Raw genomic sequence first — 72,089 nt, forward strand, 5'->3', positions numbered from 1 at the left:
ATTTGTATGACTCTTTCAAAATATTAGGTGTGATTCTCGACAGCAAATTTGCTTTTGAGAAACATATAAGGTCTGTGTCTTCTTCAATTGCACAAAAAAATAGGCTTATTGAGAGTGTCTTTCAAGATTTTCGGTGATCAATCTATTCTGAAGAAGTGTTTTGATTCTTTCATTCTACCTTGTTTTGAGTATTGTACTCCTGTCTGGTCTTCAGCTGCTGATTCTCATTTTAATTTGTTGGACAGAAACTTACGGTCTATTAAATTTCTTATTCCTGATCTAGATATTAATCTCTGGCACCGTCGTTCAATTTGTTCATTATGCATGTTGCATAAGATTTTTCATAACTCTGACCATCCTTTACATTCAGATCTCCCTGGACAATTCTATCCTGTTCGTAATACTAGGCAGGCAGTTAATTCTAATAGCCAGGCCTTCTCCATCATGAGGCTCAATACTACGCAGTACTCTAGAAGTTTTATTCCAGCTGTTACCAAGTTGTGGAATGATCTTCCTAATCGGGTAGTCGAATCAGTAGAACTTCAAAAGTTCAAAGTTGGAGCAAATGCTTTTTTGTTGACCAGTCGGACATGGGTCTTTTTATAGTTTATTTATGACATACTTGTTTTTGATGTTGTTAATAGTTTATATAAGACATGTCTGTTTTGACGTTGTTACTTTTTTTAGAATGATTTATTGTTAATTTGTTCCCTTCATTTATTTATTTCCTTATTTCCTTTCCTCACTGGGCTATTTTTCCCTGTTGGAGCCCCTGGGCTTAAAACATCTTGCTTTTCCAGCTAAGGTTATAGCTTGGATAATAATATATATATATATATATATATATATATATATATATATATATATATATATATATATATATATATTGTGTGTGTATGCACTTATATAAATGTGTGTGTGTATATATATATATATATATATATATATATATATAGATAGATAGATAGATAGATATATATATACATATATATATTATATATATATGTGTGCACTTATATAAATATGTATATATATATATATATATATATATATATATATATATGAATATATATATATATATTTATATATATATATATATATATATATATATATATATTTATATATATGCACCTATATGAATATGTATATATATATATATGCACTTATATAAATAAATATGTATATATATATATATATATATATATATATATATATATATATATATATATATATATATAAATTATATATATATAAATATATATATATATTATTATTATTATTATTATTATTATTAAATGCTAAGCTACAGCCCTAGTTGAAAAAAGCAGGATGCTATAAGCCCAGGGGCCCCAACAGGAAAAATAGCCCAGTGAGGAAAGGAAACATGAAAAGTAAGAATAGTAACAACATTGAAATAAATATTTCCTATATTAGCTATAAAAACTTTAACAAAACAAGAGGAAGAGAAACTAGATAGAACAGTGTGCCCGAGTGTACCCTCAAGCAAGAGAACTCTAACCCAAGACAGTGGAAGACCATGGTACAGAGGCTATGGCACTACCCAAGACTAGAGAACAATGGTTTGTTTTTGGAGTGTCCTTCTCCTAGAAGAGCTGCTTACCATAGCTAAAGAGTCTCTTCTACCCCTACCAAGAGGAAAGTAGCCACTGAACAATTACATTGCAGTATTTAACCCCTTGGCTGAAGAAGAATTATTTGGTAATCTCAGTGTTGTCAGGTGTATGAAGTCAGGGGAGAATCTGTAAAGAATAGGCCAGACTATTCGGTGTCTGTGTGGGCAAAGGGAAAGTAAACCGTAACCAAAGAGAAGGATCCAATATAGTACTGTCTGGCCAGTCAAAGTACTCCATAACTCTCTAGCGGTAGTATCTCAACGGGCGGCTGGTGCCCTGGCCAACCTACTACCTACACACATATATATATATATATATATATATATATATATATATATATATATATATATATATATATATATATAGTTTGCCTAAGTATATTATACATAAAAAATAATGGTGTCATTTGAAAAATGAAATTATTTATTACCTGGTTCTTTAATATCTTTAGACATTTTCGTCTTTTGAGATTTACTGAGGATTTAGTTAGACCCAACTTGTGAAGGTTTAAATGCTGTTTGCCCCTCCTTGCCTTATTGTTATGTGGGACTTGAAGTTGACACTTCTGATTTTATAATTCTTATGAAGCCTATAGGCCTAGAATTAAAATGAAGAAGAGACTGTGGAGAAATTTCACAAATCGTAACTTTATGCCCAGATAGACACCTTTCATAAATGACAAGATTTGATGCAAATATTTATTGTTGCTACCAGACATATAGCCATACCCTAGTATGTGTTAAAGACAAGATGACAGAGCCATATTATTATTATTATTATTATTATTATTATTATTATTATTATTATTACTGTTGTTGTTGTTGTTATTCGAGATATGTTGCTATTGTAGAATCTGCCCATTATAGGTGTGGGGGAATATGTCTGACCCGATTATAGCTTTCCCTTCGTAAATTAAAGTTGGATAATATAGTTAGATTTAATTGTATTTCTGGTACCGAAGATAACACACCACTTCGCTTATTCACTTAGTATCCTGCCACTGACGTTCCCCGGTTATCCAGCAAAACAGCACCAGGCTTTCTTTGGTCTGGTGTTGAATTCTCCTCTTCCTTCTCTCTCTCTCTCTCTCTCTCTCTCTCTCTCTCTCTCTCTCTCTCTCTCTCTCTCTCTCTCATTAGTAACCCTTTCTTATCCTTTTCCTTCTTCTCTTCCTCTACTAATAAAGGGCACGAGGTGGGGGGGGGGGGGATTCCCGTCTACAGTATGCAGCCAGACTGTTGCTATTTATTTATTATTGCATTGGACAGCGTTGAACATAACTTGTCACTTAGTAATAAATCTTATATTTCACTTTGTAAACATGTGTATGAATGCACAAAGTTGCTCAACTGTTATGAAAAATTTTATTATTGAAAAAATATTAGATAGTTAAAACAATTGTGCTACAATAATATTTCAGAAAAAAAGTAATACATTAATGAAACACGAATCCCTCTGAACACCTTGATTCCGTGAGACTATTCCTGGAACTGTGTCTGTAGATAGTCGGAGTGGGAAAGAGGGCTTCAAGAGGGAAAATAATCTAAGCTTAGTCCTGTTGTCTAATAATAATAACCATCTATGCATTTGGGTTATCAATTCAAAGTTATTACTTGATTTTGCTTATGTCGTTTTGTGTATGAAGCAAAAGGTAGTTAGGGTCTTGGTTTCGAAACTTGCAATAAATTATTTCAAGCCAAAGCTTAGGTAACAGTCAACGCTGCCTATATAGGTCTAATCTCTTGTAGAGTGTATTAAGGGAGAAGTAATAATGATAAATGAATAAGTGAATAAGCGAAGTGGTGTGTTATCTTCGGTACCAGAAATACAATTAAATCTAACTATATTATCCAACTTTAATTTACGAAGGGAAAGCTATAATCGGGTCAGACATATTCCCCCACACCTATAATGGGCAGATTCTACAATAGCAACATATCTCGAATAACAACAACAACAGTAATAATAATAATAATAATAATAATAATAATAATAATAATAATAATAATAATAATAATAATATTATGGCTCTGTCATCTTGTCTTTAACACATACTAGGGTATGGCTATATGTCTGGTAGCAACAATAAATATTTGCATCAAATCTTGTCATTTATGAAAGGTGTCTATCTGGGCATAAAGTTACGATTTGTGAAATTTCTCCACAGTCTCTTCTTCATTTTAATTCTAGGCCTATAGGCTTCATAAGAATTATAAAATCAGAAGTGTCAACTTCAAGTCCCACATAACAATAAGGCAAGGAGGGGCAAACAGCATTTAAACCTTCACAAGTTGGGTCTAACTAAATCCTCAGTAAATCTCAAAAGACGAAAATGTCTAAAGATATTAAGGAACCAGGTAATAAATAATTTCATTTTTCAAATGACACCATTATTTTTTATGTATAATATACTTAGGCAAACTATATATATATATATATATATATATATATATATATATATATATATATATATATATATATATATATGTGTGTGTGTAGGTAGTAGGTTGGCCAGGGCACCAGCCACCCGTTGAGATACTACCGCTAGAGAGTTATGGAGTACTTTGACTGGCCAGACAGTACTATATTGGATCCTTCTCTTTGGTTACGGTTTACTTTCCCTTTGCCCACACAGACACCGAATAGTCTGGCCTATTCTTTACAGATTCTCCCCTGACTTCATACACCTGACAACACTGAGATTACCAAATAATTCTTCTTCAGCCAAGGGGTTAAATACTGCAATGTAATTGTTCAGAGGCTACTTTCCTCTTGGTAGGGGTAGAAGAGACTCTTTAGCTATGGTAAGCAGCTCTTCTAGGAGAAGGACACTCCAAAATCAAACCATTGTTCTCTAGTCTTGGGTAGTGCCATAGCCTCTGTACCTTGGTCTTCCACTGTCTTGGGTTAGAGTTCTCTTGCTTGAGGGTACACTCGGGCACACTGTTCTATCTAGTTTCTCTTCCTCTTGTTTTGTTAAAGTTTTTATAGCTTATATAGAAAATGGGTAAGTAGCCTACATATTTCTAAATTCGGATTCTACGCAGTAAAAAAAAAATGTATGATTTGACATCAAGAGCATTCAGATAAGGCAAGTCTTTGCCATCTTATTGCGAAATGCAATATTTCTGTAAATTCAATAGCATCCTTTTTATTAAAAAGAGCAATCCCCGACGAGTCTGTATGCTAATTTTGGTGTCTGGTTCTGGAAACGGAAGATTCTCCGGAAAATTTTCTGATATCTTCTCCACTATCAGTAGAAGCATCAAATAATGATTACCAAAGTATTTGAAAAAAAAAGAGGATAAGTAAAAATTATCATTAATTAAACATAACTGAAATCTCTTGGTGAAAATTGATACCAAATACTTTGAAAAGATAAGTAATTGACAACAACTGCAATAATAATAATAATAATAATAATAATAATAATAATAATAATAATAATAATAATAATAATAATAATAATAATAATAATAGCTAAAATTCAACTGAATGATAAAGCAAGCAAAGAAGTAAAAATTATAAGCAAAACTTGAAGTACTTTTAAACTGTGCATGAATATCGCTCAAAAGAAGAAAAAAACGAAAAGATTTTGTGCTTTGGCCGACAATGGCCAATCCTCAGCCTATACAATACATTCCTCTCAAGAGCTTGACTCAGACATGTTTAGTTTATTAAATTAATCCCCAAAAATACATCATTTCACCATGCCCGCAAAGTCCTTCGCCATTACTATCAATATTACTAACAATGGGATTTAATTTCTGTGTACTGCTTGGCACAACCGGGTTCAAGTCCCATTGATTTCGATCTTGGCGTTAGATAATTGAATTTCAGGATATCAAAAATTATTTCTAGGGTAGGTGTAAGTAGTGTGGAATGACAATAAAGAGAAAAATCATACATCTTAGCATTTTTTTTAATGAGTCTTTGGAAAAAAAAAAAAGATCCAGAGGGAGGTTTTTTTATGGTATGCTACAAAATTTTCCATCCACTGTCATGAAATACTTCTTGTTGCTAATTATTTCTGGACTGATCCACCATCCCATTTAATTCACCCTGACTACAAGTAGAAAGGCGAGAGAAAAACAACAGGGCAGAAGAGAAGGAAAGAACAGAACCTCTGTAATATATATCTACGTAGAAAAAAAACAGATCAATAACATACTGGAAAAAAACAGATCAATAACATACTCGTAAAAGTTAACAATTACTACAGCAGAGTTAGGTAGTTCAATATTCGACTGGTCTCGTACTCCCAGACACCTGTCGTCCAGAAAGGGGTGAAATGGAAATCTCTCTCAAACACCCGGACATCCATCAATTTATATGAGTGACTGTAAGTCTCTGTCAACATTCAAGTTATACAATTTGAATGGTCATTCATCCATAGCAAATACGTTCGTTGAATACTCGTACTGTAGCCACGGGACTCGAAACTAAAGCTATACTCTCCTTTAATGGCATCTGTTTGTTCGAAAATAATTTATAGCGCGTAATGTGCAGCTCTCATTGCAAGCTGTAGTATTTTTATTCTTATCTTTTATTATGAAATACACATTTACAACATTACATCATAATATATTTACATAAATAGTCTTTCATTTTACATATAGTGTATTTACAATTGAAATTTTTACTATTTATCTAAATATTTTTTAAATCAAAAATATATCTAGTCGTGAAAACTTTTTTAATAGAAGTTTTAAATCCTATTTTATTCACAGTAAACGTATTTGTCATTCTGTTTTTTAATGTTTAAGTAATTAATCAATTATTCTCGTGTGTACTTAGGCATTGCGCGATAGAGATACTTGCATATGTTCACGACTGGTACAGTCTTTTCTTCATTGATGTAGAATGCATCAAGTGTCAACATGCTGTGGAATGTCTGTGTTTTAAAACTAGTTTCTATTTACGATTAGTGAATATTTGTGATGATAAACTTTATATCCAGTCTTGTAGTTTGTCATAAACAGTACTTGTATAGACAGATTAGTTTGTGTTTACTTATCTATTACTCTCTCTGAAGTGAAAGACGCTGAATGCGGTCACGGTACACCCGACAGACTACCACTTCACTCCCGTTTAACCTTTTACTTTTGTAACATTCATTGCATTTATACAGTATGATGTAGAAGAATTATGCTTCATCTGGGATATGTATAAACCCTTTCCTGCCTCTTGTTTTTCCCTTGGGTCTTTAAACTCTCTCTTCCATATTCATCTCGGAGTTTTCGAAACTTTTTCCTGCCTCTTTTTTTTTTTTTTTTTATTCTTTTGTCTGTGAGGTTTTTAGATTCTCTTTTCCACAGAGAGAGAGAGAGAGAGAGAGAGAGAGAGAGAGAGAGAGAGAGAGAGAGAGAGAGAGAGAGAGAGAGAGAGAGAGAGAGAGAGGCCTATTGCCCCGCCTTTCTTATTCATCTATCTCACTTGTATCATCATAATGTAAGTTCGAAATTATCATTTCACTTCAAAGACGTCTTGCAGTCGGAACCTCTGTAGAATTTCTAAGAAAACCAGACAGGAGAATAATGAATTTAACTGCTAGTGAATGGAAGTAGAATATTTATTTCGTCATCTGGAACGCTTTCCCAACCCTTCCAGTTAGAAGACACTAACAACAAGGAGACCCACTCGAGACTCCTAACATTACTTGTTGCTGGAAGGTAGTGCTCTGAAGAGGCTCTCTCTCTCTCTCTCTCTCTCTCTCTCTCTCTCTCTCTCTCTCTCTCTCTCTAGAAAGAGGCCAATTAAGGGAGTGTTTACTTGACGCTTTCTGGGTGCTCCTCACTTTATTTTCTGATGACTAGTACTTTTTTCTCCTTTTCAGGAGCCTACTCCTTGAGAAACTTTTCTTAAGAGTAAGTTCTCTCTCTCTCTCTCTCTCTCTCTCTCTCTCTCTCTCTCTCTCACACACACACACAATGATGAAGAATGTTAGTTTAGATGTATTATTTTCCTGAAATATTTACCCTTTCCTTCCTTGATTTAGCTTTACAAATCTTTCTGCTCTTTTTCGAAAGTCTGTTCTAAAAAATAATCTTTACGTAACCATGTTTTACGGTGTCATTCGCTCTCGATTTTATTTTAAAAGAAAAAAAATGTCTCTGTTCAAGTAGAAAATTTCACCGTCGATTTAATGTGTAAATGTATTTATCAACTATAAGTAATAAATTCGTTAGAAATACTTATAGATTAAATCGTCGGTTTGATCTTCGTTGTGAAAATGTATCTATGAACTATAAGTAATAAATGAATTAAAAAAAATGCATGAAATATCGTCGGTTTGTCGTTCGATCTTAAATCCGAGGTTTTGAATCGATAATTGTTTAGTTCTTCGTTTTGGTAGAACTATTTTGAGATTCATATAAATGAAAACATTTTAAAACCTTAAAGATGAGTCGAGTAGCTCTCCACGGGGTCTGTCAAGCCCTTAAAAACTTTTTCTCATCCAAATCTTCCTTCACAATTAAGAAAACAGTCTAGTTGCCTTTGCCAAAATGCGAAGAGTATGTATTCAACCCTGGATGTTTAGTTTATTAGTTTGTAATTAACTTCATACAAAAACTATAGTACCGGTTTTGACCTAATTTGGTAGTCATGTTGGGTGTAATACAAGGATGAATCTGTAACATTTTGGATTAATTACATCAAAGTACAAGTACGCAGCAGTACTTTGAAAATAATCGCAAGGTTAATTAAATGGCAGATATTTTGTTAGTTTATATTTTGTGTTTGAACAATATTAAGCAAAAACTACTTAACCAGTTTCAAGGAAACTTGGTGGACATGTGGGGTATGACCCAAGGACAAATCCATTAGATTTTGAAGAATATACATCGAAATACAAGTGCGCAGTGGAGTTAAGATAAAATTAGAATGTTTAGCATGGCGAAGGCATGCACTCTACTGAGTGCCTTTCTAGTTAATCAATCTACTCCTTCTGCTAGTACTTTTGAGTGGATGTAGTGGTTATCACGGTGGTAATAATAAAATTAAGCAACGGTAATATTCTGACTTGATGTAATACATTAACCATTATTTGTTTGATTTATATATATGAACGAGTAAGAAACTTAGTGAAGAGAAACATTTGCGATGTATCGTTGGGGGTGATATTGATTGAATGGGGCTATCCAGCTTGATAACCTTGGTGGTAGATTAGTTTGTTTAGACAATATATTATTCATGGGATTTCAGTGATTGAATTCTCTGAGTGACTGGATTTTTGCAATTCAGGAACCCTTGAAAGTCCTGTGCCGTTTCCAAAGATCCTCCACTGCCTTTTTTCTTCAGTGTCCAGGGGCTGTCTTCTTCTGGTGGAAGGCAAATATCCCACCGCTTCTCATATTGGGGTCTGCATTTTGTGACCGAGAGATATCCACTGTATAGAATTTTGTTTTCTTCATATTGATGGTTTCCTATGTCGTTTTCTCATTAAAAAAATTACGAAAATCAAAACATTCATTTGGATAATTACTACAGCATTGATGAATGAAACCTACTGGGATTTTGAATTCCAAATAAATCAAAAGCGTTACAAAGAAAACTTTATGTGATACTTTTATTATACTTTGGAAGTAATGTTTTGATAGATTTTATAACTATTTCTTACGGTAATACGAGGAATGATCATCCTAATCAGGCAGTTGAATCGGTGGAAATAATAAAGTTCAAACTTGCAGCCATTTTTTTTTCCACAGGCTCACCTAAAGGGGCCCATACACGTTCAAAATAATCGTCAAAATTTTGCATCAAAATTTTAATATCAAAATTTTGATGCAAAATTTGAGCGTGTGTAGGACGTTTTGACATCAAAACGTCCTACACACACTCAAATTTTGCATCAAAAATTTGATATCAAAATTTTGATGCAAAATTTTGACGATTTTTTTTGAACGTGTATTTAAGCCTTTAGTCTCTCTTTAGGCCTTTAGTTTATATATGAAATGTCTATCTTAATACTGTTACCGTTCTTTAAGTATTTAATTTTAATTGTTCAATACTTCTCTTGCAGTTTATTTATTTCCTTATTTTCTGTCCTCTTTAGTCTATTTTTCCCTTTTAGGGTCCCTGGGTTTACAGCATCCTGCTTTTCCTAGTCGGCTAGCTTGGATATTAATGATAACAATAATAAGCTTAATATTATATCAATTACAACACCATTAGTAACATAGCTGACGGCTTGCTGATGTGTGTTAATTATTGAGATTTTGTACTGTTTATCCTAAAAACATTTAAATATGGTTTCAGCTATTCAGGTTCCCTCATAAGAAGACTATTTTTCTAAAAGGCAAAGCGGTGTAAGTGCGCGGTCTCTCTCTCTCTCTCTCTCTCTCTCTCTCTCTCTCTCTCTCATATATATTACTGTAAATTCTGCATTTTTTTATGTCATTTCTACAATTCCATTTATTTTTGCTACAGTATTGATTATTCTAATCTTATATATACAGTATATATATATATATATGTATATATATCATATATATATATATATATATATATATGAGAGAGAGAGAGAGAGAGAGAGAGAGAGAGAGAGAGAGAGAAATATATATATATCCCTCCCGGCATTCCTTTGATGTTACTCACTAACAGTAATTACAACGACATCAACAATGATTTTGCTCATTAAAATCTGTGCGTAAAATGTGAATCTGCCTGATGTAACTCTTATTTTCTTTACCTTTGTTTTTTATCTGGTGGAAAGTTTAATCAATCTACGAGTGTCTGGCCTCATTTCACGAGCATGTGTACATATGTGAATATTTTTTTCTTGGTTTTCCCCTAAAGAATACTTATTTAAATTATAATAATCAATTACAGTAATTAATCACTAGGGAAACATATATATTTTAACATCTATCGTATGGAAAAATTTGATAATTTTATATTACATACACCATGTTCAAATATTCTAGCGTTAAAGCGTCACTAACTGAGAGAGAGAGAGAGAGAGAGAGAGAGAGAGAGAGAGAGAGAGAGAGAGAGAGAGAGAGAGAGAGAGAGAGAGAGATCATCGTCATATGTCGATTATTAAAGATCCCACAACAGACCTTTGAGGAAAAAACAATCCAAATAAATGAAGTCGTTTTGAGTCTTCAAAGAACCAATTTAAATCTTCGATGTCTCTTACCGGCTTATGTCAAAGATTCTCGGCGTAGCCACCGTGAGATCTCAGTCAGAAAATAGTATCCTTAAATGCTACCCAAGGTCATTGGGGCTTTTATATACTCCGATAAGAAATTATAATTCATTCTCTGAACAAGAAAACGGAGTTGGATCTTTTGGGCAAAAGCATCTTTTATTTTTTTATTCACTCGTTTCAAGTCTATGCTTATATCATTTCCATCCATTTTTCAATTCCGAGGTCCTGATACACTCAAATTTTGGGTTACCAAGACTGAGATCGATTTCTTTAACCGAGAGTAGATTCATTGATGATTTTTTTTTCTTTACTGAATACTGTATAGTTTTGGACGTTTTGCGTAGGGAGTTACCTATAAACATAAAATTTCGTGTCTTTGGCTCGTTGATCTTTTGTTTTATATTTTTTCAAATATACTTTATACTTGTATTGTTTGATTTACTACTTTTTTTCATTTCTCTATGTCATCTAAAACTTCTCTACTCCCTATTGTTATAACTAACCGCTTTTTGGTTTTATTTTTGTTTAGTAAATTTAGTTATATTGCATATTTGACTTATCATTATTATTATTACTAGCTAAGCTACAACCCTAGTTGGAAAAGCAGTACGCTGTAAGCCTAAGGGCTCAAACAGGGAAAAATAGCCCAGTGAGGAAATGAGATAAGGAAATAAACAGTATGATAAGTAATGAACATTAAAAATAAAATATTTTAAGACTAGTAACAACATAAAAATAGATATGCAGTTGAAGAATTTAATTCTTAATTTCATTAGCTTCATATTCACAAAAACGCACATTAATGATAATTCTATTTTTCCAGGCATATTATTATTATTATTATTATTATTATTATTATTATTATTATTATTATTATTATTAGCTAAGCTACAACCCTAGTTGGGAAAGCAAGATGCTATAATTATGCTCAAGGGCTCCATCAGGGAAAAATAGCCCAGTGAGGAAAGGAAGTAAGGAAATAAATAAACGATATGAGAAATATTTAACAATTAATATTTTTTTAAACAGTAACAACATCAAAACAGATATCTCATATATAAACGATAAAAAGACTTATGTCAGCCTGTTAAACATAAAAACATTAGTTGCAAGTTTGAACTGTTGAAGTTCAACCGATTCAACCACCCGATTCCGAAGATCATTCCATAACTTGGTTCCTCTTGTTAAGAATTGTCTTCAGTACTTTCCTCCAAATACACGAAAAGAAAACAAAGAAAAAAAAAGACTAACAAAATCCTTATTGTCTTCTTACTATGCACGTGGCTTCCCTTAAGAAGAAAAGTTTATACCTATTACGTGATATTACTCTGATAAGTATGGTTTATCACTATAATTGCTACATAATCTATACCTTTTATAGGAATGTTCGTCATAGCAAATTTAGTGTTTAGTTCACGATTTGTCTATCATCATAGAATAAGTTATTTTATTCAATACGACTCGAATTTATATATACAGAATATTGTGATATATACATACATACATACATACATATATATATATATATATATATATATATATATATATATATATATATATATATATACATACATATATATATATACAGAATATTGTGATATATATATATATATATATATATATATATAATTATATATATATATATATTCATATATATATATATATATATATATATATATATATATATATATATATATATATATATATATATATATATATATTCATATATATTGTGGAGAATTTTTTATGGTTATGTTCTGAGTGGGAACTTAGTCCGGGAAAGTCTCCTTATAACAGTTACATAAAGTTCAACAGGGGAGGATAGGAGCACTTACTCTCGGGGCACAGACACCCTGCTAATACTTTACTGTCACAATTCACTAACCATCACTCTTTAAATACAAAAGGGGGAAATTTTACTGTCCAGAGGCCGAAGAACTCCACACGTAGGATTAACAATAATTTATGGCCTACTCTAGCTTTGTCAGGTCTATAGTCATCTCATTCTCAGGCTCTGTTCCGGCTCCGTCCCAGCTACCCCAATGAAATGCTGGACAGGTATTTTACGTTAATGTAATGAAGACAAAATTCAAAATGGGAGCAGTGATGCAAAGTAGTTTAAAAGTTTAAAGATAAGGATCTTTACCTTCGAAGCAAATATATTAATGCAAAGTACCTCGCTGTTACCACCTATAGACTTACTCTTCAAATATTCCCAGTTTAAACATTAAATAAATGAGGGAGCAAAAATACTAAGAAGGTTTAATTAACCTAATATTGATTTATTCACAAATTTACATTAAAGGAAAACGGTCATCTTAACAACACAAAAATGGTATCAAAAGAAATGCAATTCAAATAATGAAAAATAGTTGATTAGACGCGTGGTCTACAATAATTAAAAATCAAAATGGGGTCGGACACGTGGCCCATGTGACCCAGAGACTGTGTTAGTCTCAAAAGGCAAAAAATTGTATAGAAAAAAATATATACACACAATCCCACCGCACACAGTCCGAATAGTGTAAAAGCCAGGTTCCATATAAAGTTAAAATTAGTCTAAGCTAATAAAAAATGGGGGAAAACTAAATGGCCATTGATGTAGTACCTGCACTCCTTTGAAGTTTAGTCCAATGCCCGTGATAGCTGTTGACCTGGTTGCACTTTGCAATCTTTTCTGGCCCACCCCAAGAATCCTTTTTTGTGGTAATATGGTTCCCAGGTTCCGCTCCTTCACTATCTCCAGCCGGCAGCCACAGGACTCCTTGGCGAGTCACGTTTTGGGAGAGGGGGATGGCGGGGGTGAGCCAGAGGTGCATGGATTCACTGACCAAGTGACCCGGCAGGTCCGTAGGGCAGGGCCGCTTCTAGTTGAATGGGGCCGACGCTAAGGTCGAAGATATCACCTGGCTTCACCTTTCCAGACAGGTGAGGAGCTTGATGCGCACGGTAATCCATTGGGGGTGCCATATCGGGACTTAAGGACAGGGCAATATATTGTTGCAAGGAGTGCAGAGGAGGCAGGATTTTGTACTAAATACTCAGATAAATCTTGCTGCTCTGAGGGAGGTTATATATACAACAATCCTACCAATTCTGGCTTGCTAAAAATTAATATTTAAAATGATTAATTAGCAATGGACTGGTGCGATGGGCATACATCTTAAAGTTAACAAACCTTAATTGGTAGGCTATTGAGAAATATAGGATGCATTAATTCAGCAGTATTGAAATTTATATTTAAAATTCAGTTTAGGAATTTAATCTCAACCCACGTAGTTTAAGAAAAGAACCAACATACGCCGGGGTTGCTACTAAGGCCCTCTGTTGTGCGTATTTACGCTGTGACGTCACGAGCATGGCGTGCGCCACTGTCAACAAGTTTAAGTTTAGATTAGTCCTCCCTATATTCGTTAAAGAAAACTAGATGTAGGAGAGAATGTTTAAGGGGTAGCTATAGTATTAGTAGAAGAGAGCTAAAAATACGATTAAAAGAAGAAGAGTGAAGAAAATTCTTCACATATATATATATATATACTGTATATATATATATATATATATATATATATATATATATATATATATATATATATATAATATATATATATATATATATATATATATATATATATATATATATATATATATATATATATATATATATATATATATATATATATACACACACACAGATATATATATATATATATATATATACACACACACAGATATATATATATATATATATATATATATATATATATACATATATATATATATATATATATATACATACATGGTATGTGTGTATGGTTTAGATATCTAACCTGTATAATTATGGTGTTTTATGGTTAATATACTGTACAATACATATGAGAGAATTGGTAGCACAAAAAAAATCTTATCTAACGAGTTTACTATTCATTGTCAATGTTTAGCTAATAGGCTACATCATTATATTCCTTGCCTGCAACCTTCCATAACTTGAAGTATTAGTCCGTTCAAACTAATCAATTGAGAGTCTAAAAATAACTCCCATAGAGTACACCGGGCGTTGCACCTCAGAATGCAGTCATTGTTGCTTCCTCGATCAGGAATAATGACAAAATTATTAATTTGTAGCATAAATTATAAACTGCGTCAATTTGAATCGATTCCTATAATCTTACATTAAATTACATGCTATATTATCTAAAGTTAAGGTGGACTGTTTTCGAGAAACTATAATCAGAACTCATTTATTAACATGTAATGTAGTTCAGTATATAGTTATTTTATCGTATGTTAATCTAACAAGTAAGACGTTAAAATTAGCTATTAACCGCTTTCTAATTAGAGGACATTGATATAGAATCGTAATATCTGCGGTACGCATTTAAGAAAAAATTCAAGTCTGTTTAATGAAAAGGAACAATACAACCACTTTAATAGAATGAGATTTGATTAATAAAACAGAAGGAATGAATAAAACATAAGCGATATATTGAACTAAATTCTAATGTTGTTAATGTTCTAAAAATATTTTATTTTATTTGTTCAATAAGTCTCTTGTAGTTTATTTATTGCCTTATTTTCTCTCGTCGCTGGGCTAATTTTCGTTTGAGCCCTTGGGCTTATAGCATCCTGTTTTTCCAATTAGGTTGTAGCTTAGCTAATAATAATAATAATAATAATAATAATAATAATAATGATAATAATAATAATAATAATAATAATAATAATAATAATAATAATAATAATAATAATAATAATCTTCCAAATGTAAGGGATGGTAGGATTACTTTGATGGTTTTTGAACCTTCTACTTAACTTCAGTTCCATTGATTTTGTACCGTTCCGGGCTGGAAGTGGACAAATAACTCTAGACTCCATTGCTCAAAGTTCAACCGAGTTTAATGCTTATGTAAATATACTTTTGCATCTTTGTATGCCATTGTATTCTCGATGAAAAAAGTAAAGGAACCGATAGAATTCCCATAATTGTAAAACTAGTTTAACAAAAGAAAATGCACAGATACCAAAGGAAGCATGCTGTCAAAAAGCAAATTACCCTGGATGACCACTGGATGAAATATGAGAACAAATCCATATCAATATCAGACTTTCTAAACCGCTGTGCCGAACTGATGGATCATGTAGATGAATAAGAATATATCAACAATGTAGCATGCTGAATTTTATTGCTTCACAACTTTTAATAAATGTATACAATTTCAATGTTTATGGTTTTGTGTTTTATCTCCTTGTGTTCTTATTACCTTACTTGGTATCTGGTACATAGCAGCCTTGTTTGGTGCATTCAAGCCAAAGTAGTGGTACATAAGAGCCAGTACATAGCAGCCCAACAATGGTACATACAAGCCAAACAAGTGGTACGTAGGAGCCGGTACATAGCAGCTAGCATTCACTGCCACCCATCATTGTGTCGTAACGATTGTTTACCCGATGGGGACGGTCTGGTTGTGTGGACGCATCCATAGACATCTCACTTGGTAAAACTTGACATAAAATCATTATGTATTAGCTTCCCATCATAATAATAGAATCGGACTGTAGGTTATGGCGGCTTTTTATGTCATCAACATATTTGTCCGAGATTTTTAAAATTGTGTTCAGAATTTTCATTTCCAGCACATATTTCCCCTCGCTAGTCAAAGACTCATCTTCCCATCATATTCTCAGACCAAATCTGTTCCAATATTCCTATCCAAAACTCATACAGTACTAGAGTGCCCCTTTTCTCTGGTGCTTATCATTACTTCTGACAACGTGACAAAGTGTACCTAAATTCCTTTTTGTCTTATTGTATCTGATACTTTTTCCCTAATTTCATTTTAGTTTTCTGGTCTTTCTGTCTGTAAACATGAGAATATAATAATTTTTCCAATGATAATCATAGAATTAATTATTCTCACTCATCCCCATTCAAATACAGTACATACATCTGGTTATGTTTCTTATGGCCAGGCTAAAAAAAAAAAATAATCTTTAGATTGGGTCACGCTGGGCTGCTGGGCAGCTAGTGAGCTTGACGTGTTATGCTTGTTTCAAGAATCTAGTCACCACTGTTCTGGCTGTGCTGGCAGTCAGATGTACCTGCCTTCACAACTATGATTAAACCGCATCACACGCTTGTCACCCTTATTTTTGCTTGTGCTTGTGTCTTTGTGTCATGGACATTATTTGTCACTTTCGTGTGAATTATTTGTGACTTAGAATGTGTGCCTTTTGACTATGTTGACATTAATGCGTTCCTGTCCAGGCCCTAGTGGTCGCCCTTGTGGAACCTTTATGAACCGGATAGATTGGGATCCTCACCCAGTATGTAGGTATTTAGAGGAAAGAGATGTTCAATAGAATCTCCATGTGAGTATTGTAGGGAGTGGTCATCCTTCCAATGGGATAGATATCGTTAGAGGAAGCAAGCCAAGAGGGATCGTTCTCCTCCTCCTCCCTTGGTAAACGGTGAGAAGAAACGCAAGGCAAGTTTGCCATTGAGCATTATTTCCCATCCAAGTTCATGTCAGGATCCCTTTGAGGTTTGTGTCATGGAGGACGATAGCCCTAATTTCGTTACCATATTTCCCAGTGTCAGTAATGTGCATTAAGAAATTGAACCTGTTATCATCGTGGATTCCCTGGCTACGGCAACTACGCTCCCTGAGCCAGATCCACTGGATGCTCTATTCTAGATTATGCTACCTTGTCTAGAGCCCCCTCACCCCCCCCCCCCCGATTTGTGCTAAGTGATGATTTATACCTCTCTGATTATGCAGACAAGATGTTCCTGTTAGAAGTGACTTATATCAGAACAGTAGAAACATCTCCTCATTCCCATAAGGAACTTAAGAGTCAAGACCATCAGTTCCTCCTTGTACTGAGACGGCCATATTGGAAGATCCTGATTACCAGTCTCCAAAGCGTTATATTGAGTAAGACTTGCCCCATACGCCTAGAGGTCCTCGGCAGAAAGCTCCTCTAAAGAGCGCCCGGGATAAGTTGAGAGCTTTGTCATCTCTTTGCTTTGGCTGTGTTCTCCCTCCAGATTTGGCGATACTGTACCTTCATGTTCCAAGCAGCCTCTCCTCCCAAGCTTCCTAAAGCTTGGAAGTTGAGTGCATTTATTCCTGCCATTCCTAGAATTTTGTCCAAGAATGCCATTTGGCCAAATGTTCAGATTCTTAAATCTGAACATGCCGACAGATCTAAACATGATGACGTTGCTCTGTGCTGCCTTCACTGTGCATGAGGACACCACCACCCGCAGCCCAAGCATGCCAACAGATCCAAGCAAGTTGTCACTCCCAAGCGTCAAGACATCACTGAACACGCCGTCATCTTGAGGCCGTGAGCTTATTCCTCCATGTCACGATGATGCTAAGAAGATGGCTACTGTATTTGACCATCGGTTACTAGAGGACGTAATAAACCATATAGTTCCTCCAGAATTTTATAATCTCTCAGCCAGGAATCAAAGAGATAGAACCTCTCCCTAAACAGATAAGAACCTTGTCTTAAGCTAGAGACAAATTCTTTAATCATCTGGATCGACCACATTCTTATATTCAGTCTGAATGCTTTTCTATTATAAGAAATTCTTTACAGGTACAGGAACCGGATTCAAAGCGTGAAAAATCCCCCCCCCCCCCTTTCCAAGAATCACCCCTACATCAGATGTAGAAAAACGATTAGGTAGACAATGTAAACGTAGTCCTCGCCATAGACGTTCAAAAGAATTGGAGTATAATACTGAGAACTCTCTCTCGCCTTGTAGAACGAGTGAGCGAGAGACATTAACACCTGTCTCTTGATCTAGACATAGAAATGACTGCTCTTACAATGGGAGCGACATAATCTCCTGCCACGCCTTCTCCACCTCCTCTTCTCATTATCACTCAAAGGAAAAGAAGGATAAAGAGCTCTATTAAATCAGAAAATCATCATCAGAACATTATCACGATTGATAATTCTCCCGAGAATAACTTTGCGAGTACAAGCTCTACTGATGTATCCCCACTTAAGGCCCCAATATTGAGTTTGGAAGCCCCTAATTTTATTAAGATTATGAGACTAATCCGCCGCTTAGGAGGTTTAGATGAGCCTCTTTTAGCACAGACTACTAATAGACGATGTGGCATTGACGATATCTTCCTGCTGTCTCAGAATCCTAGACTTAGGTTTGATGTTACCTTTTCCAAGGAAGCAAAAGACACCCTTGAGGTATTGAACTCCCAAGTCTCTGCAGTAGAAAACTCGTTAAAAGCGAGTAGGTCATCAAAACTTCCGCCCTTACCTTTGCCATACAAGAGATGCTTTTACGTTAACTCTGGCACCTTTCAAAGCTCTCTTTGATCTTACCAGCCACAATCTCAGGTCCTGAACTGGCAAATATGGAGGTACAGTAGCTGCCATGGTAGCCATTCAGACCTGTTCGTGGATAGACCACTGGTCTGGGGAACTCTCAATTTGCTGTTTCGAGAGGAATCTCAGGAAGAAGACCATATGAGACCAGTTCAAGGAACTCTCTAGATTTGGCATCAAGGCTATAGAGTATCTCCTCCACCAGAATATTTTTCAATGGGGAAACTGCTCTGAAGTGGTGTGAGGCTGTCTAAGCGAGATGCTCTAGATAGCTGTCCCCTAGAGATGCTAGAGTCCCAAGGAACTCTGACCTCATCAACTCACCTCTCTTTAAATCCTCAGACGTGACGAAAGCAATAGAGACATTAGAAAGACTGGGACAGAGCCTAGTATTCAACAGAGCAGCAGCACCGAAGTTCCCCACTCCTCAGAAACAGAAAAAGAACTTATCCTTTAGGCAACCCCCCAACTGAGATGCCCCCTCCTTCCAATTATTATTATTATCAATTGCTAAGCTACAACCCTAGTTGGAAAAGCACAATGCTATAAGTCCAGGGGCTCCAACAGGGAAAATAGCCCAGTGAGGAAAGGAAACAAGGAGAAATAAAAGTCTAAGAACAGTAACATTAAAATAAATATTTCCTATATAAACTAAAAGAACTTGAACAAAACAAGAGGAAGAGAAATAATAGTGTGCCCAAGAGTACCCTCAAGCAAGAGAACTCTTACCCAAGACAGTGGAAGACCATGGTACAGAGGCTATGGCACTACCCAAGACTAGAGAACAATGATTTGATCTTGGAGTGTCCTTCTCCTAGAAGAGTTGCTTACCATAGCTAAAGAGTCCCTTCTACCCTTACCAAGAGGAAAGTGGCCACTGAACAATTACAGTGCAGTAGTTAAGCCCTTGGGTGAAGAAGAATTGTTTGATGATCTTAGTGTTGTCAGGTGTATAAGGACTGAAGAGAATATTGTGGCGGTGCCGAGTGAGGGTTGTGAACTCAAAGGCAGGATGCAATCAACTGAGTTATATTGTTATAGAACACTCTCCTTTATATACAAAACCTCAAGGCAACAGGACATAACAAGTTAACAAGACAGACAATGTTACAGAGGAAACAGCAGACATGAATTTTCATGTTCGTTTAGTGCGAGGGAAGAGCGAAGATACAAGCATAATATATGCAAAAGGAATTATGTACAATTGTGTGACACATGGTTGGTACATGGCTCCCCCCCTAAAAATGACATACTGTACATGTTGAATAGGGCGCCCTGATCTGGAGAGGCAAACTGTAGGCGGGTCATCTGGCAGAAGATAAGCAGGTTTTAGACGATCAATGGAGACCCAGTCTTCTTTGCCCCGAATGTTTAGTAGGAATGCTTTCGGACTGCGTCGGATCACAAGGAAAGGGCCCGTGTAAGGGGGCGTTAGTGGTGGCTTGCTAGTGTCGTTGCGCAGGAAGACGTGCGTTGCAGAGTGCAAGTCCGTTGGTATGTGATGCTTCGCTGGGTGCTTGTAAGTCTGGCGGCACGGAGTAAATTTTCCCACGACGTGACGTATGCGCTGGAGATCGTCGGAGAAGGTTGTAGATGGAAAAAATTCGGCAGGGACGACCAACGGGTCGCCATACACCATTTCAGCTGCCGAGACGTCGAGGGCGTCTTTAGGAGTGGTCCTTAGTCCTAGGAGGACCCAGGGAAGCTGAGTAAACCAGTTGCAATCCTTGCAGCGGGACATCAAAGCTGCTTTGAGGGTGCGATGAAAACGCTCAACCATTCCATTGGTAGCGGGGTTGTAGGCCGTTGTCTGATGTAGGGTGATGCCCAGGAGATTCGCTAATGACGTCCACAATTGAGAGGTGAAAGTGGTTCCCCTGTCAGAAGTAATATGCTCAGGGATACCGAATCTTGAAATCCAACCAGAGAGTAAGGCAGATGTGCATGAGGCGGACGTTGCAGTTTCCATGGGAATGGCTTCAGGCCAACGAGTGGAGCGGTCGATGACGGTAAACAGGTAACGATGTCCTTGTGATGTGGGTAGGGGGCCTACAACGTCGACGTGAATGTGTGCGAAATGACGCTGAGGTTGAGGAAAGGTGCCCACTCCTGAATCCGTGTGTCGATGTACTTTGGAAGTTTGGCAAGAAGTACAGGCGCGGACCCAATCCTTAGCATCCTTAGAAATGCCGTGCCAAATGAACTTTGCCTTCAGCAGCTGTGCAGTAGAACGGCATGAGGGATGTGAAAGGCCGTGAATGAAATCAAACACCTGTCGGCGCATGGGAGCAGGAATCCAAGGTCGCGGTCTACCAGTACTGACGTCACAGAGGAGGGTGGTGTTGGAGTCTTCGAGGGGAAAATCTTCCCAACGGAGGGACGTGCAGGATGTCCTACAAGCTTGATACTCTGGATCCTGTCGTTGGGCTTCAGCCAGGGCGTTGTAATCCAATCCCAGTTGAACGGCAGCCAACGTGTTTCTTGACAGGGCATCGGCAACGGGATTAATTTTCCCAGGGACGTATTGGAGGTTGCAATTGTATTCAGCCACGGCGGAGAGATGTCGGCGTTGACGGGCGGACCAGGCGTCAGACTGTCGAGTGAAGGCGTGCACCAGAGGCATGTGGTCTGTGCGAATGACGAAGGGCGTACCTTCTAAGAAATGGCGAAAGTGACAGACAGCCAAGTGCACCGCCAGCAATTCTCGATCGAAGGTAGAATAACCCAATTCTGCCTTGGACAGTTTTCTGCTGAAGAAGGCCAATGGGCGGGGCGAGCCTTTGACCACCTGCTCGAGTACTGCACCAATAGCGACGTCGCTGGCATTGGTGGAGAGAAGGAGAGGGGCGTGTGGGATAGAAAAAGTGAGAGCCGCAGCAGTTGATAGGGGCTTCTTTGCATTGCAGAAGGCTGCTTCTTGAAGGGGACCCCACTTCAGGTCCTTTGGCTTGCCCTTGAGGAAGGCGTAGAGGGGAGCAAGAGTGGCGGCAATGGCTGGCAGAAAACGGTGATAATAGTTGATCATGCCCAAGAATTCCTGCAGAGCTTTGACGGTCGAGGGCGCGGGGAAATTTTGAACGGCTGCTACCTTCTCAGGGAGGGGATGGACTCCTTCAGGAGTGATACGGTGCCCTAAGAACGACACTTCGTTGGCGCCAAAGGTACACTTGTCGTACCGGACTACAAGGCCGTTTTGTTGCAGACGGTCGAGCACGATGCGCAGGTGACGGAGGTGTTCCTCTTTTGAGGAGAACACAAGTATGTCGTCCACATAACATACACAGAAAGGGAGGTCCCCTAAGATGCCATCCATGAGACGTTGAAACGTGGCCCCAGCATTACGAAGGCCAAAACAGGAGTAATTGAAGGTGTATGTACCAAACGGAGTGGTAATGGCGGTCTTGGGGATGTCTTCTGGGTTCATAGGCACCTGATAATACCCCTTCAGGAGGTCGAGCGTAGAGAAAACCTTCGCTTTGTGCAGGTAGGAGGTCACATCGGCAATGTTTGGGAGGGGTTAGTGATCCGGTTCTGTTTGCATGTTCAGGCACCTGTAATCCCCGCACGGACGGAGGGAGCCGTATTTCTTCAGAACGACGTGTAAGGGTGACGACCATGGGCTGGAGGCCTTTTGGCAAAGGCCCATTTTCTCCATTTAGGCGAACGTCTGTTTGGCGGCTGCCAATCGTTCCGGTGCCAGACGTTTCTGAATTTTGCGAAGACTGGGGGTCCCGTCGTCTTGATATGGTGATAAATACCGTGCTTGGCAGGAACCGTGGGCGTTTGGCGAAGTTCTGGACGGAAAACTTCCGGGTACGACGTGAGGAGGTGGGCGTAGGCATCCGTGGGTGCGCTGATGTGGAGAGCAAGGTTAGAGGGGGTGGGTTGAAGAGGTGTCGACAAGTACGAGTCCGCGTTGACCAATCGTCGGTGGGCGACATCGACCAGAAGGTGGAAATGAGAGAGGAAATCCGCACCGAGGATTGGCATTGTGACGTCAGCAACGAGAAACTTCCAATTGAATTTACCGTTTCCGAACGATAATGTGAGGTTCTCGTAACCGTAGGTGGGTATCGCAGATCCGTTGGCAGCTACCAAGCGGACGTCGGCAGATGTAGACAGACTACGTCGTGCCTTGAAGAGATTCCTTGGCAAAAGAGAACGACAAGCACCTGTGTCTACCAAAAATCGCACGCCCGTTCCTGCATCCTGTAAAAAGAAAAGATTAGAAACATGGGAGGCCACCGCCACAAGCGATGGCCTACTTACACGTTTTTTGGCCACTGACAATCCCTGGCACATTTCTTCGCGGTTGCCCCGAATCTGAAGTGGTAGTAGCAAAACTGTGGCGGATGGGAGGTAGTAAGTGGCTGTAGAAGTCGTTCGTTGGGGCGCGAGCGATTGGTGGGTGGTGGGCGGCTTTGTCGCCGCTTCGGCACGTCACGGGGTAGGCGTGTATGTCCTACGGCATTCATGTCAGCTTCGGTTGACGTTGAATAGGCATCCTCGTCGTCAGGGGTGGAGGCGTTGATGGAGGTCTTGAAGTGGCTGTCCATAAGGGCGTCGGCTTTGGTCATCAAGTCCTTTATGGGTAAACTATCGATATCGGGTATGGCAGCGCGTACAAGTTCGGGTAAACGGCGTATCCAAAGGGCACGAAGTAGGTTCACCTCACGAGGAGAGCTGTCTGCGGCAGGTTGAAGGCGAGCGATACTGGTCATTTCCCTGAGGGCAAGCGAAGCCCTTTGGTCCCCCAACGGTTGTTGCGAGAGCTGAAAAAGCTTTGCTATACGGGCGGCTGGCGACGGCGAGTACTGCTGCAGAAGGTATGTTTTGAGGGCGTCATACGCTATTGGGGTGTTTCCTTGTTCACAAAGTCAGTCGGATATTTCTGGGAAGGTGTCCTCGGGTATCGCCGCGAGAACATAATCCGCTTTGGTGGTTGAGCGAGTCACGCCCCTGATACGAAAGTGGACTTCTGCGCGCTGAAACCAAGCAAACGCCTCTCCACTGGCGAACGGTGAAAGTTTCAATGGGGCGGCCGCAGCGCCAACTGCTGTAGTAGAGTCCGTCTCCGTCATAGTACCAACGATGGAGGGGCGAGGGAGGTGGGGGTGGAAGGCAGTGGGAGCGAGTCGACTTCCGGGGTCACCAATGTGGCGGTGCCGAGTGAGGGTTGTGAACTGAAAGGCAGGATGCAATCAACTGAGTTATATTGTTATAGAACTCTCTCCTTTATATACAAAACCTCAAGGCAACAGGACATAACAAGTTAACAAGACAGACAATGTTACAGAGGAAACAGCAGACATGAATTTTCATGTTCGTTTAGTGCGAGGGAAGAGCGAAGATACAAGCATAATATATGCAAAAGGAATTACAGTATGTACAATTGTGTGACACATGGTTGGTACAATATGGAAAGAATATGCCAGACTATTCGGTGTGTGTATGTGTGTAGACAAGGGAAAATTAACCGTAACCAGAGAGAAAGCTCCAATGTAGTATTGTCTGGCCAGTTAAAAGACCCCATAACTCTAGCGGTAGTATCTTAACGGGTGACTGGTGCCCTGGCCAACCTACTACCATAGACTGACAACAGCCTGGGAGACTGAATCCTAGGCCTAACTTTTGTCAGAGAGGTCACCCCTCCAGCTGAAGAGGACGTGGTGGCATCAGACCCTCCTGCAAGCCTACTACAGGTATCTAAAGAGGTGATATCAGACCCCCAGTGGTGGTTGGAGGAGGAAAACCTGTTACAGGAACACCCCCCCCAGGATCCTTCCCCCATAGTTCATGCTGTTCACAGATGCGTCTCACACATATGGCAATGGAACAGATCACCGGCTTATGGCCAGAAGAAGACAAGCGCTTCCACTTAAATTTCCTGGAAATGAAAGTAGCGGCGCAACTAGCATTATTCCACTTCTTCTCAAAGACTCTTGACAGGTCTCTCCGAGGTATTGATAAGCGACATCTCCATGGTAGTGACCTACATCTCCAAACAAGGAGGTGTAGCCTCTCCTACTATGGAATCTAGCAGTTGAGATTATAAAAGGAACACAGACAGTCCCCGATGATCTCTCTCTTAGCGAGGTTGATCCCCGAGAAGAGAAACGTCATTACAGACCAGCTGAGCCGTCGAGGGACGACAGTTGTTCAAAATGGTCTTTGCGTCCTCTAATGGCGAAGAAACTTGTGACTTTGTGGGGTTCCTCATCTCTGGACATGTTTGCCACCCATCTGAATGACAAACTCCCAGTGTATTACTCTCCAGTCCCAGACCAAGCTTCAGTGATGGAAGACACATTTCAACACCCATGGGACAGTCTGGACTTTTACACGTTTCCACCGTTATGCCTGATTCATCAGACACTGAACAGAGTCAGAACATCCAAGGGAGTCAGAGTAACACTAGTGGCCCCAAGGTGGCCAGCAGCGGAGTAGTATTCAGGCCTCCTGGCTAGTACAGTGGTAATGTGTTTGTCTAGCATTCGCATGGAGGCAGATCTATCCCCGCCCAGGATCGTGACTTTAAGCCGTTTATTGGGGAGACCACTGCTTTGCTTTGGCACCACAGTGGGAAATTGGGTTTGCCCAGCTGATGTGCTGGTGAGCATCTATTTTAATGAAACTGGAACTGAAACCAGACACCTTTAACCTTTACCTTCTCACCGATATACCAAGAGAACTTCCAGAATGGTCAAACCTGCCATGCCAACCTCAAAAATGAAAATTCCACAACTCAGTTCACAGCCTGTCCCTTCACGATTGGAAACTATCCAGCGTCTTCTCTGAAAGAAAGGCTTTTCAAAACCAACTGTGTAGCATCTTTCCGGATACTGTACCTCTGAAGGTCTTCCGCGGCAGTTTACCAGGCAAATTGGAAAATCTTCTGTGATTGGTGTCTTAGGGGCAATATTTCTTCACTCAAGGCCACTACTGTATTCACCTGATTGCAGACTTTTTATTGTTTCTAAGGAACAAGAAGCCCCTCTCCGTCGCTGCGGTGAAAGGCTACCACTCGGCCTTGAGTCAAGTATTCTAGCTGAAAGGTCCGGACCTCTTAGATTCGATAAGAATTTTCGAGCAGTCTTGTCCTCCTCGAGAACTAAACCTCCCTCATGATATGTGACTAGGGTCCTACAGGCTTTAAAGAAAGCCCCGTATGAACCTATGCATAAAGCCTTGGACAGAGACCTCGCCCTGAAGACAGTCTTCCTCCTTGCCTTAGCTTCAGTCAAGAGGGTGAGTGAACTGCATGGTATGTCTCGCCATGTGTCACATTCCAGAAGGTGGAGAGAATTATCTTTGTCGTTTGTTCTGGAATTTGTGTCAAAACTCAAAATCCAGTTGATAATGATATCAGATTTGACTCTTTCATGATCTTGTCTCCCAAAGAGGTAACTGATGACCCGGATGACGTGTTACTGTGTCCTGTAAGAGCAGTACGTAAATATCTAAAAAGGATGTAGTATCCAAGACCCAAAATCTCAAATTTATTTGTGATCACTGGCTGTTCCATAAAGATGGTTACCAAAAATAATATCTCTTTCTAGTTGAGAGAAATCATCATGAGAGCCAATACTCTTAAGTCCCCAGGAAAAGCGTCTTCAAGGGCCCCCTCCTTGAGCACATGATATACATGGACTTGCTGTAGCCCTAGTATTAAACAAAAAAAAACTCAGGAGCTAAAGTCTCCCCATTAAATGACTCTGAAGTTTGTATCCGTACAGGAATAAACTACATATTTCATATAGAATACTGTAATTTGTATTTCTCCTAGCTATACAAACCTGAGTTATTTACCAAAGGTCCTGCCTCAGCCACCTTTTGAGTCTTTAATCAGAAGTTTTAAAGTTAAAGTTGTCTGGTTTCAGTTCCAGTTTCATCAGAATATATGCTCACTAGAATGTCAGTGGCCTCCCCAGTACAGTAAACAGCTTAAACTCACGGTCCTGGGCGGGGATCGATCTGCTGCCATGCGAATGCTAGGCGAACGCGTTGCCACTGATTAGATGCTTGAGACATTCATAACCCAGCAGCATAGCATGATGCAATCAACTGATTCTTTTCTTTTTTTTTTTTTTTTTTGGGCTGTAAGAAACAAAACCAGAAATAACTCCATTAAATAACTCAAGTTTGTATAGCTAGGTAAAATACAAATTATATAAAATTTGTAGTATTGTAGGGAGTGGCCTGCCTCCCAGTGGGAGAGAGATTGTTCCCATTGTAAGAAGAGTCAAAAGGGATCATTCCCCTTCCTCATCTTCTTTTGGTGACAGTAAGAAATGTAGGCTCATTTTCTTCGACGGTCGATATCCCTACCATGCTCCTTGTTTTTTTTTAACCCTCTTAATCTCCAGTCATAGAGGACAATGGCCATGATTTAATTATTGTTGATAATTTTGTGAATGTGCTATAACCTACCCATGTACTGATTGATCACAAGTCATTGCTAGAGATGGATCCCTTGGCTACAGCTACTGCTCTTCCAGTGTCCTATCCAGGCCAAGTGTCCTTGGTCCCCGATTATTCCAATTAGCACAGATCTCCCTCACCTCCCACTAGTGTGCCAAGTGGTGAGTTCTTTATGGTTGGTTTCTGTGGAATGACTTTTCACTTTTAGAGGTTTCACCCATTAAAGTGTCAAAGGTCTCCCCCTCATTCCCATACACAAGCAACACGCCTTAGAGTTAAGACTGCCATCTCCCCATATATGGAGGCAGCCCTGTTAGAGGATCCATTTCCTTTACTTGCTTGTACCTATGATCTGGGCTTGCCTCGTTTTTTCGGTGGTTCTCGGCACTGCTCTCCTCTTACGAGTTCTCAGGACTTGTCTCAGAACTCCCCATCACCTTACATTGACATTGTTTGGACCGCTTCGGCAGTTTCCACAACCACAACTTTGGCTAGACTGAGTTATCTAAGTATTGTTGTTACTTCCCTTTCCAAGCAAACTGTACGCAAGCCAACTGTAACTACTGTACTACACATTCTTTAATTCCGTACCTGTTAGTTACACGTCCCATAACCTTGCTGCATCCTCAGGTTAACATGTTTGTATGTGTCGCTGTCCCTACGTGGGCTGACATAACTGAACGCACTGCCTTTACAGCATGTGATGGTATTCCTCCTCATAAGGATGTCATGTCATATGATAATGCACACACTGATCAATATGTCTACCCAAGTTCGTAAATAAATGGAACCCCTTTGTGTTTGTGTTTTTTCATTAGCTTCGACTTACTATCGGGTAGGTGTTTTTTCATTAGCTTCGACTTACTATCGAGTAGGTGTTTTTTCATTAGCTTCGACTTACTATCAGGTAGCTTCTACCCCCCAAATCTTAACTACCTTGGTCAAGCGCAACAACAATTTCCTATATGAATGACAAACTGGTTATTTTACCGCTACATACTCGAACAAGGACATTGCCTAATGTTCATAATATTCCAGAATTTACACGTTCTTCGGGACACCAGAAACCTATTTCAGGTATTTCTACTTTCAAGGTTCAGGATAGGAAGCGGGCACTGGAGCCTTTACCCGCTTTCCCTCGGGTGGTCCCCCGTCCTCCAAAACCAATGATGTTCTTGTGATAAAACATCGTAGATATGGTCCTCGCAGGAGACGCCCTACGTGTGGCCTTCCTCAGAGAGATCATACTTGTCACACAGGTCGAGGTCTGAGAAATGATTCCTTTTACTCCCTCACATTTGCAAGAGGTAGAGACACTTATTCTTGGAGTGCGTTTGACTCCTCTTATTCTTTCTCTGCCTCCTCTTCCTTCCATTCACAAAATGTCACTAGAGAGAGGAAGGATGTGCAAGGAAAAGTTAAATCATTTGGCGACTGCCACCCTCAAGGTGGAACCTCCAAATACCCCAAAACAAGAGCCTATTCCAGACTTATTATCTCACTACCATTTACGATACCCTGGACTACATGGCGCATGCAGGCACCAGCTCAACTTAAGTAACCCCCCTACAGGTTTCTACATCTGTCAGAAGCAACTCCCCTTATCCTATTCATGAGCTTAATCCGTCACTTGTATACCATAGACGAGATTCCTCGCGCAAATAACCAACAGTCGTTGTGTCATTGACACTATCTTTCCCCAATCGCAGAGTGCTAAACATAGATTTGACATGGCACTTTCAAATTAGACTCTGAACACGCTGAACTTGTTTAACACTCAAGTCAGAGAACTCACTCAAAGTGAGTAGATCCTTAAATAGCTCTCAAAAAAATTTTATGTTCATTCAGGCGCTCATCCAAGCCCACTTCCTATCGACGTTCTTTTTGCCAACTTGCTACCAGCGTACCTAACGACAAATTAACTAACCTACCCTCCATCATCTCTGGACCCCGAGATGCAAAATATAGAGGTGACATTCCTGGCTTAATCACAGTCACAGGAGACTTGAATAAAGAGGACGTCTTCAGGCAGTTCGATGATCTGGCAAGATCTGTAGCCAAGGTCCTGGAGTTTATTCTCTATCAGCCAATTTCCCTAGGGGGCAACTGAATCCTTAAAAGATCCATTGCAACCTTGGCAAGATCCACAAAATAGTTGTCTCCCAGAGATGCGCTCTGTATAAGGAACTCAAACCTGGTGGATTCCCGTTTCCTCCTTTCAGATGTGGCTACTGCAATTGAGAAGATGAAAAGATGATCCATTAAAGTCTTGAAGGCCACTCAGGAATGGCAGAGGCAAGGAACAGTGATATTGCCCTATCAAGCAGGACAATACCCTAGAGACTAACTATATTATATACATATGATCAGGGCCCAAGCCCCCTCTCCACCCAAGCTAGGATCAATGAGGGCCAGGCAATGGATGCTGAAGACTCAGCAGATAGACCTATAGGCTCCCCCCCCCCCACCATCCTTAGCTCACAAGGATGGAAAGGTTGCTGTGACCAATGGAACTAAAGAGTTTGAGCGGCACTCAAACCCCAGTCTGCCGATCACCAGGCAAGGACGTTACCAACAGCCCACCACAACTTATGAGAAGAGCTGCGTCGCCTAGGATGCCCATCTCTCAACAGCCCCTAAAGAACTTGCCATTTAAACACGTTAACCAGCAAAGGTATTTACTTCCTCCTATGTACTTCCAGCAGCCTAAGAAGCAAGACCCTCAGCCCACCTTTTGCCATAGAGGACACTCTTCAGGTCAAAGGAGTCATGGCCATTAGGGCTCCCACTAGGGAGGGCAAATCCCCCAACTTACCACCAGTATGGGAATGCCAACAAAGCCAATAGCATAGGTGGCAGTTCTTCGGGACTGATCCCTGGACCATGAAAGTTCTGCGTTCAGGGAATCTTGTCTTCCATTCGTAGACTGCCCACCCCCTTTGACTCTGACTCAGACAGTCCGACCCTGTTGTTTGAGAGGATCTACAAAGGTCCTCCTCCTACAAGAGGAGGTATCCAAGATGTTGGCCAAAGGAGCCATAGAAGAAGTATTAGATGTCTTCCCAGGCTTCCACAGCAATGTTTTCTTGGTAGAGAAGCTGACAGAAGGTTAAAAACCCATTTACTATGGGTTTCACAGACAGTGCAAGTGCGATTTTTTGCAATTATTCTGTAACGAACAGTCGTATCAATACGAGATGTTGCTATAGGGTATTACACCCAGTGAGGAAATTTATAGGAGTATCATGAATCATTTATTGTAAATAATAAAGACTTTTGTACCTATACCAAGAGGCAAAACTCATTAGCCAAGCAAGAAAACGAACACCAGGTTGGAAGAGCTCCGCCTGCCTACAACCCCCTTCACCTCCAACCCCCATTTTCTTCCTCCCCTCTCCTTTCTTCCCTCACCTGCCCTACGTCTTTCCTTCTCTCTTTCTCTCTCTCTGAATGTTGCTTTGATTTAAACATATTTTTTTACGATTTTTTTTTCTATCAATCTAATAATTATTTACATAACCAATACCATAGAGAGAGAGAGAGAGAGAGAGAGAGAGAGAGATGAGCAAACCAGTGAATAAAGCAGTCAGTCATCTGATAGGTAACAACCGATTGAATTGTTCCATATCTACAACAATAAATATTATAATTAGATAAGATAGATAGATAGATAGAGTGCTGATATTAAAAAAAAATCATACAAAATAAGTTGCAACTTAAGCTACCTTCTCAGAAAGAGAGCATGAAGGGAAGGGAAAGAACGGAGAGGGATGGATGGCGTGGAGGTGGAGAGAGATAGCTTGAAGCAGGGGGAGAGCAGGTGAGGGATGAAAGGAGAGGGAGGGAGGGGGTGGAGGTAGAGGTTCTGTATATTATTGTTCGGTTTTGTGACTGGATGATTGAGATTTTGCCCTTTGGCATAGGGGCAAGTGTCTTTATAATTAATAATTAACGATTCATTATACCCCTATAAATTTCCTCACTGGGTGTAATACCCTATAGCAACATCTCGTATTGATACGACTGATCGTTACAGAATAATTGCAAAAAATCGCACTTGCACCGTCTGTGAAACCCATAGTAGACTTATCACATTTGAACCTGTTTATCTTGCAAGCAAGGTGCAAAATGGAAACTGGCCACTGTTCATTGTAGGTAGTAGGTTGGCCAGGGCACCAGCTGCCCGTTGAGATACTACCACAAGAGAGGTATTGGATCCTTTGACTGGCCAGACAGTAATGCATTGGATCCCTCTCTCTGGTCACGGCTTATTTTTTCTTTGCCTACACTTACACAGAATAGTCTGGCCTATTCTTTACATATTCTCGTCTTTCCTCATACACCTGACAACAATGAGATACTTAACACTTCTTCACCCAAGGGGTTAATTACTGTACTGCAATTTGTTCAGTGTACTTTCCTCTTGGTAAGGGTAGAAGAGACTCTAGCTATGGTAAGCAGCTCTTCTAGGAGAAGGACACTCCAAAATTAAACCATTGTTCTCTAGTCTTGGGTAGTGTCATAGCCTCTGTACCATGGTCTTCCGCTGTCTTGGGTTAGAGTTCTCTTGCTTGAGGGTACACTCGGGCACACTATTCTATCTTATTATTATTATTTTTTTCTTCCTCTTGTTTTTTTGAAATGGTGTTGGGCAGGCTTAATAGAAGGGCCATGGTTGCCTCCTGGTTTATCAAGAGGTTGTCTTTTCCTTTTTCTGATTCTTTTTCTTCTCAAAACCATCCTTACTGTCCTCCCTTCTGTTGAAGTGGCTATCCTAGAGGGTATTTAGCCTTGCATGGTGTATCGGCTCCTCCATGTTGACCAGTTTTTCCGACTTTTTACTATAGTCTATAGGTATCATCAATCACTTTATTTATAATTCTGTACATATTGTTTTTGTTATAATTCTTGTTAATCTAGTTTTTAAGTATGATGTCTCTTTTTTTATTTCTATTAACTCTTATGCTGTCTGGAGACATTGAGCGAAATCCGGGACCAGTACGTCCTAGATTTCGTCAATGTCGTCTTCCGTATTGCAATATTCGTGGTCTTCATGCAAATATCCAAGACCTTACAGTTGCGTCCAGACAGTATGATATTCTTTTGTGCTCAGAAACTTTGGTTTCTAAAATGAGGCACTCATCTGAGCTCCTTATTACTGGTTTTAAGAAGCCAATAATGTTGAAATGTGATGCCATCCCTAGGGCCAGGGGAATGGCGGTGTATATTAGGACCGAGTACCCTGCTTCTCATAAGTCCTACTATCAATGTGGATGTCATGAGATTCAGGTAATAAAAGTTTGTGGCAGGCATAACAACTTTTATTTGTGTTCGATCTACCGGAATCCAGACATGGATGATTCTATCTTCGATTGTCTTCTTACCATTATGGCTAAGATACAAGATGATAGAAAGGCTTCTTTTGTCTTTGTTGGTGATTTTAATGCTTACCATAGGGAGGGGTTAAGTTCTATCTCTCCTACCGATCGCCATGGCTTAAGAGTTTTAGACTTTGCCTCTGAATCAGGCTGTGAGCAAATCATAAATGAAGCTACTCACAGGACTGGTAATTTCTTGGACCTCGTATACACTGACTCCCCTGGCGTTATAACTAGTAAGATTGGTTCTCCAGTCGGGACATCTGATCATGCCTTGATTTCATTAGTAGTGAAGACTGAGCAGCCTGTCCCTGATATATCATACTCTTGTAAAATTTATATGAAATCCCAAGCCGACTGGAATGGGATTTTGCATGATCTTTTGTGCTTGAATTGGTCACAATTATATAGTAGTGTAGATCCTGTTGTCCCTTTGAATGATAATCTAGTCAACATAATTGATAGGTGTGTCTCTTCTCGTGTGCTAAGGTACTGTATCGAGTGAAGGACAAACCGTGGTTCAATGATGATTGTAGACGTGCTTATTTGGAGAAGCAGGAGGCCTATCACCTTTGGAAGGGTAACAGATCAGATTTGACCTGGAACAACTATACTCAGCTTCGAGCTTTTGCTCAGAGAGTTTATGCCTCAACTGAAAAGGAGTACAATTTAACCATAAAAGAAACCCTTTCTGGTACAACTCAGGAACATAAATGGTGATCTACCCTTAAATCTGCACTCTTTGGTGTAGATGCAACAGTTCCTCCATTACTTAAACCAGATGGCTCAGTCACTCACTGTCCAAAGGAAAAGGCAACCCTTCTTATTCCTGATCTAGATATTAATCTTTGGCACCGTCGTTTAATTAGTTCATTATGCATGTTGCATAAGATTTTGACAGTAAACAGAGTAATGAAAAACTTGAACTTCCTCATTCCTGTTTTCCTGAGGTTAAACTAACTAGTTTAGCTTTTCGATCTCGTGAGATTAAAGCTCTGTTGATGGACCTTGATGCTTATGGAGGTGTAGACCCAAATGGTATTTTTCCTTTGTTTTTTATAAAGACAGCAGATTCTTAGCTCCAAAGTTATCTGTTATTTTGCGTAAGTTAGCAAGAGGAGGAGCTTTTAGCACTTGTTGGAGAATTGGTAATGTTACTCCTCTATGTAAATGTGTTTGTGGTAGCTCAAGTCCCACTGATTACCGCCCAATTTCCATAACTCCCATATTATCTAAAGTTTTTGAAAGACTCCTGGCAAAACGTCTTAATAGGTTTGCTGAAGGTAATCATCTACAGTGAACCCTCGTTTATCGCGGTAGATAGGTTCCAGACGCGGGCGCGATAGGTGAAAATCCGCGAAGTAGTGACAGCATATTTACCTATTTATTTAACATGTATATTCGGACTTTTAAAACCTTCCCTTGTACGTAGTACTGTTAACAAACCACCCTTTAATGTACAGAACACTTAATGCATGTACTACAGCACCCTAAACTAAAACAGGCACAAATATTAAAGGCGATTTTATATCATGTGTTTCCTAAACACCTAAAAAGCACGATAAAAAATGGCAACCAATGTTTTGTTTACGTTCATCTCTGATCATAATGAAGAAACAAACTCATTTAGTGTACACATATATGTACGTATGGTTAGTTTTTGCATCGATTATATTGATTATACAGTACTGTATGTTGATTTTTTTATTACCAATGTTTTAGTTTACGTATTTTTCTTAGGACTTCCAAATGAAATCTTTTTCTTTATGACGCCGCCTGAAACGACGGCGTGTACGCTCAGTAAACAACCACGCTCAGAACAAACAAGGCATTTAACGCGCATGATGATAGTGATAAATAATGATACAGTACATACAGTATTTACAGTAAAAGCATTTACAAAATATGTTACCTTACAAATATAAATTATACAGTACTTGTACGTAGCAAAGCAGGAAAACAATTTGAGAGAGAGAGAGAGAGAGAGAGAGAGAGAGAGAGAGAGAGAGAGAGATTGTTTTACGTACGTAAATGTAAATTTTAAACAAAAAAAATATGATAGGTTACAACATGTAGACTTTTAAAACCTTCCCTTTAACTTAATGCATACAGTACGTACATTACTAAACTATAAAACAGGTTAAAGTAAAAAATAAAGATTGTTACTGTACTCACCACGAAAGAAGTTCAAGAAAAACTTGAATGACGATGGCGATGAATTTGCTGCACAGTAGAAATGATGATGATGAAGCTGATGATGTGTTCTACTGTGCAGTCAATGATAGTATTTTACGTCTCTTCAGACGGAGGTGTCTTTTCCTGGGACACCTCTTCAACTTCTTCAATTTCTTCCGAAGGCGTACTAGCAGGAGGAACTGGCTCTTTTTTGCGAGGCTGAAAAAACATTGTGATCGGAAGTTGTTGCCGCTGCTTCTTTTTTCGATCCAAGAGCATCCTGTAGGGAGTCGTGATGTCATCAACCTTGTTGCAGAATTGCATCGAGCGAACCATATCCTCGTCCCACTCTTGCAACATTTCTTTCGCCTCCTTCATATGGTTGCAGAACTTGGCGAGCCGTTCTAATGTTAAGCCCGTTTCTTCGACATTTTCTTGGGTCTCTTCCTGGGTACCCTCACTCTCTTCCTCACTTGCCGATTTCGTCAGGTCTTCGAGGTCTGCGTCAGTTAGGGGCTGGGAATGGCAGTCCAACAACTCGTCGACGTCTTCAGTCGTCATGTCGCCAAACCCGTCGCCCCCAATTATGGCAGCCAACTGCACAGATTTCCGTATTGCAGAGTGTTGGATTTCCGACGGAGTAAATCCCTTGTCGTCGTAAACAATATCGGGCCACAACTTCTTCCAGCTCGCATTTACGGTTGCAGGTTTCATCTCTTGAAGTGCCTTTTGAATATTCTGCAGGCACGTGGCTATGGTGTACTGCCGCCAGTACGCCTTCAAGTTGAAGTCTTCATCCTCGTCATCTTGGGCAGCATCCACACACGCAACGAGGTCCGCCAAGGTATTCTTCGTGTAGAGGGCCTTGAACGCCCTGATAACCCCCTGGTCCATTGGTTGAATTAATGACGTGGTGTTGGGTGGTAGGAACTCAACCTGAACGCCCTCACGCGACAGGTCAGTTGCGTGTCCACCAGCGTTATCCATAAGGAGAAGGATCTTGAATGGCAAGCCCTTCTCTAAGAGATATTCATGGACTTGCGGGATGAAACACTGGTGGAACCAGTTGGAGGTCAGCATCTTCGTAATCCATGCTTTTTGATTATGCATCCAGTACACGGGAAGGAGATTCTTATTTTTGTTTTTCAAAGCGCGAGGATTTTTCGACTTATAAATAAGCCCCGGCTTTAACAAAAATCCAGCAGCATTGCCACACATCACGAGGGTAACGCGATCCTTGAATGCCTTAAAGCCAGAGGCTTTGGCTTCCTCTTTGAACAGGAAAGTTCGCGACGGCATTCTCTTCCAAAACAAGCCGGTTTCATCCATATTAAAGACTTGTTCCGGCTTGTATCCACCTTCAGCGATAATGTTCTTGAAAGTCTGGTTCACGTAAGTTTCAGCAGCGGCAGTGTCAGCGGAAGCAGACTCCCCATGCAGGGAAACGCTTTTCAGGGCGAAGCGTTTCTGAAACTTCGCGAACCATCCTTTGCTTGCGGAAAAACGTTTCTGAGGCTGGGAATCAGTGGATGTCCCTGGTTGAGGATCATCTGCATCATCATCATCTTCAGCAGGGTTGCCGTCGTCCTCTTTAGGTTCCTTTGCAGCAAAATTCTCATACAAGCTCAAAGCCTTTGTTTGGATGGTGTTCGTATCCAACGCTATGTTCTTCTTCCGGCAGTCGGCAATCCACACAGCTAAAGCACCTTCCATGCGTACGATCGTTTTATTACGCGTTGTAACGACTCGCTTCGCTGATCTGCTAAAGGTGATTGCAGCAGTCTTTCTAATGTTCGCCTCGTCCTTCTTGATGTAGCGAACGGTGGATTCGTTGATGCCAAAATGGCGGCCGGCGGCCGCGTAACTTCTACCATCTTTTAACATGTCGAGAAGCGTAACCTTCTCAGCTATCGTCATCATTCTTCGGTGGCGTTTAGGCTCACTACCAGCCTTACTAGAAGCAGAACGCTTGGGAGCCATTGTAACAGAAAGTTCAACAAAAAGTTCAACTTAAAACAGTCGCACACAGCACAGATTAAACTTCACAAAGTTAAGAACGTCTACTCAGCAATACGCGGAAAGAGAAAGTGAACGATGCAGCCCCGCGAGAACTTTGATGCTGCGGGTAGAAGATGCGGGCAAAACACCAATCACAGGCTAGATAACAAAACTTGAGTTTTGATTCGTCATCTATCAGCGCTTGAACCAATCACAACCCGTCTTAGTACTATGGCGCGTTGGTTGCTCATAGAAGATGCCCCCGCGCATACTGAACGTACGTAGATTAAGTACAATACAGTACCGTAATAATAATAAATAATGATAATAATACTGTACAGTAATAATAATAATAATAATGATTAATAATAATAACAATAATAATTTTATTAACAACAACAACAATAATAATAATAATAACAATAATAATAAAAATTTACGTACGTACGCTATTTTACGCTCTCTCTCTCTCTCTCTCTCTCTCTCTCTCTCTCTCTCTCTCTCTCTCTCTCTCTCTCTCTCTCTCTCTCTCTCTCTCGTACGCTTACAGTACTTATTCGAAATGTGATTTTTGCAACAAAGAATATTATTGGATGCAGTACTGTACTACGTACGTATACATACAAAAGATTCATGGAAAAGAAGCACATCCATTACAGTACACACCATTCTAATATGGTATGACTGCATCTGATTTGCGTTTCATGTTCGATTTAATTTTACTACGTACTGAATTATCGTATGATCACATTCTCTTTTCGTGTTTTATTTCTTTCTGTGCTGAATTATATATCATATGTAATGCAATGAACAATCAGTAAGAGCAGATATTACTAATTACAGTATTAATGGAATTACAGGTAACAAAATATCGTATTTGGTTATCTTCAGATTTCGCGGTATTTTCGAATTTTCCGGAAAATCCGCGATATGTATATATATATGGGTTATGGGAAAACCCCGCGAAGTGGTGAATCCGCGGTTGTCGAACCGCGAAGTAGCGAGGGTTCACTGTACTCCCTAGTTTGCAATTTGGTTTTCGTAAAGGCCTTGGAGCATGTGATGCCCTTCTTACAATCTCCAATGCAGTACAGAAATCCCTTAATTGTGGTCAGGAAGTTCGTATGATTGGCCTTGATTTTAGTGCTGCCTTTGACCGTGTTAATCATGAGGCCCTTGTTTTCAAACTGAAACAGTTGGGAGTGGGTGGGTCGTTTTTTAGCATTATTATTGATTTTTTAAGTAATAGATCTCAAAGAGTTGTTGTTGATGGGCACCATAGTGAGTATAGGAATGTGATATCCGGTGTTCCACAGGGTAGTGTTCTTGGCCCATTACTTTTCATACTATATACACATGACATGTGGTTTGGCCTAGAAAACAAGCTTGTTGCATATGCAGATGATGCTACTCTCTTTGCATCAATTCCATCCCCTGAATGTAGATCTTGGGTTGGTGAATCCCTTAATAGAGATTTAGCTAAAATTAGTGCATGGTGCAAATTATGGGGTATGAAGTTGAATCCTAACAAAACTCAAAGTATGATTGTAAGTAGGTCAAGGACGGTGGCTCCTCAACATCCGGACCTCAGTATTGATAATGTTTCTTTAAATTTGTATGACTCTCTTAAAATTTTAGGTGTGATTCTCGACAGCAAATTTACTTTTGACAAACACATTTGGTCTTCTTCAGTTGCACAAAAAATTGGCTTATTGAGAAAATCTTACTAGATTTTTGGTGATCAATCTATTCTGAAGAAGTGTTTTAATTCTTTCATTCTACCTTGTTTTGAGTATTGTTCTCTTGTCTGGTGTTCAGCTGCTGATTCTCATCTTAATTTGTTGGACAGAAACTTACGGTCTATTAAATTTCTTATTCCTGATCTAGATATTAATCTTTGGCACCATCGTTCAATTAGTTCATTATGCATGTTGCATAAGATTTTTCATAACTCTGACCATCGTTTACATTCAGATCTCCCTGGACAATTCTATCCTGTTCGTAATACTAGGCAGGCAGTTAATTCTAATAACCTGGCTTTCTCCATGATGAGGCTCAATACTACACAGTATGTTAGAAGTTTTATTCTAGCTGTTACCAAGTTGTGGAATTATCTTCTTAATCGGGTAGTTGAATCAGTAGAACTTCAAAAGTTCAAAGTTGGAGCAAATGTTTTTACGTTGACCAGGTTGACATGAATCTTTTTATTGTTTATATATGACATATCTGTTTTTGAACGTTAATAGTTTATATAGGACATATCTGTTTTGACGCTGTTACTGTTTTTAGAATGATATACAGTATTGTTAATTTATTCTCATCATTTATTTATTTCCTTATTTCCTTTCCTCACTGGGCTATTTTTCCCTGTTGGAGCCCTTGGGCTTATAGCATCTTGCTTTTCTAACTAGGGTTTTAGCTTGGCTAATAATAATAATAATAGGCCATCAGGAAAAAAGTCTTCCTGTTGACCATAGACCTAAAAGACACGCTAAGTACTTTCAGGTCCCTATCCATCCAAGATCAAGAAAGTACCCAAGGTTCCCCTTCAGAGACAGCATCTTCCACTTCAAGGTGCTGTGCTTCTGCCTTTCCACTGCACCTCAGGTCTTTTCCAAGATGTTTGTCCTTTTCTCAGCCTGGGCTCATGTCATAGTCATCAGGCATCTGAGGTATCTGAAAAACTGACTTCTTCTGACAGTCTTTCGAGCCTTGCTTGCCAAGCACCAAGATCTTTTGTATGTATACGTACGTAGTACTGCATCCAAGAATATTCTTTGTTGCAAAAATCACATCTCGAATAAGCGTACATATCCTACAACAAAACAAGCGTAAAATAGCGTACGTAAAGCATACTGTATATAGTACCTTATATTTGAATTTGTAACTACTACGTAGCATGTAAGACGGACTGTGATTGGTTCCAGTGCTGATAGATGACGAATCAGCTCCCAAGTTTTGTAATCTAGCCTGTGATTGGTGTTTTCACCGCTTCTCCGATCCACAGCATCTTCTCGCGGCCACTTTGTTTGCCGCTCTCTCGTTACTGTGTAACTTTAATCTGTGCTGTGCGTGACTGTTTGAAGTTGAACTTTTTGTTGAACTTTCTGTTTAACCCCAACAATGGCTCCCAAGCGTTCAATGGCTCCCAAGCATTCTGCTTCTACTAAGGCTGGTAGTGAGCCTAAACGCCACCGAAAAATGATGACGATTGCTGAGAAGGTGACACTTCTCGATATGTTGAAAGAAGGCAGAAGTTACACGGCTGCAGCCCGCCATTTTGGAGTGAACGAATCCACCATTCGCTACATTAAGAAGGACGAGGCGAACATTAGAAAGACGGCTGCCATCACCTTTAGCAGGTCAGCGAAGCGAGTTGTTACCGCTCGTAATAAAACGATCGTCCGTATGGAAGGTGCTTTAGCAGTCTGGATTGCCGACTGCCGGAAGAAGAACATAGCCTTGGATACGAACACCATCCGAACCAAGGCTTTGGGTTTGTATGAGAATTTTGCGGCAAAGGAACCTCAAGACGACGATGGCGACCATGCTGAAGAAGACGAAGATGATGTACTAGATGAACCTAAAGCAGGGACATCCACTGATTCCTAGCCTCAGAAACAACATTTTCCCGCCAGCAAAGGATGGTTTGCGAAGTTTCAGAAACGCTTCGCCCTGAAAAGCATTTCCCTGCATGGCGAGGCTGCTTCCGCTGACACTACCGCTGCTGAAACTTACGCGAATGAGGCCTTTAAGAACATTATCACTGAAGGTGGATACAAGCCCGAACAAGTGTTTAATATGGATGAGACCCGTTTTTTTGGAAGAGAATGGCGTAGCGAACTTTCCTGTTCAAAGAAGAAGCCAAAGCCTCTGGCTTTAAAGCATTCAAAGATCGTGTTACCCTTGTGATGTGTGGCAATCCTGCTGGATTTTTGCTAAAGCCGGGGCTTATTTACAAACCGAAAAACCCTCGCGCTTTGAAAAATAAAAATAAGAATCGCCTTCCCGTGTACTGGATGCATAATCCAAAAGCATGGATTACGAAAATGCTGACCTCCAACTGGTTCCACCAGTGTTTTATCCCGCAAGTCAGTAAATATCTCTTAGAGAAGGGCTTGCCATTTAAGATCCTTCTCCTTATGGATAATGCTGGTGGACACGCAACTGATCTGTCGCATGAGGGCATTCAGGTTGAGTTCCTGCCACCCAACACAACGTCATTAATTCAACCGATGGACCAGGGGGTTATCAGGGCGTTCAAGGCCCTCTACACGAAGAATACCTTGGCGGACCTCGTTGCGTGTGTGGATGCTGCCCAAGATGATGAGGATGAAACATTCAATTTGAAGGCGTACTGGCGGAAGTACACAATAGCCACGTGCCTGCTGAACATCCAGAAGGCACTGAAAGAAATGAAACCTGCTACTGTTAATGCGAGCTGGAAGAAGTTGTGGCCCCAGATTGTTTACGATGACGAGGGATTTACACCTGCTGAGATTCAACACTCTGCAATACGCAAATCTGTGCAGTTGGCTGCGATAATTGGAGGTGACGGGTTTGGCGACATGACGACGTCGACGAGTTGTTGGACTGCCATTCCCAGCTGCTAACTGACGCAGACCTCGAAAACCTGACGAAATCGGCCAGTGAAGAAGACAGTGAAACACAGGAAGACACCCAAGAAAATGTCGAAGAAACGGGCTTAACATTAGAACAGCTTGCCAAGCTCTGCAACCTTGCGAAGGAGTTGAAAGAATTGTCGCAAGAGTGGGACGAGGATATGGTTCATTCTATGCAATTCTGCAACAAAATTGATGAAGACATGACTCCCTACAGGATGCTCTTCGAGCGAAAAAAGAAGCAGCGGCAGCAACTTCCAATCACAATGTTCTTCCAGCCTCGCAAAAAAGAGCCAGTTCCTCCTGCTACTATGCCTTCGGAAGAAATTGAAGAAGTGTCCCGGGAAGAAGTTGAAGAGGTGTCCCAGGAAAAGACACCTCCGTCTGAAGAGACGTAAAATACTATCATTGGCTGCACAGTAGAAGACATCATCAGCTTCATCATCATCATTTCTACTGTGCAGCAAATTCATCGCCATCATTATTCAAGTTTTTCTTCAACTTCTTTCGTGATGAGTACAGTAACAATCTTTATTTTTTTATACTACTTTAATATTCTAACATTTTAATATTTGTGCCTGTTTTAGTTTAGGGTACTGTAGTACATGCATTAAGTGTTCTGTACATTAAAGGGTAGTTTGTTAAGAGTACTACGTAAAGGGAAGGTTTTGAAAGTCTGAATATACATGTTATAACCTATCATATTTTTTTGTTTATTACATTTAAAACTCCTCTCTCTCTCTCGTAAATTATCATTCGGTCATTAGCGGCAGTTTGTTATTGTTGATTAAACGCCAAAAAAAAAAAGAAAAAAAATATTTTTCCTGCTTTGCTACCTATGTAGAATTTTATATAGATACGGTAAATAATATTTGTAATAACATATTTACTAAAAGCTTTTAATATCCTTATTTATCACTTTCATTATGCGCGTTTAATGCCTTCGTTTGTTTATTACAATCAAAGATGGAGCGTACAGTAAACGAATGGAAGGTTTCCGTTTCAGGCGGCGTCATAAAGAAAAACATTATATAAATGGCATTCATTTCATTTATTTAGAAGTCCTAAGAAGAATTAAGTAAAACATTGGTAATAACGAAATCAACATATAATCAATATAATCGATGTAAAAACTAACCTATACACAGATGTGTAAATGCGTTTGTTTCTTCATTATGATCAGAGATAAACGTAAACAAAACATTGGTTGTCATTTTTTATCGTGCTTTTTGGCGTGTTTAGGAAACGCATGATATAAAATTGCCTTTAATATTTGTGCCTGTTTTAGTTTAGGGTACTGTAGTACATGCATTAAGTGTTCTGTACATTAAAGGGTAGTTTGTTAACAGTACTACGTAAAGGGAAGGTTTTAAAAGTCTGAATATACATGTTAAATAAATACGTAAATATGGTGTCCCTACTTCGCGGATTTTCAGCTATCGCGGTCGGGTTTGGAACCTATCTACCGCGATAAACAAGGGTTCACTGTATCTATTCTTCAGCCTGGGGTCTGCCAAAACAGTGTTAGGAGGCGGCGGCAGAATTGCCGCCACCTCCCAACAGGGGAGAAACTTCGTTTCAGTATCGGCGCCATCCTAGGCAGCAGAAGAATATCTATTCTTCAGCCTAGGGTCTGCCGAAACAGGACTAGTCTTCTAGACCACAGGGGAGAAGGTGACGGCATCATACAACCACTTCAAGTGCGGCGTGGGGAGGCGTAGCCTCCTAAGCTGGCAGCTGAAAGCCGGCAGGGGAGCGACTACTCACCCTGCTGCTCGGCCGTGGGCAAAAAGACTGAATACTCTGAGGTTCTGACGAAAAACCAAAGCCGGCTATCCGTCGGCAAGGGTAAGAGACAGAGAACACTAGCCTAGTCAAGCCGAAGTGTCTACTCTATGGCAGGACCAAGATAGGGTTGTCGCCTATGGCGGCACTCAGAGGGAAGGAGGGATTACCCTTAAATCTCCACAGGAGACGAGTATCGAGTTATATAATAATTCTAGGAGATATCTATCTCCGCATGAATTGATAAAACAATACACGAGAGTAAACTGGAAACATGTATGAAAGTATACTAAACCGCATAGGCTAGGTAGCCTAGCGCAAGGCGAGATTTCGTTACCTAAATCGCCGAAACTCTAACGTATACCATCGATAAAAGGAAGAGGAAATATATGCAAAATTATGTATATCTTTACAAGTATAATTGTGCCTATAATTGTAATAATTGTTCATAATTTATTAATGCTATTACAACTAGGAATGTCGTTCTATATCATGTATGAAAGTAAACTGAAGCGCGTAGGCTAGGTAGCCTAGCGCAGGGCGAGGTTCGGTTACCTAAATCGCCGAAACTCTAATGCATACGATCGACATAATATATAACTTCCTAGTATAATCTTAATTAAATAGCTTCATAATTATTCATGCTATTACAACCGGGAGTGTCGTTCAGCTAACTAAATAACACATGCGTCATGAACGACAGCGCCCATGGCGCCTCCAATGATCGGCTAAGCTCGGAACACTTAAAATTATTCTAATTTCTTTGTGAAGCAGGAGCTAAAAATTATACACTGTAAAGAATAAATACTCAACTTTCCAGAGGCAGAAGAAGTTGGAGATTACATGATTAATCCTCAGATAATCAAACACAGTCGTTAGAGCAACAGGGAAAACCACCGTGCGAATTCGCTATGAAAATAGAAATAAGCGCCATCTTGGATACAGCGCCATCTGGATACTCGTAATAGTACAGGAGGAAGGGTAACCTTGATAACGGCTCCCCTTCTATTTTCGCCACTTTTCCCCCTCGAAACGAAAACGCTATTCGGGGTGAAGATTGTTGTGTGTCGTATCAAGATATACGTCCCCTGATATTATGCGATATCCTCAAGAGAAATTTTAAGGATATTCGCACCAGGAGTTAGACATCTGGAAACCTCAAGGTTAATTCTCTGGAATATCACTGTAGCCAAATACTGTATCCCTTAGAAAGCTACCAATAGGAACCTTCCATCAGGACGACATGGCTTGAGCCCAAAAACCCATTTCATATTCTACTTAACAGCCCTTTATAAAAGAAGACACTTGCCTTAGTTGTTAAATAACACTAAACCAGTAAGAAATAATTATTTAAGTATGTTATGCATCAATTAAATTTAAATCACCTTAGAAATTAGTTGGGAGACTGGAAAATCAGTACTCTGAAGGAACTTTCCATGTGGTAAAGGCACTTGTCGCCCTCCATCCCTAATCACCATTACATAATAATTTAATTGGTTAAATTCCTCCTTTCTATAAAAAAAAAATTGCCATGAAAACATTTAATTTCAATAACCTAACCAAATAAATTATCCAACATTTATTGCATTCCATGCTGTAATTACCATAACTATATATTGCATTCATTGTTTTAACTTAATTTTAAACTTCAATGTACTGTAATACATGTTGAGAACTTATCAGTTCTAAAGTCTTCTTAACTCTTTCAGACTCTTCGAGAACAACCAAGAGCTGCTAGGTTTCTTTAACAAGTTCAAGCAGTACCGTACACGTGATGAACAAGCAGAATCTTTGGAACTGGCAGAGCATGCGACAATTGTCATGAATTCAATTGATGAGGGAATCAAAGCTATGGATAATGTCGACTTCTTCTTTGACCTACTCCACCAGATAGGCGCATCACATCGTAAAATCCCTGGGTTCCAAAAGGATTACTTTTGGGTAATCATTTACTCCTGTGCATGAATTTGTTTGTACATATGCATCATACATTTATTAATAGATTTCTTTTGTAATATACTGTATTACATGATACAACTTACCTTCAGGAAGTAACAACAGAATTATTGTACTGTACTCAAAATCTGGTGTGAAATTACATTTTTTTTTTCCTTTTCTTAAATTTTTTCCTGCACTACCTGTAGTTCAGGACTACTGTATAATGTGTATGGTGGCATATTTGATATTCAAACCATTGGGATATCCTTACCTAAATAATTAGTAAATGCTAAAAATTGTATTACTTGCAAATTTTTAAAAAATTACAAAATGTATGGAAAAACACTGATCTTTACTTCACTTGGCAAAAATCTTCAAATCCCTCAGAATTGATTTATGGAATTTGGGTTATGTAGCCCAGTGCTGGGGCTGGGTGGCCATTCAGTAAATTGTAAGAACTGGGAGAACGCTTTATAATTGCACTATGAAGTAAAGTCGATATATAACACGACTCCGCTATTAATTGATTAGTGGCACTAAGAGGTGGGATACCCCCCTCCAGGACACCAACCACATAAGATAGACCATTTCACTTGGTGTTGCGAGAACCCCTATGCCATGCAAAGTAGTTGGATAACTTCCAAGCCTGAAGATGTGGCAAAGCTACTGTTCCGTTGGATATCTGCACATGTGGTTCTTTATAAAGAACGAGGAGTGGAGGGAGCTCTCTCGTTGTGTTTGTGAGCCGATGTAGAAGGTTCTGGAACCATTTTGCATGCTGCCGCATCGGGGATATAGAGTCAACGAAAAGTCTTGCCATGTCAATAATTTGTTCAGCTCTTCCTTATCTTCCTTACTAGAAAGCAGGCGGAAAGGACATATCGATGTTTAGATTGACTCCCATGAATTGGAAGGTGTCTTGTCAGAACACTTGGGGATCTGGTACTAGGGAGCAGTATCCCGGAATGTTCCGTCTGAGAGACGTCGTGGAAAGGTTTGTTGTTGGCAAACCTCGCAAAGTCAAGCCTTTGTTGGTTATCTGTTGATTCCAAGACCACTTATGGCTATCTATCTGAGTCTTCCTGCTCAGTCTATCCAGCAAGAAGTTCTCTCGCTTGGAATACAGCAATCTGAGAGGGCTACCAAGTTTTCTTCCATCCTATTATCTCTACAACCAGATGGCTCCAGGGTTGTGAAAAATACCTATTTGATTGTGTACATAAGGTATCACCATGGTGTTGTTGCTGATCAGTACCACAGAGATTCCAGTAAAGGGCTCTTGGAAGAGTTTGAGAGCTAAAAGGTTGTCTCATTCCAGGTTTATGTGGCAGTGTTGCTTGGCTTCGGACCAATGTTCAGAGATGGTAAGGTGCAATAGGTGAGCCCCCCTTCTTTTGATGCATCCATAACGAATATCCATCTTGCGGGAGGAGAGAGATCTATTCCCCTGACTAGGTTGGTATCTGATACTAACCACTGCAGGTCTCTACTATTCAAACCCAATAGGGACCAGTAGATCCAGAGTGTCTTTGTGATGAGACCAGAATGTTTTCAACTGCCACTGGAGAGTTTGAGTGTGAAGGCAACTGTTGGGAACCAGGGCCTCCAAAGAGGCGCAGTGTCCGTCGTTGGTATTCGTCTCATTTTAGAAATAGTTCTGCTATTCATTTCATTCTCTCCAATCCTGTTAAGGATGGGAAGACTTTGCCTAAATAGTGTCTATGTTCATCCCTAAGTATACCAGGTTTGTGTTGGTTGTTAAGAGGACTTCTCAAGAATACCATGACCCTCCCCCCCCTAATCGTGGCAACATTCAAGGAGTCTGCCTTGATGAGCGGGTAGAGATTCCCTCAATTCTGCTAGTATCAGGCTGTCGTTTAAGCGACGAAGCAGGCAGTTCCATTCTTGTGTGCCCAAGCTGACACCATAGGGAAAATCCTTGGTTGAGAATTTGCAGTGCTGTGGACAGGCCAAAGCATAGCCCTTTGAACTGTTGTGTGTGTGTTGGGTGAGAACCTTAGGTACTTCCTTCAGGATGGATGAATGGGGATCTGGAAGTACACATCTTTAAGATCCAGTGTTAGCACTAAGTCTTTTGGTCTGAAGGGCTGTCTGACCATCACGGCTACCTCTATCTTGAACAAGGTTTGTTGAACAAACTCATTTGGAACAGAAATCTATGACAAGTCTCCAGCCTCTAGATGCCTTATCTATAAAGAAAGGGTGACTGAAGCAGGCTGGAAACCCATGTTGGACCTCCTGGAGTGTTCTTCTCCAGCATGGTCCGGTCTTCGGTCTGAAGGGCCAGTTCCTCCGTGTATCTAATTGCGTAGGAACTCTTGTTCACAGGATGAGATGTTAGAGGAGGGAGCGGGTGCTATACTGCCCTGAGGACGGAGTTTGACCAAGGTTCAGACACGTGGGACATCCATCTCTGCCATATGCTCTATAGACATCCTCCTAGAAGAGGTCACCTGCTCACTTAGCTAGATAGTTGGGTGTGTAAAAGCGAGCAAGACTCGTCCATAAGACAAGGAACTGTGTCTTGTCGAAATAGCACATCCTAGAGAAAATACTCCTGCTCATCATTTCTCCCATAGGAGATTGGCGAGCAAGTTTCATCTCTCCTACATGCGCAGACTGTTCTCAAGCCCGGATGTGAAGGAACAGCAGGTTCTGCCTTGATTTGCATTATGCTTCCACATGCTGAAGCAATATAGAAAAAGCCCTCCTGATCGTTACACGTCTCGAGTGATGTTGGCGAGAAGTCTCTGCACTCCCAGGGAAGAAGGCCTTCAACTCATGAGTAAGGAAAAGACTGCGCAACATCAATTGTGTCAGGAACCCTTTCAGGAGAAAATAGTCTTCCCTTCTGAATCATCGGAAACTGGGACGGACTCTGGGATACCTGGTCAGTCAGCACTGCTCAGGTACTGTGTCTGATGACCAACCACAAGGGTTGGAGGACTCAGTTGAGAGGAAGGAGAAATATTAGCTTTCAAGAGAATGTTCACTTATCATCAGTTGCTCCCCAGGGGCTAAGAAATTGCACATTTTTTCCCTGTTGGAGCCCTTGCACTTAAAACATCGTGCTTTTTCAAATAAGGTTGTAGCTTAGCAAGTAAACATCTCAAGTAGGTTGAAGTCGAGACATGCTACCAGTTGCAAGCAACTGCTCTGTAGGGAAAAGAAAAATCCTGTCCTCCAACTGCCTATAATCCAATGGGAGTTGGCCGTGTAAGTATGCTTACAGATCGATAATACCAGAGTAACCAGTACTCCCTAGAGGAAGATGGTATTACAGCTTATCTACATAGTGATTGCTATCGACCACGAAACTGGTCACTGATGATCAATCGCATGCAACTACTTCCAAAAGGCAAGATTGAGACGTATGTTCAATTCATTGTTTGACAGGTAATGTATGCATAAGTCTAACTACAAACCAGAAAAACAGACAGCCGAGGCGGGACGAACATACCACCGCAGCCTGAATAATTTGTTGCCTTCGGAACTGATTGGAGATCATTGATCAACATTTGCAATTGAGACCTTTCTTCCTATGACCAAGATTCCTTAGAAACAACAAATATGTTTGTATTCGTTTTCCATCGGCAAAACTGGCATAAGTTCTGAATGTTCCCTCCTAGGGAGCTGATTCACTTATGCGAAGTTTCAGAATTCAAGTATTTTAAATACTAAGACTGGCTATCCGAAAGTTAAGAAGGAACTGGCTGGAAAGAAGTTAAGTCTACTCTAGGGTAAACTAGATATGTGTGGTTACAGGAAAGTAGGAGGGAATGCATAACCTGACTTCCTGTAAGGAATATAACCATTGAAACTCATGATTTATTAGAATGTAGTTCTAATTGTAAGATGGTACCTATTCCTTGTTGGTAGAAAAGACCGCTTGCCCGCATGCGGTAGAACAAGTGTACTTCTTTGCCTCTGGGTATAAGTGTTCGAAAACGAGCCTAAGGCCACTTGCAGGAATAATGTATGTGCGACGAATCGCAACATTATTGACCAAAGATGTTCGTGAGCGTGTGCGCGTCCACGAAATGCACATGCAGCTAGTGCAGCAATCAAACTTACGTCGGTGTTAAACGTTTGTCTACCCGCCTTTAGGCCGACTCTAATCCCTTGGGATTAGATGCTGGCAAAAATTAACCTTTCAAGGTTATGTCTCACTAGCATGTTATGAGTGCTCCAAAGGGCTGCCATTCCGTAGGGAAAATAAGCCCGAGACGGTAACCCTGAAGGATTACGTTTGACTAAAGTTGGTGTCTAATGAGACTCGTCGTGCTTGCCTTAGTGAGCGCGCATGCTGAACTGAAAGAGTTCGTTTCATCCTTTGTGGGGAGATAGTGAATGTATGCAGATGTGTAAACCTCTTCAGGGACGAAGTTTCCCATGAAGAAGCGTAATCTCGCATGTAAGGGTTTTGTTGGCCCAGACCGCAAAGACCACAAACACTAGACAGGTTTGTCCAGGCTTGCCAACAAACGCCGGCAAGAGCCCACTAACACTAGCGAGTGCGGGCGAGTATCAGCGAGCATCAGTGAGCATTGCCGAGCAACAGCTAGCATTAGCAAACACTGGAGAATGCTGACGAGACAATTGCGCAGATATGAAAGCTTGTGATCCGCATGTGCAGGATACTTGAAAGCCTGCACATATCTCTCTCCTGTATACTTCTTACTCATAGTGAGAAGATGAAGTTATGATAAGATGTATGCATAGAGAGATCTGTGCTGTTCTCATTGTACTTGTGTGCTGTTCAACAAGTCCCAAAAGGGGGGAGTAAGGTATTAAGCGCTTTGGGTGGCGAGCACACTTAACACCCTCAATCGTATGATGTGACAAGAGATGGTTTTAGTACTCTACGTAGCTGTAGTTGCGCACTGAACTCCCTCAACTGTTCATTGTGGCGAGAGATGGTTCTAGCGCTTTGCTGTGTGTGTGACCTGATCTCCTCGCCCCCTAACCTCATTGGTTGAGAGGTTAAGCACGCTAGCGTTAGGTTTATCATTCTCTTATCATAGAAAAGAAATTTCTCCCTTGTAAGAGTTTTAAAATAAGGCCAGGTCCTGAAGGTCTTGGCCTTTTAAAGCTTCATGAGCATTGTTGTGCCCCAAGAGGCATAATGTAGGCCATCACTCCAAAGTTATTTATAGCCTACAAGAGGTTTTCTTCTCATGAGAGGTTAAAACCAATGAGGCATGTCCCGAAGGGCTGGGTCTCACAAAGCTCTAAGAGCTTCATTATGCCCAAAAGCCCGAAGTTGGGCAATAACTAAGAAGAATTAAAGCCTACGAGACTCATTGATAGGAGAGGCGGCGACCGCAAGCAGTCGGTAGGCATCAACATTTGCAGCAAAGATCTAAGGGAAAATGCCCATGAGACTCGTTTTGTACTCTAAGGATACGGCAGCGATGAGCAGGAACTGCAAGCAGTCACCTAACTCCTTCATCATCAAGTATTGAAGAGCTATGCTCTGAAGAGGAAGAGCAGGGCATGGACGAATCCAAAATCCAATACCTCGAGGAGAAAATCACTTGGGCAAAGGGAGTCTTTCCCGCATGTAGGAAAAGTGACCAACCCCTGTTGCCGCTGTCTGCAATTCTCCTTGCAAGCAGGAAAATTGCTGGATATTGGCTGGAAGAGGGTTAAATCTCCCTTGGAAGGGAAAGTTCCCCAACTGGAAACCCAAAGGGACTTGTTCTTTCTCTGCTTTCATTTCTACGGTGAAGTTATTGTAGTGAAGTTGAGCGGAAGTAAAGAGCAACACTTAACGGAAAACCAATATCAAAAGGGAATATTTAAAATTTTTGGCCAGTTGTTTCTTTATTATGGTTGTTAAACAGAATAAAGCGGAGGAGAACTGACAATGTCCGCTCTACTCCGACATGAAATGCAAAGTGGCTGTTGTTGGCTACTGCGTATGCCGGTAGGGTGGTGGGTCTACCTTCCGCTAACCAGCAGAGGGGAGTAACACCTTGCTAAAAGTTTTTCGGCTAGTTTCAGCTGTCGCCGAAATGTATCTCCATAGTTAAGAACTGAAAGGTTTGTAGTTGGTACCAGAACAATTAATATTTCTTTAGTCTTAAGGTAGATGTCTGTATTTAACTGTTTTGAGAGAGAAGCCTATGAATGCCATGAGAGTACAGTACAGTATAGAATTTTAAAAAATTATAAAAATTTTCTTAATTCATCGAGTGGGCAAAATAAGAGAAGGGGGTTTAAAGATAGCAAGAGCTTACGAGAGTTAAAGTTATAATTTAAAATTCTCTAAGGATAATATGCACACATACCACAGCCTGACAATAATGACCCCGTGTTTGTGTACATGCTGGGTGTTGACTAACCTATCCAATTATGTTAGTAAAACAAAGAATATTATTTCCCATGGAGTAGGAAGAATGATTTTATTTATGAATTCAAACTAAATAGCCTGGTGTTGGGGCTTGTGAGACCATTCAGCATCCAAGTTTATCTAGGGTAACGTGCTATAGTATTACCTACAATTAATATCTTGAAAACAAATAATTGTTATTCATTTTGAAATTCCAGTCACATACTCTGACAAAAACCTTACTTTTGTGCTCTTATGCTGTATCATGTTTCTGCACACATGCTAATGTACATAATCTTTTTGCAGAAAATTGAGCAACCATTTCTCGAAGCAGTCCGACTTACCTTGGGGGACCGATACACCGACAACATGGACAACATCTATCGCATCACTATAAAATTCCTCATAGAAACTGTCATTCGAGGCTACGAACTGGCCGAAGAGCGGGAACCTAACGATAACGTAAAGAAGGATTCAAACTCAACCGAAGGCAATAGCAGCAAGGCTGCTAAAGGCTCTTGAAGACAGCATGAGGAGCACAGTAGCAGTGATGTTGGAAATAAGGTTATATGTGAAACTGCCGTTAGGGATCTCGCACTACAGTATATTCATAATAGAAATGAAAACTTCTCCACATGCTCAGATGTGGTATATATATACACAAAAGGGCAGGACCAAATGTATGTTACTATGAATATATTTTTATCATTGTTTTTATGATTTACTCTTCAAACCAAAATTCCATGTACTGTTTAGTAAATCCAGGCAAATAAGGGTATTCAAGGGGAACTGAAAACACAGTGAACTTAAATTAAAATGTTACTTCTCGTAAAGACAACTGTGAATGAAGATGAATTGTATGTGTCATATTTTGAATCCTTCTTCGAAGATGTAATATCAAGATTTCATAGTGCTACTTTTTTAAGACTAATTGCTCATAAGAGTCCTTTATGGAATCCAGATGAATAGTACTAAGACAGGAGAAGTTAGGTAGTCAGGTTTCATTGTGGAATTGCTAAATAGCATCAAAATCCCCAGGTTTCAAAATTAAATGTGTAAATTTTCATAGTTGATCCTAACAATACCAAGAAAGGTAATAACTCAATATTCCCTTTTCATGTCTTTCTATTCCTCTAGCAAAATTTGTTAGTCACAGAAGTGCTCAAATAGCATTCCATTCATATGTCAATTTTAGACCGTAAAGTAGTTGGAAAAGGTTATTAAATTAGAATAAAGTATTTTACAGTTCAACTAACCTCAATTCTTTTGTATAGCTGACTGCTCAGGAATATTGAAACTGCACAAGTAATAATACAGATTCTTGAAGTATGACATTATTTGCTGGAGTTAGGGAAGGAAAGATCTGGCAATCACAATGGTTCTAGATTTAAAATATTTTATCAGATTCAGCCTTATATAACTGCCACTTTCTAAGACATAATAGTCAAATTTTTTTTTTTTTTGAGCAGGAACAAACATGTATGTATTTTACCCATATGAATACTGTACCAGCTTTGCCTTCTACTGAGACCTGTGAACAAATTGAGAGCCTTAGTATGAATCTTTTAGCTATTTACTCTATGTACTATTAAGTGCACTATTGCACTACAGTAATCTCTAACGACATGCCATGTATATCCATTACAGTGTTCTTTGGAATGAATTATTCGTATCATTAAGTAGTTTACAGAAAACATCGAGCCATACGATATATTTTTACAGTAATCCACTTTATATTTTCTTGCAGCATCTAAATTATGCTGATATCCATCTTTTACAGAACAAGTTTTTGTCACCAACACACTAGTTATGTAAATGGCAACTTGAAATTCAAGGTGGGGAAATCTAAATGTATAGGTCAATCCCTAGTTTAGTCCCAAATCCCTTATTTTAATCTACAGTACTATGCTGACAAAGCTGTTTCTAAAATTCAAACCCACAGAAAATCAAGAGACTACAATCACAAAAAAGACTGCTTTCAATTATTCCAAGGTAAACCTTGAAATATAAGATAGAAGATCCTGTTCCACACTGCAATATACCCTCCTACTTGGAGAGAGGGGGGAGGGCTTGCTACTTGGAATATCCAATTGCTTATTCCTGAAGACTTTCCTCCAGCAATTTTTTAGATTAGCAATAAGGATGCCATCATGAGTTTTTGTGTAAATCTATGAAATCTGCAAAAGATAAACAAAATTTGCCTTTCTGTCGACTACCAATAACAAAACTAAAAGTACTTTTTCTTCCAGTCTATTCACTTCATACCTTCTCTGCTACTGAGCGAGAAATCCATTTCAGCTAAAGTATACTTGAAGCTATGTGTGGCATTCTTTGTACTTCCTGTACTGTATTGTAAATATTTAAGATAAGTCATACAGTAACATTATATAATACTGTATGGAAAAACCTATCCTCTTGTGAATTTTAAGGATTTGCTTAAGTTTTTGATGTTTGAATGTTATCATTAGGTGAGCAGTAGTATTGCCTGTAATTTGCTTTTATAAAATGAATTGCTCTATAATATGTAAGTGAAAATTTAGCGGTGTTCTATTACAGCTAAATAATTTAGAATGAGCCCCACCTGCGCACACGGCTAAGTGGAGACGCGTGTGCGCCCATCTGTGTCTGCTTCCTCATCACCGAAATAGGTCACAAAAATTTCCTCAAGACCAATAGATAGTGGAACGTTGCTATGAAGTTGTTCTGAACGATTTCAAACAATTACAGATAACAGCTCTAGAGTATAAAGGAAGGGTAAACTGTATCAAGCAACAATATGACAATGTTCCATTATCCTCTTTATTGGGTCAGAGTGGTGTTGTCGTTTGTTATTAGAAGTTTGTTAGCATTAAGTGTGACATGGAGGAAAGATTCAGGACAAGCTTCCAATGAAAGCAATTATCAGTCTTAATTCTTTAAGCTTCGCTACCAAATTAATACATAAACATACTTGTATATATACAGTATACATTTCCAAGTCATAACCTTACGAATTATGGAAAAAAATTGCTGAAAGTGTGTACCCCTTAGCAACTTCATAAAATACAAATAAAACCAACTTTAAGTATATTTGGTTATGAATCTGGCTAAGTCAATCAAGAGAACTTGGGTGAATAACAGCTGCAGCTTTGTCACTTTGGTTACTTGATTTTAAAAGTTAATAAATGCTTAAGAATACTGCATATCCTTGTTCTAAAAATATTTTTTTCTACTTTGTCAGTTTTAAACCTTATAATAGAATTCTTGTTAATTTTAAAGACAATGTGAGACTTCTTTATTTTACAAAGTTAACTTCTTTGCCAACTTGGTCAACCCGCAATGTTACCACATTAAAATTGTTTTATCTACTGTCATATTCAGCTAATCACTTTCAAGAAAGAATCCCAAAAACTGACAAATTAGGACGAAAGTTTAAATGGACAATTATACTAATCAGCAACTTAACATTATTGATTAATCCTTATACTGTACATATAGTTCTTTGACGTACGTACAGAGATAAAAAAAATTGATAGACTTCAAGTAACCCCTGAATTTGCTTTTACAAATAAGAATGTGAACAGAGCTCTGAAGTAACTGATGAATTCAAAGTGAAATTTACAGACCTATTAAATGCTATATGTAATTCTGGTATTTTAGCATCACACATGACGTCTGATGGTCCTAGAGGTCGTGTGAAGGACCATGAGGCAGTCGCATAAAATTAAAACTTATACCAGGTACAGAGCATTCTACAGAATAATCCTGAATGCTACTAACAAACTAATTGAATCTCACTGTCAATTGCTGAGGACCTTTGTACCTCTAAATGGTTACAAAAACTACTTTCTATATTAGATAAAATTTTCTATTAGTAACTGGAATATGTACAGATAAATTAACTTGAAATACAGTAGATGAAAGATTCTATTTTGAATTTATGCATCTTCTATGTAGGAATGCACTAATTTCTACAAACAATAATCCCCACCTGGACAGGAACACCTACAGCATGGATTCGACATAATGTAGATGGTACTAAGGGATTTTTGTAGGATTTCAATGGCTCCCAGCTGCATTACTCTATCCTTTTTACTAATTCTTTGTGCGATATCTTCTCCCTTTAAATTTACCCTGCTCCATTTTTTTTTTAAATTCAGGCAAGCCGTGTAAGTAGACATGACTCTGTGATTTTGGTAAACTACTTAATGATGGTAATTGATCTAAAGAATAACAGCATACGTATGTCAACATTACGACTCCTCAGCAAGTTGGTGTACTTTGCTTTATTTTGTACGTAGGTGTGTTATCGATGTGTTTGGCTCTGGGTACTGCCTATTAATGTGAAATGGCACCCATATTTTAATCATAAATATTGAAGCAAATACTGTGTTAAATCAAGACAGATTATTCTATACTGTAATTAATTAAGCCAATATATCAGAGAATTACATTATAAGATGCACAGCTTTTATTAAAGTAAATATCTATTTAAAAGGAAAAGGAAATCAAGGCAAAAGTTAGTTTAAATATATCCCTGTTTGTCTAAGGTCAATTTTAAAAGTAAAGTTGCTATAAAAATTTATGAACTCATTAACAGGGAATAGCTTTTCAAATTTGAACATCTATACTAACTACCTTGTCATCTATACAACCAACAAATAAACTTGAAGGACATTTCACTAACTTACAAGGTCTTTACATAAACTCTACAGAACAGCTTACTTTAAAAAGTAAAGTTTTGTCAAATTATTGCATCAAGGCAGTTACACGAACTGATACACGAAGGCACAAATAGTATGCACACAAATAAATAACAGAAATATGATGTCTTACAGATATTGAAAATTAAGACCATCCAATTTTATGTATAAATTTAAAAAGGTAAAAGAGTAGCAGAAACTTCAGGTAACTTCATGCTAAATACAAAGGGATAGTGCACTAAATATGTTTAAGTAAACAAGAAAATATGATTAACTTGAGTAAAACATACACTTAAAAGATATAAAGAACATTAAAGAAAAAAACATGGAGAAAATCTTGAACATGAAATATCATTTTAGGCTACAAAAATAAAGGGAAAATATAAATTCTATGGAAAATTAGAGTAGAATTTCTATTGAACCCTTATTAACTAACCATACAATTACTGCTAACTAACTGTTCTGGTTAAACTTCTAAATTTTTAATTTTGCTTATATTGCAGCCATTAGAAATACCATATTAGATTCTTGTACCCTAGTAAATATAACAATCTACAACTTCAGAGACTTGTGTTTGTTTATGGTAGTGGTGTTCACCAACAAAGTGTACTACAAAGCTTCACATCACAAGGGTCCCATAGCCAATCAAACAAGCCTGTACTGTACTTTTTTTAGTGAGAAGCAAAGCAAGTTTGCATCACAGCAACAAGCTAATAAAGAAATATACTATATTTTGGCTTTTCAAAATACAATACTAACATCACAACACTTTGTAAGCTAAAGAAACTCTCCACACAATAGTAAACCATTCTATTAACAAAAACTAAGTTTACGGTTGGTGTGAACTACATTACATCCTCTATAATATTTGTTAAAACTTTATTCTCTCTTGGGCTGAGCAAATAAATCATCGATATCACTTTAAAAAGAATCAATTCATTATTGATGACACATTCATCCTTCATTCAACTTGAATACCGTTATAGCGGCAAAGTCACTCATTTTCCAGGAACTTTCCCAGCCACTGCACAGCTCAGTGACATTTGGTCAGTATTATATACTGGTCATGTTTCTCTATATTAACAGTGCTCATATGATGTGCTACAAATGCTTACGGGAAGTATGCTAGCAAGAAAGCATTAACTAGAAGGAATGTTTGAGAGTGCTGTAGAAGGTTTAGTAAGTTAGCTCATTATATAGTTACTGATCACACTCATATTTTAGGAAAGTACTTATAGTATTCAGTGTAAGCTCTTGGCTGGCTTAATTCAAGCATGAGGCAATTTCTTGGATATAATTTTTTGAAGCAGGTTATTAGTTTCAATTAAATGTATATAAAACTACTTTATTTTGATAACATCATGTACGTATAGATTTACAACAACTATACTGACCAGTTATTGGTTGTACATTAGTTTGTGTATTCCACTAGAAGGAAGCGAAATGAAATGCAGTAATGCATTTTTCTTATTTTCTCTCCATGTTCATTGTAACAGTAATGAAATGTTCATTCCAATGTGTAATTCATAATAGACTAAGAAAAAATTTAAATAACTTAAAAATCATCTCTTGTAGTTTTGCCAAGAAAAATATCATTTTGGTTCCTTCAGGTTTTGTTATGTTAATGTAACTGGAATTGTATTTACAGTACCTGCCTTTTAGGGCAATGTTTCCTACACTGTGCTTAATGCCTCAATGTCTATTTTCATATGTGAGTTGGTATTAGATGAACTTGCACATAATGTGTAAGGCTGCTAAGTGTACAAGGCTACAAGCTGTGTGTAGTACAAGGCTACATGCTAGGTGTAGCACCAAGGAAAATACAATGATCCAGTATCATTAAACTGCGAGTATCAACCATCGAAAAGTCCCTTCAGTCTGTGCATGCACGTGTGTCTTAAGAAATTTGCATTTTGAAGTAAAAAAAAAAATTAAGCAACACTTATAGGACTGCTGTGTATAAATTACTGTTCAGTGTAAGCAACTGTGTGTATGCGCAAAAACTGAGTTGGCTGTTCATTAATACAAGATTTTGTATAACTTAACTTTCTGAAACAATCTCATATTAGGCTTGTATTAAATTTACCTCTCACAAATATGTCTAAGTACAGTATATAGTAATTATTAAGAACAGCCATGTCAATAACTTATCATATTAGTTGAAATTTGTTTGATTTGAAATTTGAAATACTGATGGTACAAAATTTCAGAAACTCACTAATACATTACCTTGCCCACCTGCACTGTAAGACGATCAAATTACATGTTTCCTTTTCCCTATAGTCTTAATTTCCATTTAGAATTTTTTTCATTTTATTAATGAAAGTTTTTAGGATACAAATGTCATCTTTCCTTATTCAGAATAAAATATTAAGACCATAATTGTAAGAATCGAATGGCTTTTGAGTTCAGCAATTCTTGTGTAATTGTTGATTTTTAAGAACAATTAAACACCTAGACTGTATTTGCTAAATGACTTATGAAACCCAACCTAAAGTTTATGGTAGGTCAGTCTTACCTAAGGTACTGTACTTTCTTTAAAGTAGCGATTTTTGCATTTGTGAAGCTTTCTATAATTTACAATGCACTCTTAAATTTATACATTTACAACTCTCTAAAACATGATTATTAATTTTATTGCTGAATTTCATACTAAAATTTATGTTCTTTACAATAAATATAATCCCATCGACCAAAAATTAATATCGTAGGCTGTATTCAAGTTTCTGTGACCATAAGTTCTTCACTTGTTATATCTGTGAGTTCATTCCCATTACAATTATATAGAATAATTTGTAACATTAGTTTATCCACATCACACTTATTGTATGCTATGTCAGACTAATAAAGAGAAATGTTTGTTTTTGGTCTATTATTATAAAATAGTTTAACCGAACACTGATATTTATTAAATTACTTGACTTTATTAACTTTAGTTTATTAGTTAGGAAGAAAGTAACATGTGCACTGTAGTTTAATAAAGGAAATTCAAGATTTAATATACTGTACTGTGAAAGACCATTGAAGATTAAACAACACCCATATTAAAAGAAGAAAAAAACACCCATATTAAAAAAGAAGGGGCTACTATTAAGAGATGCACTACGTTGCTCCCTAGTTACTTCCTGGCTAAATTAGCCCTGTTGTACTTACAGTAAACAGTAGTGCCAAATTAACCTGCATTAGTTATCTACTAATTCAAGGTGAAAATAAATTACCAGAATATTACCTGAACATCTACACTCCATATGAAATAGCTGATAACCATCCCTCACAAGCTAAGTAATATTCAATCTAAAAAATAAATGTCAAAAGATATTTCTTAATAATGCAAAACATCACAGGTTAAGTCATTTTTATTTTTCCTTACAACCCTGAGTCCTTAAATAGAAACTGGAACTCTGATATAAAAACTTATACACAGTGGGGTTAGTTACTGTCAGGTAGCAGGGAAACCACGGCCACCAGACAGTCCACTGAGTACTGAGTAGCCCCTTCGACATTTAATACAGGACTTGTACAGATGAGGCATGAAGGTTAGCTTCAAGGTCACTGGTTTGTATGGTTAGGAAAATTACAAATTTGGAAGTAATTTGGACTGTATTTTTCATAACAATACAAACCTGTACAGTAGTTCTTTACCTACAAGATGTCGGTGCCAACTGGCATACAGCTATAAAAACTTTTAACAAGGTGTTGACATCCAAAACTCAACAACCCAAACAGTGGTAGTAGGAAGAAGCACTGGCCCCCACTCAATCGTACCTTTTTCACCTTGATCATTCGGGACTTTACCTGGGGGCAGGTGAATGTGGGTAATGAGTAAGAACTACTAGTTTGTATTGTTAGGAAAGTGTTGATGGTGATGGAAAAGCCCGAAAAACTAGACACTGTATCTCCATCCTCAAATAGAGAATAGTTTGAGATGGGGTCAGTTGAGACTTCTCCTTGTTACTAGGAGACCTAAGTCCTTCGCTAAGGTCAAGGACCATCTGAGGTCCTTCAGACAGCAAATGAAGGATGACGCCCTGAGTAGCCAGTCGTCTTAGTAAAAGGAGGCTCTGACACCTGTCGAGTGCAGGAAGCTCGCCACGTTCCGCATGAACTTCGTGAACACAAGAGGGGCAGTGCTAAGACCGAAGCACAGAGCTCAAAATTGGAACACTTCCTTCCCATACACGATCCTTAGATATAGTTGGAAGGTCGGATGGATAGGGATATGGAAGTAAGCGTCCTGGAGATCGAGTGAGGTCATCCAATCGCTTTCCATTACTGCTGCAAGCACAGACTTGGAAGTTTCCAAAGTGAACTTTATTTTCAGGATAAACACATTGAGCGCGCTCACGTCCAGCACTGGTCTCCAACCTCCTGAGTTCTTTGGAACTAGCCCAGGAGGTTGTAAAAGCTTAGAGACTGAAGGTTTAGAAAACCTGACCACAATTCCCTTCTCTAACAAGAGAGACACCTGTTGATGCAAAGCTTGCCTTCTTGCTTCCTCTCGGTATCTGGGAGAGAGATCTATCGGCTTTTGGACAAGAGGTGGTTTCTTTACAAAAGGTATAATGTACCTTTCCTTCAACAAGAGGACAGACCATTGGTCTGCTCCTGTTATTTCCTAAGCCTGCCAGAAGTTCTTCAATCCGGCTGGAGGGAAGGCAAAGATTGACTTGCCAAGACTTCTTATAGTCTTCAACCATTCTCTCAGCAAACGTAAAACTCTATTAGAATACCGAGAGAGCACAAATTTAGAAAAAGAGGGAGCTGTAGCAGCCAACTGTAAAGTGAATTCTGAAGGAGGCGAGCGTGGAGCAGCAGGAACAAAATGCGAAGGAAAAACTTCCTTAAAAACAGTCAAGATCTTCTCAAGATAAAAAGATTGTTAGGCAGATCTAGGTTCCTCTACTTCAGACAAGATACCCAAAGGTACAGCTGGAAAGGAGAAATATCCTCTTCCTCCTCAGAATAAACTTCATCCGGAAGTCTATGTCTCTACCTGGTTGAGAGCCATTAAGAAGTCGCGATGGAAAAGTTTGACAACTAGCATCAACCTGTCGATGAAGAATAGGTAGAGGTTGAAGGACGACGTCACGTCGGGACTGCATCGACTGACATCGACGTCACGTCGTGACTGCGGTGTCTTAAGTTCGACGTCACGTCGTGACTGCGGTGTCTGACGTTCAACGTCACGTCGTGACTGCAGTGACTGCAGCTCAACATCACGGTTGGACTATAAGGACTGACGTTCGACGTCACGTCGAGATTTACGATCAGTATCTCACTTGACAGCAAGGTACTAGGGCTCACGTCAGCGTGACTTAAAAGCCTCAAGCTTAGATTATTGATGAACTGAGTCACGCTTAGCGGAACCGTGACGCTCCGCACGTAAGGGTTCCAGTCGAACAGGAGCAGGACCGTAGGACTGCATTAAGGTGGACAGCTTAGTCTGCACGTCCTGCAAAACACTAAAGTTAGGATCTTGAACACAAGGATCAGACCGTGACGTCAGGAACGTCGGTTCATGAACGTCAGCACTAATAACGGGAGTAGCAGCACTCAAGTCACGTCTGGAACGACCAGATAAAACAACGGCACCGTGACTCCTTGCAGGGGCCTCCGGAGCCACAAAATCCGACATTAAAAAAGAACGTTTAGCAGGCGAACCTTCCTCTGATGAAGGTATACGTACCGGGCTGCTCCAGTGACTGCAGCCAGGACGTTGACTTTGTTCTGAAGGAACCAATTTCCTCTTAAGAGGTCGTGAAACCTGACGTCAGGATTTCTTACTAACATGAACGTCATCGGAGGACGAGGAGAACTTAGTCTCGTCTCTCTTATAATAAGGACGATCGTGAGGAGCAACGTCTGCAACTCGTGAGGGAACGTCTGTTCGTGGTTTAATACCCATCGCTCCCTTTGGTCTTGTGACATTCCTTCTCCCAGGGGTTGGGGAGCTTGAAAGAGGTCTCGGACTGGGTGAGCGGCAAGTACGAACAGACAAAGCTTCCGCAACACTGAACATGTTTTTCGCACTTTTTTCACTGACACTCGCATCTTTTAATAATTTCACATCGGACATGAATAAAGTTGATTTCTATCTGTAGCAAGCAATTCTCCCTTAAGCCAAAAAGTTAGAATTGCAAAATATGTCCTTTAGTGTAAGCTCATTAGTACATAAATGTATCACACATGTAAAAATTAATAAACATATACATATATATAAATAAGTGAAATATATAAAGTAAAAGTTAAAAAGGATCAGTGACTTGGGACGAGACTAAAAAACTAGATCGCTAAGGACTACGTTTTCTCTCTTTCTCTCCCTGTACAGTGACTTGGGACGAGAACAACAAACTAGAACGCGAAGGAATACGTTTTATCTCTCTCTCTCTCTCCCTGTACAGTGACTTGGGATGAGAATAAAAAACTAGATCGTGAAGAACTACGTTTTCTCTCCCTCTCTCCCTATAGTGACTTGGGACGAGAATAAATATCAGAATCGAGAAGAACAACGTTTCTCATTCTCTATCTCCCTAGTGACTTGGGACGAGAATAAAGATTTGGATATCTCTCTCTCTCTCTCTCTCTCTCTCTCTCTCTCTCTCTCTCTCTCTCTCTCTCTCTCTCTCTCTCTCTCTCGTTACGAGAGTACTGGCTCTTTCACTCTCCGTCAACAAAAGGTTATTTGACTAAAGAAAAAATACTAAAAGGACTAAGAAATTGCAAAATAACATGTTCCTTTTATTTAGTATTTAAAAAACTTCAGTTTGTAAGAAGAATGAACTAAACGTAAAACTCTTATGCAAAGGGAAATCATGATTCTCTCTCTCTATCGTAACGATAGAGTGCAAACTGCGTAGCATAAATAAACTTAACGCTAGTTCATCTTTGAAAACAGATCGAAGACTATTCAAAGAAAAAAATTATTAAACAGACAAAAATTCACTTAAAATATTTTCTAAAAATATTCATCCCATCGATCCATAAAAATACAAAATTTCTCTCGGTATTTAGTACAAATGGAGTGAGGATCGTTAAGGCCTAAGTAAGGTGGGCGAGATATAAAAATATAGAGGTAAATCTATAAATATCAACAAGAATCTATAGTGATAAAATAAATACTAAAAACTTGAAAGCCTTTCACACACTTCCCATACGCTAGGGGAAAGGTCGGCCATTACTCTCTCTCTCTATCGTGGAAAATCCAGAGAGAGATAAAAAAAAGCAAGGGTAAAATTTTTCTCTCTCTTCAAAAAGTTTCTCTTGAAGATCTCTATTGTTTGAGAAAAAGTTGAAAGAATAACCAACCAATCAAAAGCCAAAAACCAAAACAAGTACTTCACCAAATTGTAGAAAACTTGAGGTTAGCGCGAGCAAGGAATCAATGTTTACACTAGACTCGGCAGAGAAGAACTGAAGAACTTTGGAATAGTGATGGTATCCTGCCGAGTGGTGGCGCTAGTGTACACTCAGCAACCCAACCCCTCGATCGCCCGCGAGTTTTGAATCGGCTGCCGGACCGTCGGAGACGTTAGCTATATATATATCCACCGGCTGAGTTAAATATTTAAAAAACTGAATTCTTAATCCCTAAGTCAAGTCCCCCCGAAATTTTCAGGGATCCTTTACAGGCAACCCCGCAATTTTTAGTGCCATCTTAAGAGAGATTTCCCCTACTAAAGAGACTTTGGCTCTAGAAGGAATTTGAATCCATTAACACTACCAAAATGTGAACGCTAGATTGCTTATGCATAATTAAATACAATTAAGGCATTGCAGGCACAAAGATTTCTTAATAATAAAACCTACCCTTGAGCTCTTAGGCTTAGAGTGATCAGAGCTAAAGCAATGAAATAAACCAATTATTCTGGATTTCTAACTGCCTCATACATCTTAGGGGTCTAGTAAGATGGTAACTAGCTCAAAGAGCATTCAAGAGAGGGCATGCTTGGGTGAGCCAAGCAACCACCTTGAGCGAATGCCGAAAGGAAAATGCTACAAAATCATAAACCAACACAGGAGAGCCATCTGCCACAAGTTTGCGAGCCTAGCTAATGTGCTCTACCCAAGCAGGCAGAGCAGGTTAAGAAGAGCATGAGCAGTCACAGCTATATGATCCAAGCTCGCTGTAACACTGGGACATGTCGCAGTCCTGGATTGCAATGTGTTGGGAGATCACTTATTTAAAGCAACACGTGGGTGAAAAGATAGTTTTCACTTTTGGCACCCCAATCAAGGGTTGCTGTGAGCTTGGATCACGTCGCAAGGTGTTAAGAGATCACTCGTACATGCAAAACTCTCGGGTAAAAGGATGCTTTCACCTTTGGCACCATCAGCCAGAGACAGCTGTCAAGATCTCCTAAGAACTCCGAAGAGCTAGAGCAATTTAATGTCATCAACGCAAGGACGCTTTTGAGCCACCTGGATAAACTACCAGGCTAGGACAGCAGTCAGCAGTAGCGACTGCGTACACTGGAAAATCCATAAGGGTGAGCGAGCTCAGAAGGAGAAAAAGGCAAAGCATATCCCTCAAGTGAAAGGCTAGCTTCTACTTGAATATGCTGAGGGTGCCGGGAGGTAGCTTGTTAAGCAAACCTCCTAAACTGCTAAAAGCTATTTTATCGCAAAGCAACTTCTTCCAATAAGCGAGGCTGAAAATGTTGAATCAACAGCACTTGCTAGGACGTGTGTTGCTCATGCGTCTCTGCCGAAGGATCGGAGTACACAGAAACAGAGGTTCTCTAATCATACTAAGACTTCAGGGAAGTCTAATTGCAAAGAGGTTCTTTAATCATACTATGACTTCAAGGAAGTCTAATTACAAAGAGGTTCTTTACTCATACTAAGACTTCAGGGAAGTCTAATTGCAAAGAGGTAAAGGGAAGTGTTCACCTTTAGCCAACCTAAAGAGTTAATGGAGCCTGATATTAATTAAGTCTCCAACTCTAAGACAACATCCCCGAGACGCTAATGCATCATAACGGGAACTAAAACCAAGAGTTAAAGTTTCCTTTACCCAAAGCCAGTAAACGTAGAAGGCGACTACTATCTTCAATCACGGCCGAGATCAAAGTGAAGAAGCTACGTGTGAGTGGGGGGGGTTGTGCTTCTCCTAGTTACAACTGGTAACAACCGAACAGTTGTTGACACCTCATTAAAAGATTTTATAGCCATATGGCCACTTACGTTGAATTCTTCACTTCAGGAAAGAACATAAATTTTGTATTTTGTGTAGGAACAAATAAAAATCACTTAAAAATTTGCAGAATACAAACCCTCGTCCTTTAATAGGAGACTTATCCATGGAGGGAAGAAATTCTTGGCTGGTTTAAACCTGGTTGTCAAAGCACATAAGACCTGTGAAGGGGAGCCGAAGTGTCCTTCCATCCTCATAACAACCTAAGAAAAAGATGTCGCAGGTTATAGGCTAGGTTTCTGTCTAATCTATTAAGAATGTCATGGAAGAACCTATATCCAACCAACTACATGGTGTCTGGAATATGCACACATACATATACCAAGGCACTTCCCACAATTTTGAGGGGGTAGCCAACATCAAACATATGAAAAAAAGGGTACCTTTCCTCTCTACGTTCCCCCCAGCCTGGCAAGGGACTCAACCGAGTTCGGATGGTACTGCTAGTGTGCCACAGCCCACCCTCCCCTGTTATCCATCATAGATGAAGCTTCATAAAGCTGAATCCCCTACTGCTGCTACCTCCGCGGTCATCCAAGGCGACCGGAGGTTTGCATACACCTCTATCCATCCAACCCCTTGTAAGAAGGCTGGAAGAGATACTTCTACACTTCAAAATGTACAGAAAGTTGCTCGATCCAGCAAATGAGTGACTGCTGCGCCCCAACAGAGAGGAAAAGAAAGAGAAAAAACTGCCAGACAGTCTTACTTCTCATCTTACACATCCGTTGCAACAACTATCTTGGACAAGACGCCTCTTGTACCATGAGGGAGCTTGCATACCTATACATATTGAGCATGTTTGATCATGACTACAGACATTACGCTTACATTATTAGGGGCATTTTATTCATTAATATGGGGCACTTTATTCATTACTAAAATTGTTTTGTACTGTATATTAAAACTGCTTATTACTAAAATAGATTCAAGAATGGAATATGCAATAGAAGATTAAATAACATTGAAAGGAGAAAGGATTAATGAAAAAGAATCATTTGAATATTCAGGAACTATGATCTCTAATACATTGTCTTTATAATTGGAGTTTAGTGAATGATTGAAAAAAGCAAAATCATACAATGGCTAGGTTAAGTGAAATTTGGAAACCAAATTGCCTGAAATGACACATAAAAATCAGGCTATATATCATTTTAGTAAGATCAGTGTTACTGTAAATACACGAGTTGTGGTATGACTAAAAAACATTATCCAACAGATTTTGCATATTTGAGAACAAAGCCCACAGAAGAAGAGAGTTAAATGGCAGGACAGGATTAGAAATGGAACTATAAGAGATTACTTGAGTGCCATATGTGGATGAGATCATGGTGAGGGGTAGATGGAGATGGTTTGTGCATGCTCTTTGCACTCCACAAGAGAGATTAGTTCACCAAACTTTTAATTGGGCTCCATAAGGCACTAAAAGAGTTGCCTAAGTGGACGAGGACTATGAATTGTTTAGTAGATGGCAAGTGGAAATGACTAGCGAAATCTATCCGAGGCCCTTTGCGTCAATATGTGTAGGAGATGATGAAAAATAAAAAAAAAAATAACTGATGGTGAATGGTGAAATGAAGGAGTGAAGGTAAAAGTGGAAGAGAAAAAGAGGGCTTTTGAAGAATGGCTGCAGAGTAATAGTATAGAGAAGTATGAAAAATATAGAGAGAAAAATGTGGAAGTAAAGCGCAAGGTACGTGAGGCAAAGAGGGCAGCTGACCTGAGGTGGGGTCAGGGATTGGGTCAGTCATATGAAGAGAATAAGAAGTAGTTTTGGAAAGAAGTGAAGAGAGTAAGGAAGGCTGGCGCAAGAATTGAAGACACAGTGAAAGATGGAAATGGAAGGTTGTTAAAAGGAGAGGAGGCAAGGAAAAGGTGGGCGGAAAATTTTGAAAGTTTGCTGAATGTTGAGGATAATAGGGAGGCAGATATAATTGCTGTTCCAGGTGTTGAGGTGACAGTGATGGGAGATGAGAATGAGAGAGAGATTACAATAGAGGAAGTGAGGAGAGCACTAGATGAAACGAGAGTAGGAAAAGCATCTGGTATGGATGGTGTGAAAGCTGAGATGTTGAAGGAAGGGGGTGTGACTGTACTTGAATGGTTGGTGAGATTGTTTAATATGTGTTTTGTGTTGTCAATGGTACCAGTAGATTGGGTTTGTGCATAAATTGTACCACTATATAAGGGTAAGGGAGATGTGCATGAGTGTTGTAATTCAAGAGGTATTAGTTTGCCGAGTGTAGTTGGAAAAGTGTATGGTAGAGTAATGATTAATAGGATTAAGGATAAAACAGAGAATGCAATCTTGGAAGTACAGGGTGGTTTTAGAAGAGGTAGGGGTTGTATGAATCAGATTTTTACAGTTAGGCAGATATGCGAGAAATATTTAGCAAAAGGTAAGGAGGTGTATGTTGCGTTTATGGATCTGGAGAAAGCATATGAGAGAGTTGATAAGGAAGCAATGTAGAATGTGATGAGGTTATATGGAGTTGGTGGAAGGTTGTTGCAAGCAGTGAAAAGTTTCTACAAAGGTAGTAAAGCATGTGTTAGAATAGGAAATGAAGTGAGTGATTGGTTTCCGGTGAGAGTGGGGCTGAGACAGGGATGTGTGATATCGCCGTGGTTGTTTAACTTGTATGTTGATGGAGTGGTGAGAGAGGTGAATGCTCGAGTGCTTGGACGAGGATTAAAACTGGTAGGCGAGAATGACCATGAATGGGAGGTAAATCAGTTGTTGTTTGCAGATGATACTGTACTGGTAGCAGACACAGAAGAGAAGCTTGACCGACTAGTGACAGAATTTGGAAGGGTGTGTGAAAGAAGGAAGTTGAGAGTAAATGTGGGTAAGAGTAAGGTGATGAGATGTACGAGAAAGGAAGGTGGTGCAAGGTCGAATGTCATGTTGAATGGAGAGTTACTTGAGGAGGTGGATCAGTTTAAGTACTTGGGGTCTGTTGTTGCAGCAAATAGTGGAGTGGAAGCAGATGTACGTCAGAGAGTCAATGAAGGTTGCAAAGTGTTGGGGGCAGTTAAGGGAGTAGTAAAAAATAGAGGGTTGGGCATGAATGTAAAGAGAGTTCTATATGAGAAAGTGATTGTACCAACTGTGCTGTATGGATCGGAGTTGTGGGGAATGAAAGTGATGGAGAGACAGAAATTGAATGTGTTTGAGATGAAGTGTCTAAGGAGTATGGCTGGTGTATCTCGAGTAGATAGGGTTAGGAACGAAGTGGTGAGGGAGAGAACGGGTGTAAGAAATGAGTTAGCAGCTAGAGTGGATATGAATGTGTTGAGGTGGTTGGGCCATGTTGAGAGAATGGAAAATGGTTGTCTGCTAAAGAAGGTGATGAATGCAAGAGTTGATGGGAGAAGTACAAGAGGAAGGCCAAGGTTTGGGTGGATGGATGGTGTGAAGAAAGCTCTGGGTGATAGGAGGATAGATGTGAGAGAGGCAATAGAGCGTGCTAGAAATAGGAATGAATGGCAAGCGATTGTGACGCAGTTCCGGTAGGCCCTGCTGCTTCCTCCGGTGCCTTGGATGACCGCGGAGGTAGTAGCAGTAGGGGATTCAGCATTATGAAGCTTCATCTGTGGTGGATAATGTGGGAGGTTGGGCTGTGGCACCCTAGCAGTACCAGCTGAACTCGGTTGAGTCCCTGGTTAGGCTGAAGGAACGTAGAGAGTAGAGGTCCCCTTTTTGTTTTGTTTCATTGTTGATGTCGGCTAACCCCCAAAATTGGGGGAAGTGCCTTTGGTATATGTATGTAGATAGAATAAAGTAGTGTAAACTTCATTCACTTTACCTGTACAGTAGACCCCCGGGGTACGGCGTCCCCAGCTTACGTTTTTTTCATGTTACGGTGTGGAATACGATGTTTTTTCGTCCCCTCGTTACGACATTTTCCCCACTTTACGGCATCGAATTCCAAAATTCAAACTTGGCGGTTTTTACGCGTACGACTGTGCAATTCACTCTCCTACCACCACGCTCATACGTCACTAATAAGCTGGTCTGCTATTGGTCGGCGTCACGGCGTCACTAAGATGCCGATACGCTATTGGCCGAAATCCTTCCTATAATGCCTGAGAGAGATGCTGCCTCAGTCTCTCTCTTTGTTAATCACGCGTTCAGTTCAGAATCTCGTGTGCATTTCGTAAAGACTTGATCTCGTGTGACTGCTTGCGATATTATATTTTTTGTGCATTTTAGTGCTTAATATAAAAAATTTTAAGTAATTTTTATTTTTCCTAACATACTTACCGAGAACTACTTTCTTAGGAGTTACCTGTATCCTCCTCTCTACCGACCAGAGTTTTGTGTAGTGTACCCCCCACCCCGTTTTCTAAGGAGGCCTACCCCCGGCATTAAGGAATGTGCCCCGAGGGTAGGCTTATCGTAGGTCGATGTCCGCCCGGGTCAACAGCTTCAGTAAGTTCTATTGGATTAGCACAATGCTTGCAAGGGAAGAGAGGCACTCGGGGAAGGAAGGGAGGGCCATTACCCGAAAGTAGTTCTCGGTAAGTATGTTAGGAAAAATAAAAATTACTTAAAATTTTTGATTTGTTCCAACACGAATACTTACCTCGAACTACTTTCTTAGGAGACTTACACTTTAGGAGGCGGGAGTGCTATTCTGACCCCCTGACCCGGGAAGCGGAGGCCAAGAGGCACAGGGATACCGGTACCTACTAGAAAACGGATGAGAGGGTAACTACACAAGAGTTCACGTTAGTGTCTAAGTACTCACCCTTTGAAAAAACTTCTTCTGATGATTCTCCCAGTAGCGTAGTTGTGAAGAATGTGTTATCCAATGGTATAAGTTGGTACTCCCCGATGAGGCTAGGAAGCAACCGGGTAGGATGGAAGGGAGCTGCACCTGTGTCTCCCGGTTGCTAGCCGTGATTGCGCCTGGGGCTTTTACCGTTACACCGCTTGGAGGGCGGAGATGACTGTTCCAATGGAGAACCCGTCTAAGGACTTCCTCGAGTAGTCCTTGAGGTAATGGGCAGTAAAGGTTGACTGGTTCGACCAAGTACCTGCTCGCAGGATCTGACCTACTGCCATGTTTTTCTCAAAGGCTAAGGAGGTGCTCAGGCCCCTGATGTCATGAGGTCGGGGGGTGCCTGGCTCTGCTATGCCTTCTTCCTTGTAGGCTCTGGCAATAACTTGTCTCAACCAGAAGGAAATGGTGTTCTTGGACACTTGCTTCTTAGTAATACCTGTGGATACGAAGAGGCTCTTGATGCCTGGGCGGAGATGAGCCGTTCTTTCAAGGTATTTTCTAATTGTCCGTACAGGGTATAATTTCAAATCCTCTGAATTACTCGTCCTGGGGATGGCAGGTATTGAAAAACCTTCGAACCTCGGATCCCAAACTGCTGGGTTCTGAGTCTTAGCCACAAAAGAAGGAACGAACTTGAAGGATACTTCTTTCCACCCCTTCGAATGAGAAACGTCATATGACAGACCATGGATCTCACCCACTCTCTTAGCGGACGCCAAGGCCAGTAAGAAGACGGCCTTGAGGGTGAGATCTCTGTCCACGATATCTTTCAAAGGTTCAAAGGGGGGGCCACACAACATCTTCAGGACCTTGGCTAAGTCCCACTGGGGCACCCTACTCGCCTGTGGGGGGCAGGACTGCTCGAAACTCTTGACAAGCATCACTATGTGCCTCGAGGCCCCCAGGTCGATGCCCTTCAGGAGGAAGACTTGGCTTAAGGCGGCCCGAACCCCTTTTATGGCTGGGATTGACATTCCCACCTTGTCTCTAAGAAACACCAGAAAATCTGCTATGTCTGGGACAGAGGACTTAAGAGGTTTAATGCGCTTTTCAGAGCACCACTTCGTGAAGGAGGCCCACTTAGCCTGGTAGACCGCGGCTGACGACTTTCTCAGGTACAGTGAACCCTCGTTTATCGCGGTAGATAGGTTCCAGACGCGGCCGCGATGGGTGAAAATCCGCGAAGTAGTGACACCATATTTACCTATTTATTCAACATGTATATTCAGACTTTTAAAACCTTCCCTTGTATGTAGTACTGTTAACAAACTACCCTTTAATGTACAGAACACTTAATGCATGTACTACAGTACCCTAAACTAAAACAGGCACAAATATTAAAGGCAATTTTATATCATGCGTTTCCTAAACACGCTAAAAAGCACGTTAAAAATGGCAACCAATGTTTTGTTTACATTTATCTCTGATCATAATGAAGAAACAAACTGGAGGTAGAGCTTTGCTCATTACCATGACATATTTCCCATACTATTCCCTTAGAACTACATCACATCTTCCTACTTTAGATATATATATATATATATATATATATATATATATATATATATATATATATATATATATATATATATATATATATACAGTG

The 72,089-nt window shown here is 39.7% G+C and overlaps 1 long non-coding RNA gene across 2 annotated transcripts; it reads left to right on the forward strand.

The window, feature by feature from the left end:
* Positions 1 to 16,172: 16,172 nt before the first annotated feature.
* Positions 16,173 to 59,366, forward strand: LOC137625841 (uncharacterized). 2 transcript variants are annotated; one of them, XR_011040921.1, is made up of 3 exons: positions 16,173 to 16,280; positions 45,238 to 45,469; positions 52,128 to 59,366. It is a non-coding gene; the product is annotated as an uncharacterized lncRNA (long non-coding RNA). The 2 variants fall into 2 exon arrangements; XR_011040922.1 differs by lacking the exon at positions 16,173 to 16,280 and adding an exon at positions 16,317 to 16,340.
* The last annotated feature ends 12,723 nt before the right edge of the window (positions 59,367 to 72,089 follow it).

Source organism: Palaemon carinicauda, chromosome 33, assembly GCF_036898095.1.
Source record: "Palaemon carinicauda isolate YSFRI2023 chromosome 33, ASM3689809v2, whole genome shotgun sequence".
NCBI classification, from domain to species: Eukaryota; Metazoa; Arthropoda; class Malacostraca; order Decapoda; family Palaemonidae; genus Palaemon; species Palaemon carinicauda.